Source organism: Petaurus breviceps, unplaced genomic scaffold (assembly GCF_028583685.1).
Source record: "Petaurus breviceps papuanus isolate PSGF00001 unplaced genomic scaffold, PetGlider_PUasm1.0 125, whole genome shotgun sequence".
Taxonomy (NCBI): domain Eukaryota; kingdom Metazoa; phylum Chordata; class Mammalia; order Diprotodontia; family Petauridae; genus Petaurus; species Petaurus breviceps.
In genome coordinates this window covers 10,526,710-10,582,372 of record NW_027185653.1, presented here as the reverse complement: position 1 = coordinate 10,582,372, position 55,663 = coordinate 10,526,710, and the positions used below count along the sequence as shown (strand labels likewise).

General features: G+C 37.6%; 1 pseudogene; it reads left to right on the top strand.

Annotated features, from left to right (window-relative positions):
- The first annotated feature begins 24,757 nt into the window (after positions 1-24,757).
- LOC138163367 (zinc finger protein 706 pseudogene) lies at positions 24,758-25,345 on the top strand (annotated as a pseudogene).
- The last annotated feature ends 30,318 nt before the right edge of the window (positions 25,346-55,663 follow it).

Here is a 55,663-nt window from a genome sequence, read left to right as displayed (position 1 = left end):
AAGAAAGAAAGAAAGAAAGAAAGAAAGAAAGAAAGAAAGAAAGAAAGAAAGAAAGAAAGAAAGAAAGAAAGAAAGAAAGGAAGGAAGGAAGGAAGGAAGGAAGGAAGGAAGGAAGGAAGGAAGGAAGGAAGGAAGGAAGGAAGGAAGGAAGGAAGGAAGGAAGGAAGGAAGGAAGGAAGAACAGGAGCTAGGGAGGGTGGAAGGAAGGAAGGAAAGGAAACAAAAGGAAAGAAGAAAGAAAAGTAAAGAACATCATTTGTCTCTGTCCAGTACCACAGAATCTGCAGTAGGGGGGCAGGGGGGATGGGTGTCCAGGTGTGAGAAATAATAAATAGTGGGAGGGGAGCTATGAATTTTGCCTGTGAAGTATCAGGTTATAACTGCCTGAAGAGGCTGATACTAGATGGAGATTAGCTAGGGGCAAAGGTGAGTGATGAGCAAGGTGAAACTAGGTGCCATTCTGTTCAAAATACAAGCAGTTATTAATGCTCACTAAGTGCCAGACTATGCTAAGCATCTGAGGATACAACTAAAAAGAAACCCTAAAAATAGTTCTTTTTTGGGGGGCAGAGCCAAGATTGCTTCAGCTCCTCCTCCAACCACTTCCAATACCTGTAAAATATGACTCTAAACAAATTTTAGAGCTACAGAACCCACAAAATGACAGTGAAAAAGAAATCTCCCCTGAAGACAACCTGGAAAGCCAACAGGAACGGTCTATTGCACAGTGCTGGCAGCCGAATGCAGTCCTGCAGAAGCCACACAGGCCCGGACCCAGGGTGGCCCTGACCAGCACCACAGAGCAGACTTCAACAGAGTGAATCACCACCAGCTGGGGCAGTTTCCAGATGTGTCAGCCCATAAACCCCAAAGAGAAAGTAAAAGGTCAGAAGGGAACTCTATTGAAACCAGGTGACAGAAGGGGAAGGTGTATGACTGCAGCTGCTGCCACAGAGCTTCCTCTAGGGCTACTGGCATGCAGATAATAAGGGGACCAAGCTACCATTCAGAGGGTAACCACTCTTGCTCTGACCTGCTTGAATCTGGGTCAAAGCATTAGGTGGTTGTCCTGGGGTGAGGAGTGCCAGTGTGCCAGAGCTTTTGGTGTCTTGTAATGTAATGCCAAGCAAAGGCTTTTTCAAGGTTTTTTTTTCAAGGTTCAAAATACCAGCATAGGTGCTCTCGATTTTATTCAGTGACAAATTAAGAACAGATAGATTCAAAATTTAACATCATTCAAAATACAGCATTTACCAAGTGTGATTCAATAATCTCCAAGTATTACCCCCAAGTGTGATTTAATCAAGTATTACCCCACCCCTGAACATTACATTCATTTAATCAATCACTAAGTTCTTCTTCTAAATACTACTCCACCCCTAGGCTGTACCTTCATTTAGTCCATCACAAAGCCCCTCTTCTCAAATAGAGCTAAGTTTCCAATTATAAGTAAAGTACATTCATTTGTTCAATCACAGAGCACAAAAAGGTCAAAAGTTCCCCACCCTTGGATCACAATTGAATCTACCCCAGAGTTACAACAAGGTTAAGCACAGCATTTAATACCCAAATGGAGGTCTTGTCTTCATCTTGACATGAGGCAAGTTCTCAGCAATCTTTGTTCCTGGGGAGACAAAGCTTAGCAAGGACAGAAGATACATTGCAAGTCTCTTCATTAATTAATTCTCTGTCTGCAGAACAGTCCTAGGACCCTGAAAACATTAGCAAAACCATCTTCCAGGATTTCTGTAAACATACAACAAGAAAATCCTTCTTCAGGGTTTCTGAACCAACAGCAAGTTTCCAATACTTCTGCAACAACAGAACTGTCTTTCACCAGTGGATAAATCTGGCAAAACAACATCAAAACAGACAAAGTACCAGCATAAAAGCCATGTCTCCTCAGTCATTGGCAGCTCTGGGTGGCAGCTCTCAAAGTCCTGGGCAACTAAAAGTGGCCCTCAGCAATCCTCTCAGTCTCTCTCTGCCTCCAAGATGCTCCTTCCAAAAAGTTCTTCTGTCTCTCTCTTTTCTTGTGTCTCTCTAAATTTTATGTCACCAGCTCCTCCCAGTTCAGCCCTCTCTTTTCACGTCAACAAGTCCATCCCACAAGTGGGATTAACAAGCTCTGGGTTTTAACACAATCAAACCAAAAACCAAGCCAATACAGAGGGATCTTTAAATTCCTTTACTATTACATGGCTGTAGAGATAATGCACTTCTCATAGCAAGCATGAAAACCCCAGCAATTTGGGACACAGCTATCTCCACTCTGGAAGCAGAGTTCTACCCTGGCAAAGAGCTCAAAAGTCAAGTAATTGGCTGGCAAGATGAGCAAGCAGAGGAAGCACAATCAGACCATAGAATCCTTTAGGGGGACAAAAAGGATCAAAACACGGAAGCAGAAGAAGTCAGCAAAGGAAAAATACTGCATCAAAAGATTCCAAGAAAATATCAACTGGTTACAGGCCATGGAGGAGCTCAAGAAGGATTTTGAAAATCAAGTAAGAGAAGTAGAGGAAAATTTGGAAAGAAAAATGAGAATTATGCAAGAAAATCATGAAAAGCAAGCCAATAGCCTGCTAAAGGAGACCCAAAAAACATTGAAGTAAATAACACCTTAAAAATAGACTAATTCAAAAGGCTAAAGAGGCCCAAAAAACCAATGAGGAGAAGAATGCCTTAAAAAGCTGAATTTGCCAGATGGTAAAAGAATTTCAAAAACTCACTGAAGAGAATAATTCCTTCAAAATTAGATTGGAGCAAATGGAAGCTTTATGAGAAATCAAGATACTATAAAACAGATTCAAACAAATGGAAAAATAGAAGGCAATGTGAAATACCTCATTGGAAAAACCACTGACCTGGAAAAGAGATCCAGGAGGGATCATTTAAAAACTACTGGACTACCTAAAAGCCAAGATCAAAAAAGAACCTAGAAATCATCCTTCGAGAAAATCTCAAGCAAAATTGCCCTGATATTCTAAACCAGAGGGCAAAATAGAAATTGAAAGAATCCACCAATCACCTCCTGAAAAAATATCCCCCAAAAGAAAAGTCCTGTGAATATTATAGCCAGGTTCCAGGGTTCCCAGGTCAAGGACAAAATATTAGAAGCTGTCAGGAAGAAACAATTTGAGTATTTTGGAAACACAATCAGAAAAACACAAGATCTAGCAGCTTCTATATTAAGGGATTGAAGGGCTTGGAATATGATATTCTGGAGGTCAAAGGATCTAGGATTAAAACCAAGAATCACCTACCCAGCAAAACTGAGTATAATGCTTCAGGGTAAAATATGATCATTCAGTGAAAATGAGGACTTTCAAGTGTTCTTGATGGAAAAACCAGAGTTAAACAGAAAATTTTACTTTCAAATATAAGAAGCAAGAGAAGCATGAGAAAGTAAACAGGAAAAAGGAACCATAAGCAACTTCTTAAAATTGAACTATTTACATTCCTACATGGAAAAAACAGTAATTGTAAGTCATGAGACTTTTCTTAGTATGAGGATAGTTGAAGGGAATATATGTGTGTGTAGGATGGTGTATTTTGTATAAATACATATGTGAGTGTGTGTATACTTGTGTACATGTATACATAGACAGAGGGCACAAGATCAGATGAATAGGAAGGAATTATTTCTAAAAAATAAAATCAAGAAGTGAGAGAGGAATATAATGGAGGAGAAAGGGAGAGATGTAATAAGGTAAATTATCTCATATAAAAGAGGCAAGATAAAACTTTTAAAATGGAGAGGAAGAGCAGGAAGGTGAAAGGGAATGGGTCAACCTTACTCTCACTGAATTTGTTTTAAGGATGGAATAATATACACTCAATTGGGTATCTTACCCTACAGGAAAGTAGGAGAAAGGGGATAAGATGGGGGAAGATAGAAGAGAGGGCAGGTTAAGGGAGAGGGTAGTTAGAAGCAATCACTTGAAAATGGACAGGGCCAAAGTAGAAAATGGAATAAGTGGGGGAGGGATAGGATAGAGGGAGATATAGTTAGTCTTTAACTATATAACTACTATGGAAATGTTTTGTGTAACTATACATGTACAACCTATATTGAATTGCTTGTTTTCCAAGTGGGGGTGTGTGAGGAGGGAAGAAGGGAAACAATCTGGAAATCAAAGTTTTAAAAAATTAATTAAAAAAATGTTTTGGGGGCGGCCAGGTGGCTCAGTGAGTAAGAGCACTAGCACCAGTGTCAGGATGACCTGGGAATCAAATCTGGGCCTGGATACTTAGCACCACACCCAGAAATAACTGGCCGTGTATCCTTGAGCAAGTTACTTAAACCTAATTGCTTTAAAAAATGTTTTTTACATGCAACTGGGAAATAAGATATACAGGCACTGGGGAATAGAAATCTATTTTGCCCTACTAGAAAGTTAGGGGGGATGGAGGGAATATAAGAAAGAGCAGATTGGGGGAAGGGGTATTTCACAGGTTTGCTATCTTGGATTGGATTAAGGGGAGAAAATGTGTCACTCAAAATCTTGTGGAAATGTATGTTGAAAACTAAAAATAAAAGATTAATTTTAAAAAATAGTTCTTTTTGTCATGTAGTTTACATTCTAGGGGATTGTTTATACATGAATCAAGAAATGACTTTGATCCCATAGAATAAAAGATTTAGAGCTGGAAGCAACCTTAATGGTCATCTAGTACAATCCTTCCTCATCAATTTATAGATGACTCAACTAAGACCCACAGATGTTAAATGACTTGTCCAGTGTCATTCAGCTTGCCAACATCACAGGCGATATTTAAATACAATTCTGTCTACTGTATTTCCTCTACCCAGCAGTACTCTCTAGCACATGCTAAAAAAATAGTACCAAATGTATATAGATTTTCATTTCTTAGTAGATACTCTCCAAATACTTCTCCAGGGTGTTTTTGTGAAAGGAAGGAAAGCAGGAAGAATTTGCTAACTGTATAATGTATGCCAGGCATTGTGCTAAATGCTTTTCAAATATTTCATTTGAGCCTCACAACAACCCTGAAAGGCTGGTGCTATTTTCATCCCCATTTTATAGTTGAAGAAACTGAATCAGACAGAGATTAAGATTTCCCAGGGTCGTATAGCTAAGAACTATCTGAGGTTGCATTTAAACTCAGTTCCTCCTGACTTCAGACCCAGTGATCTATCCACTGTGTCAATTATTAATAGAATCTGTCAATAATAGGGATTTTTTTTTTTCTGAGGGAATGCTGTGATAATACTCTGGTACCATAGGCTTAGAATTGGAAGGCACCTCAGAGACCATTCAGTTCAATACACTCATTTTATACATAAGGATACTGAAACCCAGAAGTATTAAGTGACTTGCATAAGGTCACACAGGAAGTGCCAAAGGTGGGATTTGAACCTTTGTTCCCTAACTCCAAATTCTCCTTGACTATGTTGTACCCACATATTACCCAAAGATGTGGAAGATAAGCAGTCAATGCCTCCGATAACTCTAAAATTCATTTTTCTCCTTCCATCTGTGTGAAAATTCCTATTTCATTTTATTGAGATGCATAGCAATTAACTTATGAATGTGAACTAGTCAGTATGTACAAGGAAGCCATAGAACAAGATGTCTTCACCTTTTTTGTGTCATGGACCACTTTGGCTGTCTGATCAAGCCTAAAGACCCCTGCTCAGAAGAATACTTCTAAATACATTAAATAAAATTCAGAGGATTACAAGGGAAAGCAACTGTATTTGAGTACTGTTATCAAAAATTTTAAAAAAATAAAACCACCATGGTCACTGACTTCAGAATAAGAACTTCGCATAGAAACTTCCTTCTGCTGCAGTTTGCATCAAAGTGTTGTTTGGAGATACAGTTGATCTAGATTGTGAGCTTAGGTATTGACTTGTACATTCTGTACTATGTGAGAGTTACTGATCCTTGGTTGATGAAATAGCATAAGTTTTCCTGTTTATGATCTCTGCTTGCTTAGTGACTGTCCTTAGGGACAGATAAAAGTGCTATAAAGTTCCTCAATCATGCTTCTGTTCTAGCTCACATGGAAGGACCCTTATGTCAGTGGGGGCAAAGTTGATTCACTCTCTTCCCTATTATGTCCTACCTATGTAATTAGCTGACAGTCAGGGATTTTATGTCTGTATTCTGGCAGCCTCACCTGGTTAGACAGTAACTTTGGTTTCTTGCCTTCTAAAACCATCCTTGCCCTGAAAGCAGGAAGTGCATTCCATTGGGACCTGAAAGCCAATTAAAGAGAAATCTTGATGGGAGTGCCCACTCCCTTGGGTCTTCAGCGTTCCCTAGGATATGCTTAGAATGTGTGGTGTCCCATCCCATAAGTTTAGGAGCCCACCATTTTCTGTGCTCAACTTTCTGCCAGAGCAGCGATTACTTCCCTAATTAAAAATCTGTTCTTGTTTTCCCTAAGGTAAAGGAACAATGGTCACCTATTGATTAGAAGGAATGAAATCTAAAACTTTTGCCAATGTTCAAGACCCAGAAACAAACACTGTTAATATTATTCCTGGAGTCTTAACTCTTGAGCCCTTTTCCAGTACAACTTAAAGTCACATCTTTGATCCAGTTCCATTTTCTGACTCTTTTTAAATTTAGATGAACTTGTCACATAACCCTTATGAGATCCAGAGGGATTGTATTGGCACTTTTGGAAACAAAGGAAGGATAGATTCCTTTTCCCTCACACTGTCAGAATCCTCAGAAGGTTATTAATCATAGCTCAGCCTTTCTTTCTCCCTTTCTTATTTTCCCCTATTTCTGGCAGTAAGACAAGTACAATTCTCTAACAGTGACAGACTGCTCAGCAAAAAGAAGATGAGGTCTTCTGTGTCTCTGGAGAGAAGGCTTCCCAGTTTTGAGCAGACTGTGAAGCTAATCCTTTGATTTCACTGAGTATCTCCCTGCAGGGCAGGCCCTTGGCAAAATTATAAAGTAGGCAAAGTTTATTTTTTATGGCATTCCATCTCCCCTTTTTCTAACCTCTAGGTACTTAATGCCTGATTAGTACTCCCTAGCTGCTCAATATCTCTCCTGAGATACCACACTTAAGCATATATTAAAGATCCTTTCTTCTTTCCTCCAGCTTCCTGTCAAAATTTATCCATCCTATGTCCCATTCTGCATGATGCCTTAGGTGACTTGCTAATTACAGGAACACAGAGGTTAGTATTCGAAAGGACTTTAAAAACCATCAGATGCATCTACTTCATGCTATCAATGTGTAAAGTAGCCAGCGTGGCAAAGTCAAACGATTTGTCCAAAGTCAAATGAAAGAGCTGGAAATAGACCCCAGGTGACCTGATTCTGAGCCTAGTCCATTTTCTGACTCTAATCAGATACACTAATTTTTGCTGAGTTGTCAATGCTGGATAACCATTTGATGTGTTACTTTTCCTACCCTAGCTTTCAATCTTTTAACCCAAAGCACTGAAATAACTAATGGCTAAAATTTCAGGCTGAAGAGTGGGTCCATGGAGGTATTTTGTATTCTGTTGGCATTTAAATAGACTTTAACGTTTACTTTTTACTTTGATAGGACTAGAAGACAGCACATAAAAACAGGTGAAGAAACTAGGGTTGTTTAGCCTGGAGAAAAGATTTAGGTGGGGCATGGTAAATTCCTTTTAGTATTTAAGGGACTGTCATGTAAAAGAGCAATCAGATTTGTTCTAATGGGTTCCAGATGGCAGAACTGGAAGCTATGTTTGAAGGTTGCACAGAGGTATATTTGGCTTGATGTAAGGAAAAAAAATCCCGCAATTAGAAATATCTATTTTTTGGTCTTTTTTAGAGGAGGGAGGCAGGGCAGTTGGAGTTAATTGACTTTCCCAAAGCCACACAGTATGTGGTTAATGTCTGAGACCAGATTTTAACTCAGGGGCTCCTGACTCCAGGGCTGGTGCTCTATTCACTAAGTCACCTAGCTTGCCCTGATTAGAAATATCTAAAAGCTTCTTAAGGAAACAGTAGGTTCACTACCATTAGAACTATTCAAGAAGTTTTTGTTCACTTGTTCATCATCATCATCAAAAAACACTTATTAAACATTTATGATGTAGGATTCCTACAGTGAAAAACAGAGAATAATCTCAGAGAGAAGGTACTAGCAGTGGGAGAGGAGTGGTGGGGAGCAAGACTGAAGAGACCCCATATGGAAGGTAGGATTTGAGCTGAGTCTTGAAGGAAGCCAGCTGGCCGATGTGAAGGGGAGTCATTTCTGTTTAGATATGTTAGACCAGATGATTTTTGAGGTCTCTTTCAGTTCTGAGAGTCTATGTTATGCTGAGAATTCACAATATAGGGTGTGGCAAGAAGATAAATAAACCAATTTTTTTTTCTCTATTGTTGTTGAGTTCTTTTCAGTTGCATCTGTTACCCCATTTAGGGTTTTCTTGGCAATGATACTGCTATTTCTTTCTCTGGTTCATTTTACAGATGAGAAAACTGAGGCAAACAGGTTTTTGTCTGTTTTGTCTGTCAGGACAACCTGACTTGTCCCAGGTTACACAGCTAGTAAGTATCTGAGGTCAGATTTGAGCTCAGATCTTCCTGACTCCAGGCCAGGCAATCTATTCATTGTGCCACCTAACTGTCCTTTTTTCTCTGTATGTTCTAGCAATTATGCTACCAAACTTACAGTGTTATGAATGAGTGATCAAACCTTAGGACACTATGCTCATAGCCAGTTCATGGTCATCCAAGAAAATCAGTCCCATTACTGTATATTTGTGCCTCCTTTCTTCTTATCAAAAGCATTTGGGGACTTGGTCACTTTGTTTATTCATTAGACTGAGTTGAGTGTCTTTTGGCTCTTTGTTTTAAAATGAGATCTTCCCTGAACAGATCTACACTCAATACCATTAAAATTGTTCAAAAGAGGATTTCACAGACTTTTAAGACTATGTCCAAAATCCTTTTATGCACTGGAAGCAAAAAGCATATTATGTTTCAGGAGGATTATTTTGAAGGGTACTAACACTCATTGGGATTTAGAAAGTCTGGTCTGTTTGTTAAATAAGCTATCCCTTTATTTACCCTTTTTTTGGTTCAACTAGTGGTCATGGTCATCCTGCTTGTTGTTAATCAATATCCTGTTTATCTACATGATAACCTCTGCAGCTGACATCTATTACTTGACCTCTGGATTGTATAGGGCAACTGTGGGAGTCAGTACAGGATAGCTCTGTCTGTACAAGTGTCGAGGTCAGAGTTGGGAGAGCTGGTTCAGATTTTTGAAAGAATTCAATCATACCTTCTCTTTTGCAAAAGGGAGCTTCATTAACACAGAAGCATGTGGGCCTGAGACTTAGCAAGGAGCTAAACAAAGGCAGTGATATAGGAAAAGGACCAGACTTATATACACAGAAAGTTACACAGCCTATAGGTTTAGGGTATCTAATGAGGGTTGGAGATATAGGGACCAGATTAAGTACAAACAAGGTGAGGAAGGTGGTTGCTTGCAAAATAAGGAAAATTTGTCATGACATAGGATGGGGAAGATGAATGACACAGGATGAGGAAGATGAATGACACAGGATAAGGGGGACAAAAGTTTTGGCACCAGTTGCATGGTATTTCAAGCTACGGAGAAGGGGCATTAAGGCACCCTCAAGCCACAGGATGGGCTAAAAATAAGCCTAAAACCCCCTCAGGGGGCCTGGGAAAGTAACCCTTACTATTAACCCTTAGGGCACCTTTGTATCAATATAATTTCCCAACTCAACCACTAGGCAGGAGAATTATTTCTGGAAAAAGGGATGAAGGTCATTGTCTTCAGTAGCTGCTTCCTGCTGCACAGGGGCAAAGATTCCATTTCAAGGACCCAGAATTGGTTGAGGAGGGGTGGTCAGCATGGGATGTGGAATGCAGTGCCAGCTGAGTCCAGGGTAGAAAGAAGTGGTACAGCAAGGATAGGAGTTGGTAGCCAAGCACGGATTAAATATAAGAACAAGGAAAGTTATTAATAATGGGTCAGAATGGGGGAAAGAAGGGAGAGGAACCATGACCCCCAGGAGGAGGAAGGGAGAGATATCAGGCTAGTGTGGATATCTTACATCCAAGAGGTTGCCTATAATATCCTTTGAGTGTTCTAAGGAAAAATTCCATGCAGGCTATTTAGGGAATACTGGGAGAACTGTGGGGAGTAAGCTAGTATCCTGGTAATGATGATGACACACCAAGCAATCATGTATTCTGCCTAGCCCCACAGAGTTCTGTATTTGAATTAAGGCATTAGACTTCTAGTCCCCAGGAAGCAGGCATAATAATCCTAGGCATAGGGTGGGAATCAGGAATCAGTGGGCTACAAATAAAAGTGGTTCAAGGAAGGACCCAGAACTCAGCATAGTTAGAAAGCACACAGACAAATCCCCACAGTGATGGGTTTCAATGCATAGTCTCCTTTGATCACTTCTCTAGATAGTCATGCCTTGCACCTTATCTCACATCTCACATCCTGCCTCCTGCTTGCTTCATCTGCCTCAGCACTCCTGTCTGCCTCACGATCCACCCAAAGGTTTTTGGGAGAGGGACAAAGGAGCTGTCCCTGCCTTAGGGGGTGGGGAGGGGATGAGGCTGAAGCAGAGTCCAGGGGATGAGGAGGATGTGGAACATGTATCCTAGTTGCATGACCACCTGCACAGTTGACAGTCTAGAAGACACAAATCTGACAGACAAGTTCAATATGCAGAGACCAAATAAAGAATAGAAGAAAACAAAGAAAGAAACCAAGAGTTTCATTATGCTATTATTTGCTTTTGAAGTATAAGATTGATTATCTGATCTTGTTATTTTCTCAGAAGTTACCTCTTTGATTCTGATTCCTTTAGGAGGATCAGATACACTTTGCAGGTAGAAGCTTTCAACTCTATCAACATTTTTCAGGTAGAAGTTTTCTATTCATGAGTTCAATAGTTATACAAATGAAATTACTTAGAAAAAACTGACTTTCACTCTAGTTATTATAAAATATTTGGGAAGATTCATAAGTAATTAATTCCAAAACAGTGCATACCAATAAGTTGCTTATAACAAAACATGTTTGTACCACAGAACACACAGTATTATTTCCACAAAAGTAACAAACTTTGAAGTTTACTTTTCCATTAATACAATAGTTTTCCATAATTTACTTCCCTTTAAGAAATTTGCACTGAAATTCTTTTACTCAAATAGAAGACATTTCTGATCTACTTTCAATAATTAATAGAATAACAGTTAGGTCCCTCAATCAGTTGTACCAATACTCAATTATTATGATGACATCACTTTGAACATTTAATGACCTTATTCCATACAAATATATATAAATCTAGTGACAGGCAGATGACTAGGCCAAATACCCATTTACCAAGTTCTTTAATACATAAAAAGGAATATAATCCGAGATTGAAAAGCTCAGATCTCAAACACACACTTTGTTATAGTAGCTCAGATGTATCTCAGTCTTAGTCTATGGGATAATGATTCAACATTGTGTTTGCACTTTTGTTTCACAAACTTCCTTTCTATCTTTTAATTATCCCTATATTATTCAGAAAGAATGTTCTATTCCAGGTGATGGGGTGCTTGGGATCTATGTTTGTAACATCAGTCTATAATCATTTTGTAACATACGTTTGTAAAATCGATTTGTAAAACCAGTTTGTAAAATCACATTTCCCCCTCCCCAGCCTCAGAGCACTAACTCTGCCCCTTCCCCCAGCTTAGGCAAACATTATCTCCCCTTAATAAGTGGTCAGTTGCCCCATGAATCCTTGAATGCACTATCTATAGGTTAACTCCTTAGCCAATTATCCACATACTGAGCCTCCGTTAGCCTTGGTTCCCAACATCCATCTTGTCAAACATGACACTGATGGGTGGCAGACCAGGCATTTCTCAGTCAGCCCTTGACCAATAGCTGACTTAGTGATGTTTCAGGCCAAAAACCACTCATCCAGGTAGCCCCCCTTGCCCTTTGGGTATTTCCCAGTGAATTATGGCCAGTATGCCTGTGCAATTGACATTAAAAGTGCATGTTGCTTTAAGAACTGACCACTCCTTAACTCCTCCCTAATCCCACCCTTACTCACCTAGTTAGCATAATTGACATCTGATTAATTGCCTAGACTCCTTAAAAACTATGCCTATGTCTTCTTAAGTTTGCAGGTTCCCTAAGAAGAGTTGCCCACTGTACAGCATAACAATAAACTTGCAGGTCCCCTAAGGACCCTTGCCCGTTGTAAATTGTAACAATCAACTTTTACAATTCTGACTCCAAGAATGCTTGGGCCTACTGAATTCTTTCCAGACTGAATCGTAGGCATTCTGGTCTTTGATAAGGATCAGAGTTCCTGTATCACCTATTGCCATCCCCCATCACAGGGACGTAATCTTTCACATGGCTGTGCAATTTTACCCAACTACACATTCAGCATTGAAAAACAGCAACATTTCACATATGTGCATTGTGCTCATATATCTTTCACTACCACTTGCTTTGATTACATAAATTTGCCGTAAAAGGGAAAGGCAAGGACATGATTAGATAAAATGTCACAGTTTTCCAACGGTGCACTATCAATTCCACCTCACAGCCAGACTTGGGAATAGTCAGGTTGCAAAACATTCCTTTTCGAAGTAATGCAATGGGGAAACTGAGCCAGGATCCCATCCATAGCTGAGGCTAGGATTGTCCTCTCAGTTTTTCCAGACACAGACCAAATATAAGAGGAAGTATAGTTACACTATAACAATCGCATTCTCTGAGATCTTCTGGCATTTCTCTAAGAAGGTGAATTATTGACTATTGACTATTGATGGATTTTTGTGATCCATCAGATAATTCAAAACACTGTTTGTTATAGTCCTGAGAGCTTTTACCTCAGATGGCAAATTTCAACAATCCAAATTTTACCAGGACTCACATTTCAAACTAAAACTTGACCTCATGTAAAATCCAATCATTAGAGATCATTTCTATATATTTGCAAATTCTCAGCATGCCAAGTTCTCTGTTTAGGAGCTCCACAACCCAGACAAGCTCTTTGGTAATCTTATAAAATTCATAAGGATAGAGAGGGACCCATGAGAAGGGGCTGCCTTTTCCACCCCATAGGATAGAGCTGCTGTGGGCTGTGCTTCTGACTAGCCCTGAAGACTGCTCTGAACGAGCAGAATCTTCCTTTCCATACAACACACACACACACAATAACCAGCTTTAGGTTTTAGCATTAAAACACAAACAGCAATCTTACAATTTTCATAAGTGATAGCCAAAAGAAGAACAGACTGTCTTACCCAGTGTAGACGACTGCTGGCTTCTTACCCCATGGAAGGTACTTTCAGGCTTTTGGTTGCAGGGGCTCAGGGCCATTACCAGCCAGACCCTCATGGTAAATGATGCCTCTTCCCCCTACTTCCTTTAGTCGGGTAGGGGAAGGTGAGTTTGCAGGTGTGGGAGAAAGGTGAAACTCTCTTTTCCTAATCTCATCTGGGATGAAAGGAGTTAATACAAAAACTCCAGGGCTCTTTATAGTTGTACAAAGATACCCTCTTAAAGAGAGTGACCAAAGTTGTCAAGGAAGTGTTTCAAAACTCCTTAAAAGATCAATTGCAAAACCTTAGCAGAATCTGCTAAGCTATTTTTGTTCTTTTGGGTTTTTTCCTAACTTTTTACTTCTATTTCCATCCCTTAAAATTTAGAGTGGGACATGAAACTGTTCAGATACACACTCAATAGACCAGTGTCCTTTCTTATGATGCCTGAAGCATGAACCAGTGACTCTGTTTCTCTAAAAGCACCTATTTAAGGCTGATCTAAGGACACAATAGACCTAGAAGTGAAATTTAGAAAATTCACAATAGGTTTTGTTTGTGATGAAAAACCTCATTCAAAATTGAATCAAGAACACAGAGATCTCTTAGGATAGGAACAGGAATTTATTCTCTTCCCCAGGTGAAGAGGGAGGTCTTCCCCATGACTGATCATGAGGAAGAGGCACTTTACAAAAGTAAACAAGCAGAACAAGAATTTATACCCTAACCCAGGCAAACCCCTTCCCATGGCTATCCATTCTCCCATTGGATGAGAGGTGAGCTCAAGTCTCGGTGCAAAAGTCTTCCCCAATGACAAGCAACAGAGGAGCCCACCACTATGGCTTACAAAGAACAAGGATGCTGATTGACATCGAGGGAAAGGGGGGAAGGGTCCCAAAGCAATGGGGCAGGTATGAGTTCAGGCTGTCCCTGACTCCCACTGTCCAGGAGGAGGGGCCCACAGAAGTGGGAAATCTGAAAGCCTCTTGAATGGGCTTGTTGCTGATTAACAGCAGAAGTCAAGAGGTGGGAGGAGGGGAGAGGGAAGTTCTGAGAAGTTTTCACTTCCCCCTAGACAATCCCCCCCTTTCTTTTCATCCTCTGAAAACTTCTCATCAGATTGCTAATCTTCCCAAGATGGGGTCTCCAAGAAAGAGGCAGTCCTGGCAAAGGCCAGGTCTGGTCTCTTGGGAAAGCTGTCTGCATCTGATGTCATCTTCTTCAGATCCCTTGGCTCAGAGGGGTAATCTTCAGATGCCTACCTAGAATTCATATACACAAGTTGCCACAGTCAGCCAGACCTGACAGGTTCTCAGAAACATATAATTTGACACCAGGGGTACATATAAAGATACAGTTTCCCAGCCATGCAAGGCTAGGTCTAAAGAGTATAATCAAATAGTTTAATTTTCTTAGCCAAATAGGGCTAGCTAGTCTCAAACAATACTATAAAGTTTTCTCACAATTTTATAAAATGACACGATTACCTTAAGTTAGGTATAGATTAAATTTCTTAGATGACTCACAATATATTAGCTTTTATAAATGTGATTACATGTCACCAAGATAACCATGAAAACTTACAAACAAACTATACAAATTAACAGAATCATTATTACCAATGTCAATTAACATCCAATTCCTTGTATCCCAGTGACCTATTTCATTTAAACAACACTTTTTGAATCCTGGATGCCTCATGTAACTACAATTCAATTAAATAATATACAATCAATAAAATCAATTCACTTATCAATAAAATACAATTCAAAAAGGGAGTTCTGCTTTTCCAGTTCATATCTAGAGGTTACCAGATATTTCTGACTTAATATAAATTAGTACAATCACTTAAGACTAGTTCCACATTTTGAAACTTCAAAGAATTTTCAGTTTATTTGTTTTTTGTTATTTCCATCTTTCCTAAATCTTGTACCTGGTATAGGAATCTTTTAAAATGTGAAAATCTATTTGAAAAAATGATTTCATCTGCTCTTTTTAAAATTATCAGACAGATGCCTTAATAAAGTAACATTATTTTCACCCTTACCACTATCTTGTACAGTCCTTGTGCTGAAATCCAATCCTTTGGTCTTATTGCCAAAAATGCTCAAAGCATCAATTCACATCATAGACAGTTTTTGGAAGCCAATCTCATACACCTGTGTATAGTTCTAGAGGAATCATCTGAGATCGATCCTATTACTCTCCTCGAACTTTACTATTCTAGTCAATTAGGCATCTATTTCATTACTTATCATCTCCTTCTACTAAGGATGTTAGCTCTATATTTATTTATTCATTAATTAGGCCCTGAATTACTTCTCAATGAATTTGCTATAGAAGAAAAGGAGGGACAATATCATAAACCTTTCCAGAAGGAAACCTTCCTTAGCCCTATTTGATTCCAGACATATCACCTCTGGGAGTCATTTAAATAGCCACTAAGTGCTAAAAGCAGGGCTTAGGCATAAATAGGTGTGTGTGGGGGGGTTCTTTTGAGAAAGAAAATGCATAATTGGGAAATAAAGTCAAAGAGATCTCATCTGGGTAGTGTCTAAGGTTGTCTCCAAACTTTTTCCAAGCACAGATATCCACCTTGAGCAGTTTTCAGCTTGCAGCCCCTGCCATCCCTTTATTGGCCATTAAGATGATTCTGGTAATCAAGGCTTAGAAAATTAATAAAATTTACAGTCCCTAAAATTATAAATAACAAATAAATATGGACTAGTGTCCTTCAGATAGGGACATCTAAAATTTGATTTAGTTACTAATTACAAAATCAATCTACAAATATTTCTATCTTTCCTATTTCTAATCAAACTTTTCTTAGATTTCCAAATTGCTCAAACCCATTATCCAGATTATTCAGCTTTCCTTTACAGTTTTAACCATAAAACAAATCTTTTTGCTAACATAGATGTTCTGCACTGGAATCCTAGTTTCCTTGCAAGTGTGTTTATTCTTCCCTAATTATACTGAGTCTGAAGGAGTGAGATACTTCAGGAATCTAAAATGTTCCCTTATATGTTCAAATACCAATGTTGACTTTTGCTTATGCCATGCAATAATCACAAAATCAGGTTAAAACAGCAAGATCTCTTCTGCTTTACAGCTTATTGCATTAATTTAAAAATAACTTACTTTGAAATTTGCTGAACCTTCAAAAATATAACACACAGGACCTTTCAAAATATCTCTTCTAAAAGTATTTTCTTTCTAAAAAAAGAAACAGTTTGAATTTATCCTGGTGGGAAGAGAAAAAAATCACTAAACCTTTATGAGAGAAAAATTAATTGGAAAGTTTTAAATGTTATTACAGATTAAATTCCTAGATACTTGCAGAGTTCCTGGACATCAAAAAATTTAGTCTTAAGCAGTTTGCATAAGTTTCTGCCCATGTTCTGATTTTAATTATTATTATTATTATTAATTTTATGAAAATATTAGATTTTCCACTAAGCTAACACAAAGGAGCTCATGCTTTTTACTAACTACTTGCTGTGATCACAGAAATTTGCAACAGAATGCTTAACATTAAATCAGCTGCATGTGTTTTTCAAACTGTTATACACGGACTAAAACTTGCTTTAGTGCCATGAAGCCAATTAACTTATCACCAGAAATCATTTACATTCTGGAAACCTTCAGATTAACTCTGATACATCCTTGTATATACATTTTTCCTTTCAGAGTTGTTAATTTGCTCAATAAGAGTTCTACAAGGCACATTTCCATTTGACCTTCCACAGAGAGTCATTCATCTCATCATTAATAAGGTGGAAAATATAATTTTACATCACTACATATTTCCAAAATAGCCAACATTTTAAATGAACAATTAACTACCATAGTAAATATGAGCAATATTATTACTGCCTGTTTTTAACCCAAATATAACAGCTTTAAGTTTTCAAATATTATAACATTAAAAAATCCAATTTACATGCAACATAATTCAGATTAAAGAAAAGGCTGCAACACCATTCCTACTTCAGAAATGTGTGTGTGTGTATATATATGTATGTATGTATATGTATATTTAAATTTTCACAAGTTAAGCAGATCTTTAGAAACACAACATAATTTTAGAAAGATGGTAACAACATAACAAGGAATTTCAAATGACTTAAAAAATAATTGATTTTGTCATTCCTGGCATCCACTTCAAATTTAGAGAGATAATAATGCTGTATCCAACACGTGCCAGGCATTATATTAAACATTTTACAGTCATTATACCATTTTGATCCCATAACAACCACTATTGATTTTCCCTTTACAAATTCAGGAAATAGGTCAAACAGAGATAACAAAAACTTCTGGTTGTTAAAGAACCAGCAATCCCAATATCAAATTACCAACTTCTTAGTAATTAATTCTCAGAATTTGCTACGATTTTTTTGAGGGGAGGGGGTTATTTCTAACTTCTATTATAATTCCAGACTGACCAGACGAGGAACTATAAAGAAAGAGATTTTACAGATTTCCCAAATTACAGTATTTCAAAATATTGCAACACTCAGGTCGGAGTGTCCCATTCATCATATTCTATTCCTTTAACAATATAGTTCCTAATTTAAGAACATTTAGACTAGGAAAAAAAATTGCTTCTGTTACAACATAAATAATACAACTGTTACCAGTAACACAATTCTTATACTACTAATTTTAAACTTTGAATTTAGAACTAATCAGTTACCAATCTGCTGATCTTAATTTAATTCCTAGACCATTCCCTTGCTGAACAATAAACTAGAGTAAATAAAACTTTAATTTTATCAAAATAAGAGTTTAGAAAAATGTCCCAAACATTATGTATTTAAAACCTGTTTCTATCCCATTGATCATGTTAGGTAAATGCATTTCGAAACCACATTACACAGGAAATAAATTAAAACTAAACCACTTTATACATTTTCATAAATATTTTCAAGCCTGTATCTCTGGCCTTTTAGAAGATGTGTGGGTATGTGTCCTGGACCCCACCCCCATTCTTCTGCCTGGAGAGGGAGAGGGGAAGCTAATGGTGTGCTTTCTGGGTCTCACTTAACCAGTATAAGCTAAAAGGATTTGCCTGCCTCCTCCTTTCCTGAAGCAGTTTACATACTAAAAGGACTGAATCCTCTCTCTCTCTCCATCCCCTCCCTCTCTCCAAGTTTAATCCTAAATGCCCTCTTCTATTTCAGAGGGCGGAGAGCTCCTCCCCCTCCCTTCTCCTCAGTATTCCCTGGGGAATTAATTTTTCTCCCATTCCGTTGGTTACAACCTGACTAATGTTTAATGTGAAAGTGTTTGTGATGGGGTGCTTGGGATCTATATTTGTAACATCAGTCTGTAAAACTTTGTAAAACCAGTCTGTAAAATCACGTTTTGCTTTCCCAGTCCCAAACTCTGCCCCTTCCCCCATCCGCACTCTGCCTAAGCCACAACTTGTGACTCCTCTGTCCTGGCTTAATCTCCTCAAGTCTCCTCCTGTCTAGCCAAGTTTAATCAAACTTTTATCTATGCACTGAAGTCACAAGTTCCTCTCAGTCAGCCCTAACTTTTATCTGTGCCCTGAAGTCCCTTACATCCATCCAGTCAGCCCGGACAATGGCAGCCCTACCCTTTAAAAGTAAAAGCCTGTGCCCCCTTTCACTTGCAGGTCCCCTAAGGATCCTTGCCCGCTGCCAAGCATATAATAAACTTTTCTAGCCCTGACTCCAAGTAAGGTTGAGCTGAATTCTTTCCAGACTGAATCGCAGGTTCTGGTCTTAGACAAGATCAGAGTTCCTGCCGAACCTAATAGCCATCCCTCATCATTTGCAGATCCTATACTTGATTGCATGCCACGATCTGGGGGGAGAGTAGAGGGAGGGGGAAAAATTTGAAACTCCAGGGATTGTGGAATTGGATCTTATAAACTAAAAGTGAAACAACAACTCGCTGTTAACCCACAAGGGATTAAATTGAACCATATTTGGCAGATGGATGTGACTTGGTCTCCTGCCTTTGGTAAGTTATCATAGATGCATGTCACAATACATACTTTTTTCTTCTTTTATCATTGCTTCCCTTCAGATGGGGGAAGCAGTAAAACCAATATAATTAACACTATGATACAATCTTCTGCTTCATTGCTCATTGCAAAATAATCGGAAATCAATAATGCCCCACCTACACTAGCAAAATTATTTCAATCTTTCTATGATCATTGTTAAATAAAATTAATTACAGGCATACCTTACAACCCCACAGGACAAGCAATCATGGAATGCAAAAACCATACCCTCAAGATCATCCTTCAAAAACAAAAAGGGAGTGAGGGATGGGAGCAGCCACAAAAACAATTAAATCACACAGCATATACACTACATTTCTGACACCAAACCATGAAGAAAAAAACCCGGCAGAAAGACACTTCCAAAAGACAGTGGCCACGGAAGAGAGCCATACAAAAGGCACAAAGGTCATGTGGAAGGATCTAAAGAAAGGAAATTGGTTTGGGCCAGAGAAATTACTAACAGTGGATTCCAGGTTATGCTTATATTTTCCCAGATGGAGAGGAAAGGCCAATCTGGATCCCCTAAAGACACATCTGACTGTATGAGTACCTTGATCCCGGCAATGGCACAATTAACCCTTCTACAGCATCAGAAAAGGAAAGAGAGGTGGATCCAGAAACACAGGCCATGCACCAGAAGGGCCAGGAACAGAAAGACTCTGTTGTTTCTGTTCGCTTCACTGACTATTCGAGGAAGTAAGGGACAAGAGACTCAGACACATTAAACTTACATACCTTACCCACCAATGGTGAGGATAGTGACATGGCTGCTGTCCGATTAAGGAGGTTCAGGATTCACATGAACAGAATACTCAGCACTTCAAAGAATCCAATATAGTTTATTTAGAATATAGGTGAGTGGGAAGGAGACCAGAAATAACAGAGTAAAGGCTTAGGAATCGTAAAATAAGAGCCACTGTGATTAATATATATGTGTGTGTGTGTGTGTGTGTGTGTGTGTGTGTGTATACATATTTACAATCACCAATGCAGGAAAGCACCAACACCTGACCACACAAGCTGGGCAATCTTGGGTACGGCCATCAGGGTCCCATTCAGGAGGGTCCCAGGTAGAATGTCTCCTCCAGGGGTGAGATTCCAATTTGGGGTCTGAATGTTACAGTTTAAATAGGGCTGAGAACAAAGAAGGCATACTGCCAGGTGTTTTTAGCAAGCATTGTATCTTGTGTGAGGCCTGGGATGGAGGCCAAACCCTCCAAGGCGCCCCCAAGAGTGACATCTCCTGGAATGACTAGTTCCGGGAGTTGAGCGGTTATCATATCTCCTCTCAAGGACGTGGCCGGGATCCCAGGAGAGGAGCAGCCTTTAGGTTCTCAGGATCCTTTGTTCCCAAACACCCTGGGGTAATAGAGATATCATATTGAGTTGGGGCTTGGTACACGTAATCTTATTCCTCACAGAGGGGCTTACCTTGCCCCTTCAGGTGGACAAAATGACTCCGTTAGCAACAAACAACTCCCAATTAATGGGAGGCATAAAAAGAGCCTTTGTGTTAGATGGAGGAAAAGAGATTAATCTTACACATGCTAGGACATCTAGGCTGCCTATATGCTTTTATATGCAGAAGTTCTAGGAGACTGCAAACCAAACAGGACTGTTATCATTTGACAACATAATAACCCCATTAGGATTTACTTTTCAGGTCCTGAAGTCACAGCACAAAAGGGTACAATTGTATGAATATGCTCAATGGTGGAACCTGACTAAGCTTTTTATAGAAACAGGTAGCAAGTGTAAAAAATGGCACGAAACCACTGTACCCACCATGCAGAGTAAATAACCCCATTGAATGTAAGGGGATTCCACCTTGGGAATAATGTATTACTCCTTTTCAAAATAATTCTTTAGATATCTGATCTGGGACGTATAATTATACATCTTTGGGAGTTTGGGTGGAAGACGTTATTGTTACTAAAGAAGGACAGGTATTTGAAAACCTATGGAGAGCAAAGGCCTCCCTTCATCAGGTAAGTACATCCAAACAGGTTTGTGGACAGGTCTCTCAATCAGGGCCACACCATCTCTCTGTACAACCTTGTCTTCAGTATCCAAAGATGTTCCTCACCATGAATACTGTAATACACAAAAACCATATTTGGGAAAGCATTAAGATTGAGAATGTAGAAGGAATATATAACATCACATGTACAGATCCTGATTGTAAACCACTAGTTCTTATTGTAGAACCTTCTTCCTATGTTCTGGTAGGTACAAAACTCAATCATACTTGGTATGGGTCTGTAGGGGAGCATGGTTTTGATACCCTGCAGCAAAAAACAAAGGGCAGCAAAACTCGAGAGAAGAGATTGGTTGGAATTTTTATGGCTGATATTTTAGCTGCAATTGCTATAATCACTTCCTTGCCTGTATCTGCAGTAGTTTTAACAGAATCAGTACAAACTGCTCAATTTTCCAATCAACTTGCAAAAAAAAAATGTTTCTGAGCCACTTAAAGAAGGAGAAAATATACAGAGAGAACTTAAAGCTGAGTTGAATTTAGTAGAACAATCTGTATTATGTTATTTCTCTTGCAATTGAAATGTGATTATAGATATACTTATGTTTGGGTATCCCCACATATTTGGAATAATGACAAGTCTAATGTTACTTGGGATCAAATTAGGAATAAGCTCAAAGCACTTTGCGTAGTCATAACCTCACTTGGGACATAAATCAGTTGTCTTATATGTCTGAGCACATTGAACAATGTCATATTTCAGGAACTGATCGTGAAAATATAGCCAATCAGATATTTCATTGGATAAATCAGATTAATCCATTCCATAATCTTAGTTCCCTGTTGCTTCACTTTGTTCCAGTTGCATGCTGCCTGATAATACTGTTCCTTGCGGCACCTCCGGGGATTCACAAGCTTGGCTGGTCTTTCTCAGCTTTGGTATCTGAGGTTCATACTCTTAAGCCCCTTGTTAAGAAAGGGGGGTGGGGATGTTGAAGGCCCGTTCTGAGAGAATCCACACATGGGAACAGTGTGGGCCAGGATTTCCCTGGATCCTGCTCCCTGTGAGGGCAACATTGTTTTCAAGGTACTGGCTCACCTTCCCTTCCTGACATGACAGAGTATGGGATGTGATATCTGAGAAATGACCCAGATGGACACAAGGACATGATAATTGTCAAGGCCTACCTGACATCACTGTCTGGCATTTTGAAACTAAGCAAAGCTATGATGGAAAGCCTTAGTGACCTTCTCTGTCTTCTTGCTCTATAAAACCCTCATTCACAGTATCAATAAACCGAATGCTTTGACAATATGGCCTGGCCTACATTATTCCGAACTTCATATTAGGTGCATCACTAGGTGCTGGCAGCATAAAAGCAGTAGCTTTTAAAAGCACTGACTGTGTTTTAGACTGTTTCTTTAGATGTTAACTGTTACCAATATGAGATTCTACTACTACACCTTTTTGACTAAGGAATTTTGTGATCTAGGAATTCTGTATAATACTTTAGGATTTTATGTTACTTAAGGACACTAACTTAGTTTAGTGAATTCCATATTTAAAGGTTTATTTTTGCTTAAAAGAAGAAGAAAGATATCATTTAAAACTTTCCAATTAATTTTCTTCATAAAGGTTTAGTGATTATTCCTCTTAACATCAGGATAAATTCAAATTGTTTTTTAAGAAAGGAAAATACTTTTAGAAGAGATACTTTGAAAAGTCTTAAGTGATATTTTTAAGGGCTACTAAATTTTCAAGATGTTATTGTTAAATTAATGCAATGAGTTGTAAAGCAGAAGATATCTTGTTTTTTTGTTTGTTTTTTACTGTTTGGAGGGGCAATTGGGGTTAAGTGACTTGCCCAGGGTCACACGACTAGTAAGTGTTAAGTGTCTGAGGATGGATTTGAACTCAGGTCCTCCTGACTCCAGGGCCGGTGCTCTATTCACTGTGCCACCTAGCTGCCCTGATCTTGTTGTTTTAATCTGAATTAGTAGTTATTCCATGGCCTATGCAGTATCTCACTCTTCCCGACTGAGTATAATTAGGGAAGAATAACCAAAGACATAGCTTTTGTCAGTCTGTGGGGTTAACCATTCACGTCTTTGCTTTGTTTAAGCCAGGGATTCCATTAAAGAGATATGTTAGCAAAAGAATAATAACTTATGAGCTATCTTGCTTTATTGTTAAAAATGTAAAGGGAAGCTGAATAATCTGGATAACGGGTTTGAGAGAATTGGAAAGATAAATAAACGGTTGCTTAGAAATATCAAGGCAGATAAGAAGGTTTGGGAAGAAATAGGGGTTATCCAAACCCCTCCTGTCTCTAAATAGTGATTGCGGTTACCTTTGTGTCAGTTTCAGATGGCTTAAATGTTTTGAGAGAGTTGAGGAAGTACTTTAGGAAGGCAGAAATATCTGTAACTTGATTTTATAATTAATTGCTCAATCAAATTTTATAAGACCCTATCTGAAGGATGCCAGCCCATATTTATTTAATTATTTAAGACTTTTTGGGACTGCAATTTTTTATTGTTTTAAGCTTTGATTACAGGGATAGTTGTCATAAAAGCCAATAACAGCATGGGCTATTATTATTAAGGGTGGATGTCTGTGCCTGGGAAAGGTTTTGAAGACAACCTTAGACACTGCCTAGGTAGGATATACTTGAATCTATTTGCCAATTGTGTTTTTTTTTTCTTTCTGAAAAGAAAAATTCAGCACCTGATTGCTCCCAAGCCCTCCTTTCAGCAACTACAGGCTACATGATTGCCTATCAGATATGACTCATACCTGGAATCAAACAGAGCTAAGGAAGTTCTTTCTTTCTGTTAAGATATATGACATTGTCCCTTTTTTTCCTTTTATAGCAAATTTATCAAGAAGTTACATTCACGGTGAAATAAATAAATATAGCGATAACATCCTCCAAAGGAAGAAATGATTAGACCAAGTAATAAGACAAAGATGTAATGTGATAGATGTCTAATTTAAAAGGATAGCAAATTTTGAAAGAAGCAACAGAATCAGACTGATTCCTCTAAGAACTATATACAGGTGTATAAGATTGGCTTCCAAAAATTTTCTATCATTAAAATTCAAGCTTTAAGTATGTTTTGGTAATAAGATCTTAAGTTTGGATTTTTGCACAAAAATTGTATAAGATAGTAGAAAAAGGGAAATTATTTCTTCATTAAAGTATCTGTCTGATCATATTAAAAGGGAGATGAACTCATTTTTTGGATAGATACTCACATTTTAAAGGATTCCTATACCAACTCTCTCGGGCTGGAGGGGCTGGGTTGGGGGGGGGGGGCGGCGGAGGAGGAGGAGCAGGCCTTTCGGGGAGCTCTCTCTCTCAGTCCCTCCTCCCTCCCTCTCCCTCCCTCCCCCGCCCCCCAGCACCCTCACCCCGCAGGGTGCCTCAGACGCCGGACTGTTCCAGCCCAGATATGGCTCCTGGACAGCAGAAGATTCAGTCTCAGCAGAAAAATGCCAAAAAAACAAGCTGGACAGAAAATGAAACAAGAACATGATCAGAAGGCTGCTGCTAAGGCTGCCTTGATACATGCCTGCACTGCTGTAGGACACAAATGCCGGACCCCAAGACCTTCTAACAGCACTTTGAGAGCAAACAACCTAAGACTCCACTTCCTCCAGAATTGGCTGATGTTCAGGCATAAAGTTGTTTACAGGTGAATTCATGGCACCTATTGACTCGTCTACTATCTCAGACCTTAGGTAACAAACCCGCATCTGCTTTTCTAACAAACTGTTGATCAGCAAAAATAAAAATAAAAAAAAGAAACACTCATTTTTATGCTGTTCCCTTTTGGGCTTCATGCAAAGACAGTTCTATGTAAATGTACAGTTGGGCCTTGATTTGGAAATCCTGAAAATCAGTCCATCCTTGTTATAATTTTTTCTTTACAATTGTAATTATATTGATGTTCATATTGTGTAAAATAACTCATTTAATAAAGTAGTTCTTTGATTTTACAAAAAAAAAAAAAGAATTCCTATACCAGGTACAGGATTTAGGTAAGGATAGAAATAACTAATAATAAATAAACTGAAAATTCTCTGAAATTTCAAAAAGGCAGAACCAATTTTAAGTGATTGTACTAATTTATATTGTCAGAATTATCTGAGAACCTCTAGATCTAAGCCAGAAAAATAGAACTCTCTATGAGGTATCTGGGATTCAAAAAGGTGCTGTTAAGTGGATAGTGGGAATAGGTCATTAGGATGCAAGGAATTTGATGTTAATTAACATTGGTAATAATGATTCTGTTAATTTGTATGGTTCATGTGTAAGTTTTCTTGGCTATCTTGGTGACATGTAATCTCCCTTCCCCAAACTAAAACATTGTGAGCCACCAAGTAGTTTAATCTGTACCAGACTCAATGTAATTTTGCAATTTTGTAAATTGTGAGGAAGTCTTTATTGTATTGTTTGAGCCTAGCCCTGTGAGCTAAAAAACTGAACCATTCGTTATGCTGTTTGAACCCAGCCTTGGGAAACTGAAATATCTCTATATGCCTTTGGTGTCAAATCATATGTTTCTGGGAGCCCCTGTCAGGTCTGTTTGACTTCTCCAGCTTGTGGATATGGACTCTAGGATCCATCTGTCTCATTTAAAGATTGCGCCTGCTCCTTAGGGGACATCTGAGCCAAGTGACCTGAAAAAGATGACATCAGATGTAGACAGCTTTCCCAAGTGTCTGTACCAGGCCCATACAAGAATCACCCCCTCCCTGGGTCCTGTTACATACCCAAGACTGTTTCTTTATATCTTTTTTCAGCTTTACCTTATTTTTACTTCATTATTCTGTATTTCCATTGTTCTATTTTGATTCCCCCTTATACTCTGCTCCTTTTCCTTGTTTCCATTTGCCTTGCAGTGGCTGCCCATTTCTGGGGATATCCAACCATTCCATTACCTTTAATGACACCTGTATCAGGAAGTGATTGGGAAAAAACTGAATTCACCTAGAAAAGAATTTTGGGAAAAAACTCCAAGAAGAGAGGTTTTTTTTTTTTTTTCCCCATACCTTCTTTGGTTTAAAAAATGAAATCTTAATAGATTTGTTCTTGGCCAAAAGAGGGGAGGGAGGAATGATAATCATTAAATATCATTTTTGGCTAAAATCTGAATTAATCAAACAGACTACTTTGCTTTGCTTTAAAAATGCCTTTTCCTGTGTCAGCAACTCCAGAGACTATTTAAGGCCGGAAGTGGTATTTCCCCTTATCTTGGGACATACTCCATATGGGAAGAAAACAGAGATATCCTGAGACCACGAATTCCAATTGGACCCTGCTCTGTCCATTGTATTGTCGATTTGTATTTCCAACCAAGAAACTTCCTTTCTCGTGATATGGATAGTAAACATATGGAGATCATAAAATCGTGTGACACAGCCACCCTGAATTGGCATGGATCTAAAAGGTATTTAAGCTTTCTCATTCTTTTGTTCAGGCAGTTAAAACTTAAGCTTCTAAATCCTTGTATGTACAAGTTCTCTAGTTTTAAGGGAATAAAATGAAATAACTGTACATCATTATTTGTCTCCTTTAACGAAACTTTTCAGGTAAACAAATTTCACATAGATAATGAATGTGGTAGTACACAAATCTCCAAATTAACACATATAAATATATATCCTTATATGAAGCAGGTTTGAAAATCACACCCTTATTTTGTTCAAGGATTCCCATTTACTCAATAGGAATTCCACAACGTAACTCTTGCACAGAGTTAACAAGAAAATTAGGTGAAACTTCCTCTGAAACACAGACAAAACTTGGAAGTTTATTCCTAGCCCATTTATTCTCTCCTGTTTTTTGGGGGGTGGGGTGGGGTTGGGGGCATAACTCTTACTATAACATCTGGATAATAATATAAATTGCTTTTTCAACAACAGAGCTAATATAATTGTTTACCTCATTACATAATTTAGAGATGTAACAATGCTCTAAATAATATTATGTATTTAACATTTGAAACAACCCATTATCAATTTAGGTAAATTGTATTTCCAAATTACATTGCACAGAGAATCATTTTTCTCATCATTAGTATGTTAAAACTATGACCTTAAAACACCTGATATATTTTCTTAATAATAAAAATGAAAAATAGACTATCATAGTAAATATAATTATTTTATTACCATTTTATAACTAAATGTAACTTTAAATATTTAACAGTCTTGAACTTATCTCTTTTTATCACCTTCTTTCAAAAGCCCAAATCATACTCAACAAGATCCAGATTAGGAATTGTTTTCTCTAACATCATCTCTACCTTAATCTCAAATTTTACAATCTAAGAAAATTTTAGAAATACAGTAATAATACAAACAATAAAGTTCAGATGACGTCAATTGCATTTCCATGTGATCACCTATAGAAATTATTGATCTTATTACTTTTGGTATTTCAAAACCACTCAAAGGATCAGGTATGGAACAATTACATAAAATTAGAGATATCATAATAATGTTGAATCTAGTATATGCCAGTTATTGTGTTAAACACTTTAAAATCATTATAACATGTTGATCACATAAGAGCAACCATTGTTATTTTCCCTGTACAAATTAGGAAACAGGGCAATCAGAGAGAAAATATCTTGACATAAATTACAAAGCTGATAGATACATTTCTGCAACTGGAAGAGAGAAGAAAAGGTGTACCAAGTGCAGGAGTTGGCTGGCTTCTCACTTCATAGTGCCACAATAGTCCTTCCAGGGGCAGCTGGATTCACTCAGGCGGCAGTTGGGTGCTGGGAGTGTGTGGTAGAAGGCACTGAGTAGGCACGGGAGTGACTGATAATTACTAGTGATGATTATTTGTGGCAGGGCTCAGGAAATGTTTGCTGTGGTGCCTGAACTGTACACCTCACCCCTCCCCACAGCTGCAGAATTTTCTTAAGGTTGATGCTGCTTCCAGATGCTGGGGCAGGGTGGGCAGAATGTACTGAACCTGTGTGATACTCCCAGTCTTTGCCTATAGGGACGGGCTGCAGGGTTCCCAGAAGTACAGGGCTATTGGGGACATTGCCTGTCTTGGCTGCTGCCCCTGTCCTTTCCCTGGATAGGATTACAATTCTCCAGAATTCTCTTTTCTTAATATGATCTGGTTTAGAACCGATGGAACTTTTTACAATACATATACTGAGATACCCTCCTAAATCTGTGGAGTTGCTGAGTGATCAGGATTGTAAATAGGGGTTTTAGCAGGAGATGAGTCCCTGGAATTATCCTCAAAATCTCAGGAGTTTTCTCCTGCATTCCCAAAATTATCAGTTTCCAAATTTTTTTCAATTAAATTTTATGTTTATTTTTGGCTTACATTATTCATTTCCACAAGATTTTGAGTTAAAAATTTTCTTCCCGTCTTTCTTTACCCCAAAACAGTGATCCCACTGTATACCCCCTCCCCCAATCTGCTCTCTCCTATATCTTTCCCCATTCCCCCCTGACTTTCCAGTAGGGCAAGATGGATCTCTATACCCCAGGGCCTGTATATCTTATTTCCCAGTTGCATGCAAATAATAATAATATTTTTTAGACATTTGATTTTAAAACTTTGAACTCCAGATTCTTTCCCTCCCTCCCTCATATCCCACTCTTACTGGGAAGATAAGCATTTCAATATAGGTTGTACATGTGTAGCTACGCAAAACTTTTCCATAGAGCATATATTGTGAAAGTCCAATTATATTTCCCTCCATCCTATCCTGCCCCCCACCCATTTGTTCAATTCTGTACTTTGACCCTGTCGCTTTTCAAAAGTATGCATCCAACTTCCCTCCCCCCCCCAAACTGCCCTCCATTCCATCATGCCCCCTCTCATCCCCTTTCCCCCTACTCTCCTGTAGAGTGAGACACCCTATTTAGTGAATATGTCACTCCCTGCGTAAGCCAAATTCAATGAGAGCAAGGCTGACCTATTCCCTTTTGCCTTCCTGTTCTTCCCCTCCATTGTAAAAGTTTTCCTTTGCCTCTTCTATATGAGATAGTTTATCCCATTCTGATTCTCCCCATCTCCTCTCATTATATTCCTCTCTCACTTCTTAATTTCACCTTTTAAGTATCAAAGCTTCCTGTTAAATTGGTCCTGTACTCTCTCTCTATCTGTACATGTGTATACACACACACATTCACATATATATTCATGTGCCCATATACCCTCCTACATATACATATATATGTATGTATACATATATATATATACACATAAATTTTTATTCCCTTCAATTATTCTCATACTGAGAAAAGTTTCATAAGTTACACTTATCATTTTTCCATGTAGGAATGTGAATAGTTAGACTTTGATATGTTCCTTATGAATTCTTTTCCCTGTTTACATTCTCATGCTTCTCTTGCTTCTTGTATCTGAATGTAAAATTTGCTATTTAACTCTGGTTTTTTCATCAAGAATGCTTGAAAGTCCTCTATTTCATTGCATGACTATATTTTCCCCTGAAACATGATACTCAGGTTTGTTTGGTAGGTGATTCTTGGTTTTAATCCCACCTCCTTTGCCCTCCAGAATATCATATTCCAAGCCCTGTAAACCCTCAATTTAGAAGCTGCCCGATCCTGTGTTTCTAGGAGTTTTCTTTTTGGAATCTTTTTTAGGAGGTGATTGGTGGATTCTTTCAACCTCAATTTTGCCCTCTGGTTCTAAAACATTGGGGCAATTTTCCTTGAGAATTTCTTGAAGGATGATTTCTAGGTTCTTTTCTTTATCATTGCTTTCAGGTAGTCCAGTAATTTTTAAATTATCTCTCCTGGATCTATTTTCTAGGTCAGTGGTTTTTCCAGTGAGATATTTCACATTTCCTTCAATTTTTTCATTTGTTTAGATCAGTTTAATAGTATTTTGATTTCTCATAAAGTCACTAGCTTCCATTTGTTCCAATCTAATTCTCAAGGAATGGTTGTCTTCAGTGAGATTTTTAGATTTTTTCTCTCTGACAAATTCAGATTTTTAAGGCATTTTTCTACTCATTAGCTTTTTGAGCATCTTTGCCATTTGAGTTTGTCTATTTTTCAGGTGTTATTTTCTTCAGTCAGGTTGTTGACTCTCTTTTCATGATTTTCTTGCATTGTTCTCATTTCTCTCCCCAATTTTTCCTCCACTTGTCTTATTTAGATTTCAAAATCGTTTTTAAGCTCCTCTATGTCCTGTAAGCAGTTCATATTTTTCTTGGAAGCTTTGGGTGCAGGAGTTCTGACTTCATTGTCTTCCTCCTGTTCCATGCTTTTGATCCTTTTTGTCCCTCAAAAAAGAATCCAAAGTCAGATTCCTGTGCTTGCTTTGCTTCCTTTGCTTGCTCATGTTGCCACTCAATTACTTGAATTTTCAACTTTTTGCCGCAATATAACTCTGCTTCCAGAGAGGAGAGCTTTGTCCCAAATTGCTGGGGTTTTCTCAGCTACTGGAGCTATTAGTTGGGTGCCCTCTCAGAGGCCTCCACTGGCTCTGGCACACTGATCATGCACCACAGGACCTCCACCTAGACAGCAATCCATATCCAAGCAGGTTAGAGCAAGAGGGATTACCCCTAAGATTAGTTTCTTGGTTCCTCTTTAATCTGCAGGCCAAGAGTTCTGAAGCAGCCATGTGGCAGCAGCTGCTGTACCTCAGCCACTTCTCCCTCCAGGGGAAGAGCCCGGGCTGCCTTCCTGGACTCCCTTTTCCCACAAAGTCCACACTGAACTCTCACTTTGTCTTTGGAATTTATGGGTTAATAATTCTGAAAACCACCACAGCTGCTGGTGATCCACCCTCCCAAAGTCCCCCCAGAAGGGTCTGGTTGCAGCCACCCTGAGGCTAAACCAAGGACTCATGTGGCGCTGGGCTGTGTTCCCAGTACACTGTGATAGACCCTTCTTGTCTAACTGCCAGGCTGTCTTCTGCGGGGGGTTTGTTCCTCTCTGTCACTTTGTGGGTTCTGTAGCCCTAAAGTTTCTTTAGAGTCATTTTATAGGTATTTTAGGTGGTTATGGAGGGGCTTTCCTGCTTCTATGCCACCAAGTTTCCAAATTTTTTAATTTTTAATCTCAAAACCTCCAGAATCTGCTTCTAGGTATATCTAACATTTCACTGCAATACTAGAAGTATTTAGAAGTTTCTGGCAGCATTTTAAATCTTACAAGGTAATAGACTAGCTCACAGTACACATGATACAGACACCGAGGACAGACAAATTGATAGGATAAATACAGAGTGTGCAAACTCTAATCATAGAATGACAGGGAGAGGTTCCTTTGAAATCCCCATCACAAATAGGCTATTATTGGTGTAGGCCCTGTACACCTCTCCTAAGTGAGATATGGGAAAAATTAATAGGAGCATATGGGGACTTGAACTTTCAGGCCTTCTTCAAAGTGCCCCTGAGTCTGTGAATTTAAAGACACAGCTCCTTATGAAGATATGTTCCAGAATCTGAGTCCCTCTTAGGACTGTACCCTTTAAGGAAAAGGGGAGAGGGAAGGAGATTAAATAGCACCAGGGAAATGGTGCTGAAACTGAAGTGATTTGGCAAAATTTAAGGGAAGACACTTCTGATTCTGGCTCTGCCATTTTCAGCACTAACTTTCCCACTTTAGTCTAGACATCTTGTTACCCTTTAAGCTTAATTTGTTTTTAAGGTAAACCAATTTAGATGGGTGAAAAGTGAAAGGATATTTTACTGAAGGACCAAGAAAATAAGATCAAAAGGAGAGAAGGGGGTAAGAAAGAGAGGAAATAATAGAAGGGAGAACAAATTCGGTGATGGGGTAATCAGAAGCAAAAATTTTTAAGGAGGGTCAGGGTCAGCAGAGAGAATAGAATAAATGGGGGCAGGACAGGACTGAGAGAAATAGAGTCTTTCACCACATGACTATTATGGAGGTGTGTTTATATGACTACACATGTATAACCTACATCAAATTGCTTGCCTTCTCAATGAGGTTGGTGGGGAGGGAGGAGGGCAGAGAATTTGGAACTCAAAGGTTTTTTTTTTTTTTAAGAGTGTTAAAAATTGTTTTTACATGCAACTGGGAAATAAGATATAAAAGCAATGGGGTATAGAAATCTCTCTTGGCCTATAGGGAAATAAAAAGGGAAAGGGAAAGAGAAGGGGAGAGTGATAGCAGGGAGGGCAGATTGGAGGAAGGGGTAATCAGAATGCTGTCCTGTGGTGAGGGGAGGGAAGAGATGGGGAGAAAATTTGGAACACAAAATCTTGTGGAAGTGAATGCTGAAAACTAAAAATAAATAAAGTAATTAGACCTTTTCTGATTGCCCCTAAGTACTGGTGACTCTGACAGAACTATTTTGTATTTACTTTGTATATATTTTGCATACACTAATATAAGTAGATCTTGTCTTCACTGACAGAATATAAACTTTTTGGGGTTAAGAACTGCTTCACTTTTGTCTTTGTAGCCTTAGTGCCTGTATTGGCACAGAGCAGGACTTGATACATGCTTATTGTTTGACTGAACTATCTCAATTCCAACTTGAAGAGTGAAAAGACAAAAATGCATATTGATAGCTTTGGTTACACTTGCTACTTGTTCATTTGTACTACAAGTTAGTCTGCTATGACAGAATGATAACTGAAGTCATGAAGTATGATTTTTATTCAACTAGAGTGTGTATGCATCAGTGTGATATTTCCATGCTAATCAGCTTTAAAAATGTTCTTCCTAGGGTAGCCTGTCAGCAGTCAATAGAAGAATTATCCCTAGCATTGTCCATTTATCCTGTATAACTTGCTTTGTGTATATTTGTTTACACATTTTCTTCCCCATTAGACTGTAAGCTCAAGGGCAATGATTGACTATTGCCTCTTTTTTAATCTCCAATGCTTACCACAGATTTGGCACATCGTAGATCCTTAATAAAAGTTTATTGATTAAAAAAGAAAAGAAAACTAAAGTGATCCCTGTACCCAAAGCACATCTACCAAATCTGTGGGAGTCAGACTCACCCATACACCTGCCAAAGCTGAGACTCTAGGGGAAAACATACAGTCCTGTGGACCCAAATCACTAGTGTTGGGGATGGGGGGGGGTGCCGTCTCTCCATTCCAGCAGTACCATCCATGTCACAGCACCAAAAACTGTCAACCATTAATCAAAGGTGTGGTCTAAAGAAACAAACAGAGTCAGTTTTCCCTTTAACCAAAGGTTTGTACAAAGAACAAACAGAATGGGATTTCCCTCTTACCAAAGATTTATTCAAGAACAAAGAGAATAAGGTTTACTTTACCAAAGGCTTGAAGAAGGAGCAGACAGAATCAGGCTGTACAAGTGCTATAATGTACTTATTTATTCTCATTAAGACAGAGAATCATGAATGATGGAGTCAGAAAATAATTTTGAACTCACAGGTAAACAAGCTGAAGGAGACCCTTTATACATTTAGAGAACTCAGAATGCCTATGTCAACCCAAAATTATAGTTTCCATATGTATTTAACAATAATATAAGAAAGAAATGTCTTAATAGAATACTTTAAAATACAAAAAGATAAGAGAATGTAAAGGTGTCGATTGAAATTATAGATTCAGAAAAAATAAAAAGAAACAAATTATAGATTCAGGATGGCTGTGTTTCTTTTACCATTAACATGACAATAGACATATATATGTATATACATACATACATATGCGTAATGCATATATACATATATGTATACACACATATATAGCATAGCATAGCATTTGTTCAATATCAAGATAAGAACAGTTCCATTATTCAAAATAGTGTCCAGTTCAAGGCATCTTGTCCTTGGTCACCATAAACAGAAGAATGCTCCTGGTCAGCTTCATCAGGCCCTGTAGCTACTAACACAGGAAGGGGCATTCTGGGTTCACTCAGAGAGCAAAGTAAAGCATGTCTGTTATACCAGATTACACACAGCATTATGGTAGGTTAAATGCAGAGTGGGTCAAAAATGTCTTTCTCTTGATTGGTCAATACAGGTTTGGGGCCTTTCTCAAGTTATGGGGCACTCAACAATGGTTCACATTTGGAAATGATATATTTATCCAAAATACAATTATCAGCTACTTTTGTTACCCTCCCAGGTCTATTCTTCTAAGTCCCAACTCCTTGTCTTGGAAATGGTAAATTAATTCATGGTTAGAGGTACTTACTTTAAAACAATATTTTCCTCTTCAAAGTTCACTAAAGCTTTAGGCCTGTGAAGAAATATATGTGCTAATCTATAAGATGATCAAGCCAATTTCCAAGGTTCCTTAAAAACATATACGCGTTCCTTTTCATCTCTCTGGGGAAGAATTTACGGTTCTAGTTGCTTTAACAAACTTGACCACCCTTACCATCCTCCTAAATCTGACCTTATACCCCTGACTGGTTTACTTGCTACTTTGTTTGACCTTTGTAGGGGAAGGGAGGAGTACTTTGGAGCAGGGATTTTTAATCTAGGGTCCATGGACTTAAAACAATATATTTTGATAACTGTTTTTCAAATATAATTGGTTTCATTTACAATGCATTTTATTTTATGCATTTAAAAGATTCTTCTGAGCAGAGGTAGATAGTTTTCACCAGACTGCCCAAGGAGTCCATGACACAAAAACAGACTAATAAATTCTCCTCTGTAGTTTTGTGTGGAGAACTTTCTGGGGTCTCTGGGCCTCACTCACAGAATGTTCCCCTGCCCTAAACAAACATCTGCAGGGTTGCAGAGCAGTTAATCATGAGGACATGTAGTTTTGTTTGTACTCCATGCCTCTGGACATGGTCCCATGATATAGCCCTCATAAATAACTGACCTTAAGCAAGGGTAAGGAGTAAACAAGATCTCAGGAAGCTCCTTGTGCATTGTTTGCATTCTTTGGGGTCATGTAAACATTCTGCTAGGAAGCATATAAACTCTGTGAACTCCTTGTATTGTTGGCTCTGTATGAAATGGCTCTGTAGCCAACAGACTATTGAATACACCCCCATCTCATTATTCTCGCCACTCACTAGACCACCGACTGCACTGGCCACAGCAAGTGGCACTCCAACATGGGACTCCAGGACTGACAGGTTTCTAGGAATGGACCCCCAGGATTTGCTTTCAGGAAGTGGGCCGCATGAAATCCGAGGGACAAAGGATTTCTTCCAAGGTACGGAGAAGGCTCTACGAGCAATCGGTGGCATGCTCAGTTTTCATTTTACAAAATCAGAGATCACAGAGGTTCAGTATGTGAGGAAACATAATGAAGGGCTTTAAAAATGAAGGGAAGTATTTGAGAATATTACAACTTATAGTGTGTAAGAAAGGGATCTCAGTTAAGAAACACAGTGTGTGAATCTGGTTCAATATTTGCAATTTATAATGTCATTAAAGTGTGCCTAACAGACACAATAGGTCTTCAAGAAATATCGAGTGTCATGGCGGATAGTGAAGACAGTGATCAGGAAGAGACTGCATCTTCTGACTTCATGGGAGAAAGACCCTTAGAAACTACCAAACCTCTTAAGCTAACTCTGTATCTGTCCTACAATCCCTCATGGGGAACTGGCAGTACCACCATAGTTTCAGAGTTATATACACCTTTTCAAAAACTTATGAAAGAGGAAGGGCAAACATTATGAAAAATGGGACTTAAAAGCTGCAATTTTTTAGCATACCCTGTTATAGAACATGCCCAGGGCATTAGGACATGGCTAAAATTAAATATAAAAAAAATCTTAAGGATATAAAAAAGTCTGTACAGGAATACGGGGCAACTGCTTTTTATACGGTATCACTACTGGAAAATCTAACAGCCACAGCATTGGCACCATATGACTGGAGGCAAAAAGCTAACATATGCCTAACCCCAGGGGACTACTTACAGTGGGAGGCCAATTATAAGGAAAAATGTCTTAACAAGCAATACAATCTTATGTTGTCACAGGAACCTACCATGCCAGTCTTTCCATGCTTTTGGGTGATGGATCTAATACATTACTTAACACACAAATGGGCTATACAGTGGTCTTATATAATCATATTCAAGAATGCACCCTACAAGCATGGAAAGAAGTAATTAGTTCCAGGCAAGCAGGAAAAAAATTTACAAATATCATGCAGGGAATTGAGGAATCATTTCCTGATTGTGTGGCCAGATTACAAGAAGTGGCTGAACATACATTAGGAAGTACTGTGAGATTAGAAGAATTTGTAAGACAAATAGCTAGAGGAAATTGCAACATACATCATAAGAAAGCCTTTTTGGTACTTCCTGCTGATGCCTCCTTGGATCAGTTAATTCAAAAATCTATGGAGGTAAAGTCTATGGTCTTTCAAGCACAAATTATAGCAGAAGCACAAAATGCAGCAAATAGACAAAACAAGAATTGTTATAAATGTGGTAAAGTGCATCATTTCAAAAGGGAGTGTCAAGAGGGTGGCAGTTATGGTGGATTACAACCAAAACCAAAATGCCCTAGATATCATAAGGACTTTTACTGGGTTTCAGAATGTCTATTTAAAAATTTGGGAAAAGACCTCAAGGGCCAAGCCCCTGGACCTCAAAAAACAACAGGGACTTATGTTCAGTTGGGTACTCCCAAGGTTCAGGGGAGCAAGTTGATTTATGTCCCTCCCCATCTAAAGTAACTCTTGTGATTTTACAACCTGAGGTTACATCCATAAATATTTATCCCAGGCAGGAGAGAGAAGTGCTTTTTAGGAGCTCTTCTCTGGCCGTGGGGGTACTTTTGTTAACTTCAGAAGGAATACATGGATATACAATCCATTCCAACCTATGTGGAACAAAAGGATTGAGAAAATTATGAAATTAAAATTATGCATCCTGGCAGTTCCATGATCCAATTAATACAAGAACAATGGTTATTTCAAATACAGACTTCAGAGGTCATGTTGTCTCAAATCATTATAACTTCAAGGTCCACCCTTCATATATACATGGAGGGCATGAGAATTCAGGTTCTCTTAGACACCAAAGCAGACAGGTCCATTATCAATCAGGAACAATGGGACCTGAAGTGGATTGTTCAAGAATCAGATATAAACATGAGGGGCATAGGAGAAGTTAGCCAGCCTTTACAAAGTATGAGGAAAGTTTACATGGGAATTTGAGGGCATGTCAGGAAAATTTCAGCCATATTGTTTGGCTTCTTTGCCAATGGCTTTATGGAGCAGAGATATTTTCACAACTTAAGGTCACCATCACAACAAATATTTCAGAAAATAGAAATTAGGAAGGATAATATTAAAACATTAAATGATTTGCAAAAGCTTATAGGGGATATAAATTGGATCAGACCTAGCCTGGGTATTTCAAATGAGTGTTTAACACTTTTATACCAATTACTGGAAGTTGATACCAACCTTAATTCTCCTAGAATTATTACACCGGAAACTAGGAAGGCATTGGATTACATTCAGGAAGCTATCAGAACTGTAAGTACATATAGAGAAGACCTCTCTACAAGAATACAACTCACTGTGATAAATATGAAATATAGTACCACAGGTGCTTTAATGCAAAATGATTTCATGATTGAATGGGGTTACATTTCACATCAGCCAAAATATTCCCTACAAATTTACCCTGATGGGGTGGCTCAGCTCATAAAGAAAATGATGTTTATGTCTAAGTGGTCAATTGCCTGAAGTTATAAAAGTTCCTTATACTCATGACTAAATCCAACAATTGATTGAGAATCCAGAATCTTGGCAATTCTTGTTAAAATATGCTATCTCCATACATTATACACCAAAAGGCATTTTTAGATTCTTAACAAACAATGTGTTCATAATCACTAAGGTATGTAAGGATCAACTTGTTTTAGGATTTAATGTATTCACCAATGCCACTAAAGGCTACAGAGCTTCTGTATACTGTCCTGATAAACAGGTTATGAAAATGATCACCACTTCTTATGATTCCACTCAAAAGAATGAGCTCACAGCTATAATATCTGCTCTCACTCTCTTTCCTCAATCTATTAACATTATTACAGATTCTCAATATACAGCCCAAGTAACTCAAATGATAGAAACAGCCAATATTCAAAGAAATAAAACTCAGTTGTACATGTTGTTCTGTGATTTATAAGAAATGATACTAAATAGATCACATCCCTTTTTCATTATTCATATCCCATCTCATACTGGTCTCCCTGAACCACTTTTTAAAGGTAATCACATAGCTGATCAAATCCTTGTGGGATCATTAGAATTAGCAAAGGAATCCCATCATAGATTTCACCAATCCACTAGAATTCTTGCTGAGACTTTTGATATCACTAGAGAATAAGCTAGACAAATAGTTAAAAGCTGTCCATCTTGTGTTACTTGGAGTCCCTGTATGCCCAAGGGAGTAAACCACGATGGATTGTTACCCAATGAAATTTGGCAGTCCAATGTTACTCATTATTCTGTTTTGGGGAGGCTGAAATATATACATGTAACCATGCACATGTTTTTGGGGTTTACTTGGGTAACTGCTATGTCTGGGGAAAAAACCTCCTATGTTCAAGAACATCTTATGACATGCTTTGCTGCTGCGGGTGTGCTGAAACAATTAAACACTGACAGTGGCCCCTCCTACACCTCAAAAAGCTTTGCCAAATTCTGTATTCACCATGTTACAGGCTTCCCTACAACCCCACAGGTCGGGATATAGTTGAAAGAAAAAACTGTACACTTAAAACTGTACTTCAAAAACAAAAAGGGGGAATTTTGAGCACGGGTACCGCAAGACGAATGTTGGGGTTGTCAGTATATGTAGTAAATTATTTGACATTAGATCATGAAGATAAAACACCAGCTGAAAAATTTTGGGGTATTATTGACCATAAGATTGGCAATTCCAAAAGATCACAGCCCCAGGCAACTGCAGTTACTGAATGAGTGTTGTGGAAAAATGATATGGGACGATGGTGCAGTCCGCACAGAGTAATAGTGAGTGGCCAAGGCTATTTGTGTAATTCCACAGATGAAAATGAAAAAGTCTGGCTAATGGAAAGGAGAATAATGACTGCATCAACAAATTCTCATGAAAGGCATAATGGAGCAGTAGAAAATGTAGAGAAAGACAGCAGAGTATCTAGCGCCAGAGGTACTACTAAATCAAAGCATCTTAAAAGAGAAAATTAAGACTTCTGGGACATCTGGAATGATGAAGGAAGACAGAAGATCATGTTTGGATCTGTAAAATTATCAGGGGAGGGTGAAGATTCCTCAGAAACTTTAGGTTAAAGACTCGAGAAAATGAGACATAGATTAGAATTTTACTAATTGCATTTGTAATAAAATCATCAAATGATAGAGGAATATTAACAAACAGGGATAGGGGATAGTAATAGCATGTGACTCCCTCTTCTCCCTAGTTTGTTGGTCCCAAAGATAGCAGTCCAAGTGAATATGAGAATCTTGCTAGATCAGAAGAGGACTGACCTCCTCACTATGATTTCTTTTGTCTCTTCACAAAATCTCGGCACCACATCAGTCCCAGCTTGTCTCTCCAAACTGAGGGAATCACTTGAGCACTTGTTTGGATGTGGTCATAAGTACAAGTGCAGACCCTGCCTCCTCCTTCCTCTATTTGTCCTGGTATTTTTGTATTGGTGTGCTAAGTGATTGCCCATAAGCCTCCTTTGGATTTACCCTTCACTAACCACATCTGTAGTTCTCATACTCTTAGAACATCTCTCTTCCCTTGGTCCTCAGTCAATTCCACTAGTACTGGTCATTTTTAAACATTCTTTGAAAAACATGTTGTAAGATTGTGGATTCTCACGAACAATTCCTGAGTTTCTAAAGACTATTATAATACAGAGCGACCAATTGGCTAGGGCCCCTGTCAGTCAAATCTGCAGCACGACCCTGGAAGCAGGAATGTTGATGAATTGCCTAGGTCTGGTATCCAGACCTTCAGCTCCATGAACTATAAGGCCTTCACTGCTTCTGCTCAGAACAAGCTGAGAGAGATTTTCACTGAGCCTCTGTCTGAGGTCCTGATGTCAGCAACCTACATAAAAATGGGATTTTTGTCCTATTTAATCCTAAGAGCACTTAACCATTTCCTAGGATTACTTTAATCCCTCATCAAGTTCTGAATGCCACATCAGGGATATCCAGACAAATGTTTCAGGGCCACAGTCCTTGTTAATGTTTTCTATCTGTGCAGTTAGGCCTTAGGATGCTTTCCATCTTTTTCAACTGTGGCTTAATGGGGGAAGGAGAAAGAAATAAGTATTTATGAATGCACCAGGCATTATGGCAAGTATTTTATAAATATTATCTTGTTTGATTCTGGGAGGTAGATGCTATTATTTTTACCATTTAACATTTGAGGAAATTGAGGCAGACAAACTAGCACAGGATCACATGATTTTTAAGTATCCGAGTTAAAATTTGAACTCAGCTCTTTCTGACTCCAGACCCAGCACTATAACTACTGTGATGCCTAGCTGCCCAACAGAAGACCCTGGTCAATGCTTACCACAGAAGGAATCTGGAAAAACACAATATCCTGGCATATTGAAACTAGGGAAATATCCTTTGTATCCTGAAAAAAGTAAATCACTTTATCTTGTTGGGTCATTGTTTTCTCATCTGTAAAAGAAAGGGGTTGGTATGAATCCAGAGGACAAAATATGAAACCTACCATTCACTTCCTTCTGAGAGTTAATTAACTTAAAGTATATATTTTTTGACATAGCTAATGTGGGAATGTGTTTTGCTGAACTATGCATTTTTGTTATAAAAATATTATTTTTTTATTGGTCAGCTGGAGAAAAATGAAGAGATATAATAAATGCTCATAAAATAACATTTTAAAAGAAAGAAATAGGTATAGAGATAAATTCTTATCATTTGAACAATACTGATTTAATAACTATGTGTTACACACTGAAAATAGGAGATTGGACTAATGACCTTTGGGTTTCCATTCAGATAAAGCTCTATGATCCTATGATTTGTGCATCCTTGGGCAAGTAATTTAATCTCATCTCAGTCTCCTCATTATAAAATGAGGTACTTGGACCAGATGGCCTCTGAGGTCTCTGCTAGTTCAAGATTTACAAAATTACATAATGGCTAGTAATTAGTACCAGAGGTGACATAGAATGGAAATAAGCTATTTCAAAAGAGATTTAGATAAATCAATTAATGAGTATAAGAGTAATAATATATTATTATAGGAAAATATGGGCAGGTTCTTTTTGTGTATCTATACAGACCTAACCATTGGAAGTTACTGATGTAGATAAAAACAATTTGCTTCCAGAGCCTACCCTATCATTCCCTGAGAAAGAACACTGAGCTAAGTGGAGCCATGGGTATCTGACTCAGTGTGGTGATTTTTATGTTCTTAAACCATCTGTTGACAACATATTTTCTCCAAGGCATCAGATATCCAGAGCTGCTGGGTTTGTAGAGTTAAGAAGTCAAATTAATTTTATTACATACTCAGCATTATTGTGGAATATTAGTTACAAGTTAGGCAATTTTGTTTTAAGATTTATGTTAAGGTTTTGCCAAATGGATCTCAACAAAAATATTCATCTTTATTCAGAAACTAGAGGTTAAAAAAATTTTGCCTATTGGCTTGGATCTAGATTATTAATTTAGAATACAAAGACCACCTATCTGTATAGTAGTTACAGATATGCTTCAGGAAGACTTTCCTTGTAGGGAATTTCTCATACTAATGAAAGCACAGACCTATTCCCCTTCCTCTCAAAAATCATCCTATAATTAAAAGCTATTGTTATTTGTTGCCAGGGTTTATTTTATTGAGCTCAATCAGTCCTCTCATATTGAAAATCCTTAGAAAGCAGAAGATGTGTCCCTCCCTGCTCTCTCCCAATCCTAAAGACATAGATTAAGAGTTGTAAGGGGTTTTTAGATGTCATTTGGTTTGACTCCCTCATTTTATAGGTGAGAAAAATAAGGCCTAGAATTATTGAGGGACTTGTTGAAAAACATATAGCCAGTACTTAGCAGAAGTGAGCTTTTGAACTCAGGTCTTCAGACTTTAAATCATTATTACAGCATAGGGTCCTTACCTTGCTTTCTTATAGCCAAGAAATAGAGTTAAAAATTATTGTGGGAAGATGGCAGAATAGGTCAGAAAAGCCCAAGCTCTCAAGATTTCCCCCCCAAAAAAAGCAATAAAATAGCACATCAGAGTAAACTAAGTGCAGGTAAAAATAAATGAGAACAGCAGCTAAATAGAGTCCTCTTGGGACAATCCAAGAAAATCAAGAAGAAAAATACCAGAATAAGGTTTGGTCCCCACAAAAAAAGCAGCAAATCCTAGGGTGGGATGGGTTGGGAATCTGCCTCAGCCCCAGTCATGGGAAATTTTACACCGGAGACAGTGAGAGGAGTTGGGCATGTGTGTCAGTGAAGATGGAGGTAACATCTGCTAACACTGAACGCTAGACTGGGCTGTGCTGTGGAGAGCTGCAGGGACAAGAAGGAACCGGTACACTCCCAATGAGTGCAGAAGCAGTGAGGCAAAACACCCCTGGCCATGGGCACTTACAGGATGCTGGCTGTTTAGCTTTGGTCACAGGCTAGAGGGGAGAACTGGTGATTACAAAAAATAAGCTATTTCTACAAAAAAAATGCACAGGCAAAGGAAAAAGACTCGTCACAGAAAGTTATTATGGGAAAAGGACCAGGGGTTTATCTTCAAAGGAGGATATTGAAGCAAAGAAACTCTTTTCTACCCCAAAGAGTAATGTCAAATAGTCACCTACTCAGAAAATTTACAGAAGAACTTAAAAAAGACTTTAAAATCAAATGAGAGATATTGAGGAAAAAATTAACAATAGAACAATCCAAGAAAAATAAGAAGGTTATTAAAAGAAAGTCAACCAATTAGAAAAGGAGATTCAGAATATTAAGGATGAAAATGACACCTTGAAAATTAGAGAAGCCAGTAAAGTTAAAAGAGATCAAGAAATAATAAAACAAAATATAAAGAATGAAAAAAATAGAAGAGAAAGCAAAACATCTTATAAGAAAAACAACTAATCTGGACAACAGGTCAAGAAGAGAAAGAAAATAATAATAAGAGATTAAGAATAATCAGACTACCTGAAAGCTACGATCAAAAAAAAAAGATTCTTGATACAATGATACAATAAATAATTAAATAAAATTGTCCTGAAGCATTACAACAAGGGGGGGGGGGAGTAGAAACATAAAAAAATCCATCAATCACTACTTGAAAGGGATGCTATGAGGAAAACTCATAGGAATATTATAGTCAAATTCTGAAACACCCAACTCAAGGATAAAATATTCAGAGCAACAATAAAAAAACAATTAAAAATTACAGGACTACAATTAGAATCACAAGACCTAGCAGCAGAGGCACTAAAGGACCTGAGGCCTTGGAACACTGTATATTGAAATGAAAAAGAACAGGGGTTGCAGCTGAAAATATCATACCCAGAAAAGTTAAGCATGATCCTGAGTGGAAAAAAATGGACATTTGATCAACTGTCAGACTTAATTTGTTAAAAGAAAAACCTGAACTTAATAGAAGATTAGACATACAAGAACTAAGAGAAACATAAGGTACATATCTAAGACTGCTTACGAGAGATTCAATAAGGACAGAACATGTACCTTTTATGTATGTAAAATGTAAGTCTAAGGTTGTCATTCATAGTTGGGTACTTTGTAAGAAAGATTGGGGTAGACTTGATTATGATAGGACTTTAAAAAGTGAAACCAATTAGGAAGAGCTAAAAAGAGTAATTATTTTAAACAAAGGAGGTACAAGAAGATATGGCACAGAGGAAATATATTGGGGTTCAGGGCTCTAAGTTCTGGTAACCTACTTTCATTGGGAATAGGTTTAAGAGGGAATATATATATATATATATATACATATATATATATATATATATAGAAGAGAATAAAATTCTTCTAAATTCAGAAGAAATAAAATGGTAAAGGGGATGGGGAAGATAAAGGAGGGATCTCTAGAAGGGGAGAGGGAGGGAATAGGTTATAAGGGCAGGGTACAGAAGGGTGTTTAGATCAATGGGAATGGGAGGATAAGAGAGGGATCTTTGGGAAGATGAGAGAGAGATCTCAAAGGGGAGGGGGAGGGAATAGGTCAAAGGGGGTTATAGAAGGGTGTTTAGATTCATAGGAAAGGGATAATAGGGATAAAGAATCTTTGGAGGGGGAGGGTAGGCTAAGTAATAGGAGAACAAGGTAGTGGATAGAAATAAAGTAGAGGAGTCAGGAGGGATAGGAAATAATAGATATGAACAAATAAAAAAACAAAGATTAGGAGTAAAATTTGTTAGGGAAAGTATATATCTGTATATGTGTGTATGTATGTACATGTATATATGTATGTGTGTATGTGTATATCTATATCTAAATATATCCACTCTTAATTATAGCCTTTGGGCTGGGGAAGGGGGAAGAGTGACGAAAAAGTGCACAGCAGAGACGAAAAGAAAACTTACAAAGAAGCAAAGAGAAGATGAGCAGCTCTCAACACAATGTGTACTATTTTTCACACAGGCTTTCTAGAAATGAAAATTGACTGCTGTATATTCTGAATGCTCTCTTATGTTCTGCTGTGAACATGATATGATTTTTTCATTATTTTATTTTGTATTTCAGTTTATGATCTTTTTGTTTCTTTTCTCTATTCTGGATTTGAGTGTTGGTGTTTGAGTATAAAATTTAAATAAATAAATGAAACTTTTTGTGGTGTGAAGACAGAGTGTATTTGCAGCAGTTTATGTCTCTGAATGGTCCTACTAAAGATTTAACAGTCTACAATCCACCCTTGTATTATGTTCCAAAATACATAAATCCATGGTTAGCCATAAATTATTTTCCAAACACTAATATCATAATGGTGCTGGTAGATTCCAGTGTCAGGTTGCAAAAGGTGATTTAATTTAGCAAAAGCTAGAAGATAAACAATGAGCATAGCTGAATCATTGAACCTAACACCATAAAACCTAATGATCCCTATATAACAATATATTTATGAAAACATGCATTCAGAATTCAATTGGGGAAACTCAAAGCACTATATTTGTGTCTCCAATACAATGAATTGCTCACAGAAGATGCCTAATAAATGCTAGTTGAACTTCAAAATCCTTATCCAATCAGGAACCGTTCATCTGCCATCCTTCCACTGACCTTCAGTGGTGTTCCTCAGAGTCAATGGAGGGGAAGGGCAGAGTTTCATCAAGGAAAAGATGATAGATTTAGAACCAAAAGGAAGCTTAGAGGAAATTAGGTCCAATTTGCTCATCTGGATGGGGAAACTGAGGCCTAGAGAAATGAAGTGATTTGTCCAAGGTCACAGGAGTAGTAAGTAGCAGAAGCAACATTTGAACCTGGGTCCTTGTAAGGGTTATGGGATTTAAAGATCTCCCATGCCCCATGGACGTGCTGACATAGCAGAGCAAGAGAAAAAAAAAAAGCCGAGCTAACGGTCCTGCGGTTGGCAGTTGGTGGCAGTTGCCTTTTTTTTTTTTTTTGAGTTAGGATTCCGGCTGAGCACTGCCAGGGGCCAGAGCTGCTGGGAGCGCTCTTCCAGGACGCTGGGTGGTTGCTGTGAGTGGGGAGAGGAGGACCTTTGCCTGAGGTAGCCTGTTCTGTTTTAAAGGCTTGAGAATGTGGGTGCTTTTTACTTTATCTACCTGTGCCAATGTCATAACTACTCTGATGGCTTTCACTTTCTGGTTTTGGGACTCAGTCTTTTGGTATCTTAATAAATTTTCTAGTTTATTGCCCAAATGGCAAACCTGATGTATTTTGTGATGGATAATTATATCAGCATATTTGTAATCTCTATAGGCATTGTGAATATGGCATTGCTGATACAGTCCTTTAACTCAAACTGAAGTTTTTTTGTTTTTTCAATGTATAATTAGAGAATTTCAGCTGGTGGGGAAGGATATGCTTTAGACAAAAGGGCATACATTTTCAAAGACATCAGATACAAAAAAAAGTTCCAACAGTGAGGAACCAAGACTGGTCATGGATGCCTACACATGAGTCATTTGTAAATCAAATACTAGAATGTCTTGGAGGGTACTTTTTGTATGAAATTTAATTATAAAGAATTTTAAGAATTTGTCATTTGAATATAGAGGAGCTATGGTTTTGGTAATACAAAGATTTCCATATATTTTTAGAAATTTTCTTTAAAACCCCTCAATTTTAGAAATTATGTCACCACATTTTTATTCCCAAAGGCCTATAGAAATACCTCCATGGTATAGAGGTATAGAGCCAGGAAGACCTAGATATTCCCAAGTATCACCTCAGGTACTTACCACCTCTGTGACACTGGGCAAGCCCTTTAAGCTCTCTTGGCCTTGTACATAAAAGGGGATTGGATTTGATGACCTCTAGGCAGCTTCTTTTCAGTTCTAAATCTATGATTCTATGAATGTTATCTTTGTTATCATTTAAAGTCTTGTACAAATAAAACATGAGGGCAGAATGCAACTTTACAATTTGGCATGCAACCCAGAGTATATATTAAGTATAAGGAGAAAATAAAAAAAAATATTTCGACAAAATTTTTATTTTAAAACTCTAAATCTCTTCTCTTCAACAAACTGAAAAAACTATGAATTCAGCTAGCCACACACTCAGAATTAGAGCTTAGTTGAAACATCAAATCATTGATTCCTGTGGAAGATGTGGGTTCTTATTCTTGGGAGTTATTGATCAAAATCACAAAAATAATTTTTTCTTGAGAACTGAATTTTCTTTGAAATTCTATCAGTAGTGGATAGGAAGATAATGAATGTCTATTGTTGGAGGATATTGGGGACTTGGGATAGGTAAATCAGGATGCCAGGTGGTGCTTTGACTCTAATTCCAGCACTCTTACCACAACAGACTTTTTTTTTTCAATTTCCTGGCTCCCAAATAACACCACCCTTCACTGACAGGGGTTCTGAAACTAGAATCCACAAACTTGTTTTAAAAAATTAATAACTATTTCAATATTTATTTTTTCATCCTCTGTATTTCATTCCATGCCTTTAAAACATTATTTTGAGAATGGGTTAATAAAATTCACTGGATTGGTGAAGCATTCTATGACACAAAATGAGTTAACCCCTTTTTAGAAAATAGTTTCTGTTTGCCCCCAAAAATGGTTTTAATAATAGTTTCCTGCAGAATATCCACTGGATGAAGAAATGGGGATGATCATAAGTTACAGTTTCAGGGAAGCTTTTTGAGGGACTTAGCTATTTTACATCTCTAGTCTTTCAGCATATAGTTGCTTAGTACTGGGGATTGTGTGTTTCACCTCCCCCTCCCTTCGCCTTCCTACATTATAAAAGAATTCAGAGATTCAGTTAGAGTACAGGGAAAATTGTGTAGGCAGAACTTTAGGAAGTTAGGAATTGACATTTGAGATGAGGGAGAAATAAACACCTAGGTATGACAGTAGTCATTGGAGAAATTAATTACCAGGCTGTTGGCCATTGTTTCCACATATCTATTGACACCAAGCATGCCAGATGAGTTTTTCTCTTTCTAGTTAACTTGTTAAAAAATCTTATTATAGCCCTTTATTTTTCCATCAAGGACATTTCCCCTTCTCTACTACCCCACCATTGAACCCTACCTTTCATAATAAAAAGGGAAAGTATTTAAGAAAGACCAACCAATATGAAAATGACATCTGAAAGTATATATCACACTCCATATCTATAGTCCATTTCCTGCCCCAACACTGACCCCTACCGTAGACTATTATCAAATGAATAATTACAGTGGTGATAGTATAGCATCTTTCCATTTGAGAGCTCAAAGATCTTTGACATATATGTTTTGTCTTACTGACAACAGCTAAACAACTTATTTAAAAGCACAATATTTCATTAGACTGATGATTTTTATAGGTCTCTTCTCTGCTCTTCCTTCAAAAAAAAAAACTCCATACGTATTTAACTGAATTCATTCTTTTAACAATAAATAGCATAGCTAGTCCTTTGTGTTGTAAATGAACAGGGTGAGTTGAGGTGTCTATGAGGGCTCCTCAGGCAGCCCCATAATTCAGGAAAAAGTGCTCTCATTTCTCCCCATCCCTCCATGGCATGAAATGTATATATATATTTTTTTTTTTTTAAGCAATCAGGGTTAAGTAACTTGCTCAAGGTTACATGGCCAGTTATTTCTGGGTGTGGTGCTGAGTGTCTGAGCCCGGGATTCGATCTCCAGGTCGTCCCAACACTGGAGCCGGTACTCTTACTCGCTGAGCCACCTGGCCGCCCTGAAATGTATATATTTTTATAAACTTTGGAGTGTGACTTTTCCTTGGACCTTACACCTGAGGTTCCTCCTGATGGTATAAGGTGGAAAATGGTCGCCACAGCTGCAGCAATAGAAATAGGGACAGAAGAGGAGTGAATCTCTTTCTCCCCTCTTGCTATAAGATGCAATTATTACTGAAGCAATGTTATAAATGGCAGTTAGTTTCCCCAGTGAGTCCTCAAAAATGTATTTAATTCACAATGTAGCTAAACTACAGTATGAATTGTTCTACATTAATACCAGGAGCAGTAATCCTACTGTTTTAGCTACATTAAAAAGGTTTTTTTTGTGTAAAGACTGGGATTCCAAACATCTGTATAAAAGGTAACGTTAAACCTATTTCTTTCCTGCTGAAAGTAATTTCTTTTCCCTCTACTGCTTTCTATGTCTTCTACACATTGACACCCATATGGGGAAGACTGCCTCTGGGCAGCAGGCATGCAATTTTAAAAAGCAAATTAAAGAAAAAAAAGAAATGCAACCCTCCTTCACATTGAGCATTTGAATCATATACTGAAATAATTCATGTGCTATAAAATCACCATAAAAATAAAGAGGCAACTAATTATAAAAATATTGGTTAGTTTTGATAACATAGGGCTGTATTTTCAAAGAACAGTAGAAAGGAGTATTATATAATGGTTATATGTCTAATTGTTTTATGTAGAAATAACTTGAGTGGTTTCTTAAGCCAGCTCTAAACTGACACACTAGCCCGAGAAAGCGTGATGTGTAAAAGTGGTCCATGCGTGATTGTCAACCAATCCCTTTATTGATACCATGAACAAGGGTTAAACAAACAAGGTAATTATAGGTCACTTGGTTTTCTTAATACTCTTTGTTCAGCAAAGTAATGATGTCAACTATTAGGCCTTGGAAATAACCAGGTCCCAAGTATAATATCTAAAAATGTATAAAAGGCAGTGAACATCTTCTGGCAATAATCCCAGAACGGGGTACCTCCCTGGATCACAGGATATCAGAAAGGTTCTGATAACAGCAGCTTCTGAAGGGAAAAAACCAAGACCAGTTACTTTGCCCTGACCATGGTGAAAACCCTGAGCAAACCTATCTAGGACCAGCCTGATTCCTGGATCAGATGTTTTGGCTCCCTTCATCTCCCCTTTTTTTATTAAATAAATTAAGGGCGTGTACCTCAGTGCCTAAAACCTTGGCATCACAGGACATCATTTATACATAGTACAATTATATAGAATTATACATAGCACAATTATACAGAAAATTACCACAACAATTAATAGAGGAAGCAAGTGTATATACCAAGAGCCAGTATGATCTGAAATGGAGAAATTTTCTTAATGCATCAATAATTGTCTTTGCTACTTCTTCTGGGTCAATCCCAAGGATCTCACTATGTTCAATATCCTAGATAATCTGATGGAAAACCTTTATTTCCAATGGCAATATTGGAATCAAGTCTTGCTCCCATTTAAGTAGGCTCTAATCCTGTGCCAGGTAATGATGGTCTGGGAGGAATAATACAATCTGAGGGTGACACAGAGAGTTGTACATCTGCCACTTGTAGAGATAACTGAATCTTAATGGTCTCTACCTCATCTCCTATATCTAGTGTAGACTCTTCTAATTTTTCAATTTTAGTCTGGGCAAGATAAAAAAAAAAAACTATGCTAGTTATACAGCATACTTGACCAAATTGTGGATTGTAAAGATATAGCCAAAAAATGTATCGATGCCAACTAAAATACTAAAGTTATGTGTCAAATAATAGTAGCCCTATGAAATGCTTTCTTATGTTTAAATCCTCACTGAACAAACTAAGTTATGCTCTAAGTTATGGTCTTCTGCAGATTGATACCAAGCATAAGACACAATTAGTGGGAAAAGACAGCAAAAATCGGCAATAACATAGTGATGATCATAGAAATACATGGTGTAAGATGACAATTTTTACAAGTAACATTTGAATATAAATCCTTACCCTAAAAAGTTATGTTCATACATCTGACTTAATAATGATTTCAAAGATACAAAGAAATAATACAATAATCAATACAGGTAAGATATGTAAAAGCATAGACATCAAATTAAAAGGAGATAACTTTAGCAATGCTGATAATATTATGTTGGCAATATTCCTGGATCAATTCCAGAGCAATGACTATTCTGGTCATTTTTTAATATAATTTGTAATATTTGAATCATGCCAAGCACTAAGAAGTTGGGCATATATTTTGTCCCAAAAGACATTAGAATCAGAGCTAATATATGGTAAAGAAGTTACACAATTATATGTAAATACATAATCACATCTAAGTAACAGTTGAGTTTGAAAGTTCATAACCTAACATACAATACTAATAGTTCTAATACATTGATCTTATACAAAAAGTACTTATCTAATATCATGTAGTGTCTTAAAGGCTACAGAAACATTTTATGAAAGTTCATTAACATATTAGGCAGTTTTTCTTTCTAAGTAGAGAAATTGTAGATATAGTGGTTGAAATTGTCAATAATAGTAGGGCAGTGAGTCTAGGAACAAGAAATGTGACAAGAATAATAAGTCTAACAATAAATCTGACAATGACAAGACCTTATGCCTCCTTTATTAAAAGATCAGAAATTTAATGTAATGTATATACCCTGATGAAGATGCCAAACATGAGTTAAAATTAGTTGGAAAAAGCAAAAAAAATACATTAAGTAAAAGCCCAAATAATACAAGAAATATTCCATACATTGGGATAAGTGTATCCATAAATACATGGCTTTCAAAGCTAACATTCTTTGCCATTTTATTCACAAATTGAACAGTTTATATTTCATTCAGTAAGGAAATAGAAGACATAGTTACTGATATTAAGAGGGAGGCTATGGCAATTAGTCCCATGATTAAAAGTCCAGAAGTCACTTTTTTCCTAAAGAGGGTGGTTCCACTAATACATTGTGTAAGGGTAAGTTAAGCAGGTAATAGTCTATTGGAGGGTAGTATTATCTTGTGAAAATGTGAGATGCTAAGTCACTTCTTGGGTTGTCTTTGTGTAAGGAGTCTCCCGATCCTTTTTCTCTGAATTCTCTGCATCTGCAAGGTGGGTCATGGAATTCCATGTTTGCAGCATGGACATTCTCACAGAAGCATTTGACAAAAAGAAAATAAACAAAGCCTCACCCCCCACCCCCCATAGTTAAGGTCAGGTCCTACCCAGTTCTTGTTTGGGGATTTCTCCACAGGAAGTGTGTACATTTTCAAACTGTTTTTCTGCTGGTGTATAATCATTTTTAGTGATGCTTAAAAAATTTTAGAGTGTATAAGGCAGTAGCTAATTGCTTTTGTGGAGTATTGGTCCTAATCCCTCCTTTCTTATTTTTGGTAAATAGGTTTTACTTATATAAAAACTAGGGGTAGGAGACAGAATGTCAAGTTTGAGTAATAGCTATGCTAATTTGCCTAGAATGAAAAGGAGTAACATCAAGTATGGCATGGTAAGTTTGGATTAAAATGGATAAAAGGCTGAACTTTAGAACGTTGTTTCATCTGTCAAGTATAACTTAACCAGTGGGATAATAAGAGTTATGCCTATAATTAATTTTATTTAAAAATAATCACAAAAATATTGAAATAGATTATTAGTGACAGGAGCGTTAACAGCATTCAGTTGTGTCAGAATGCCCATTGAAGCAAAAAACTGTAACATATGGTTGAGGACATTTTTTACTGTGTCCCCGGTCTGAAGGGAAGCAAAAGCAAAAGAAGAAAAAAAGTATCTATTATAATATGCATATATAACAACATACGAAAGTGAGGATAATGAGTTACATCCATCCCATGTTGGTCAATGATGAGGAGTGCAGGAGTAATAAAGGCAACGCAGGTAGAGGGCAGTTTCTAAGGATCTGTGTAGCTTGTTCCTAGTAACATGGAATTGTTTTCCTAGAGTATATGTATTTTGATAAAAAATAAGAGTAAGATAATATAGTACGAAGAATATTTGGGGGAAAAGTTGGAAAAACTTGAACTTTTGATAAATAGTAGTGTTATTTAGATAAAGAGGCCTGGGAAGTGAAGGATGAACTGTAATATAGGTAGCTGCCTCTGTCTTATAAGAGCTTGTAACTTCTGAAAAAGATTAAAAAGATCTGTATTCTGAGTGTGTTTAAGAGTATCAAATATGTTGGCATATGTACACAGAATATTTGCTATCTGACTCAATATTAAAGGGAATAGAAAAAATATTTTAACAGTAATATCATAGCTAAAAGCTTTGTAGTATAAGCAGGAGTAAAGTGAGTAATAATAACTTTATGATTAGAATCAATGTAAGCTATATTTCTGGTGTTAAGATTTATAAATGATCATCAAACTTTTGTGAAAGAAAAGAAAAAAAATTAGTTAAAATTTTATAACCTAAAATCTCTGTGTAAACCTAGAGTAAAACAGGCTTTTAAAATTGAAATTATTAAGGCTAAGTTGGTATAAAAATTTTCTTAAGTAACATAAATTCCCAAAGTCTGATAAAAAACCGAATTCCTAGATAATTGTGGAATACTTTCGATATCACCAAGTGTTTTAGCCAAAAAGGTATAGCAAAATGTCTTTAAGGAACATTAATTCCAAAGTATTATTAACATACTAATTTTCTAATTGGTTGCAGAATTCCTTTTTTTTCTTTCTCAAATTTAACTTGTCCTTGTGTAAAAGCCAAATTATTGGAAATCTTTTTAATATTTTGCAACTTTCTTAGCAAGTTACAATTAAAACAAGTTCTTTTCTCAGGCTGAATGACCTTGCCTCTAAAGATAGTTTTCATGGGCTTTTTGGCAGTTTTGCAACATATGTAAAATTGATATGTATTCTAAGCAGGAGAGGTTAATGCTTATGCCCCAGCGTTGCTAACTTTAATAAATTTTGTAAAATGTTTTCAGCTCATTTTAACTTGTACTTCAATATTATGTTTATTACTAAAAATTTCTTAGAGTGAAAAGCTTTCAACACGCCAGTTAGAGGGGTTGAGATTTTGGAACAATCCCAGAGGCACGCCTTGTCCCACTTACTCAAAACTGGGGAGCTTGAAGGTTTCACCTTTTAAATGTTTCTTTATCAGATCTTAGCAATATTCCAATATATCTAAATGCCAAGTATAATAAATTCTGACTTATCTTAGCACCAAGTTAGGAGTGACACTAATTCACTTTTTTACATTCCCTAAAATAAATTCAAATTGATTTATAGTAGCATTCCAATACAGCAAATTTTTTTCTCTAATAGGTGAGGCAGGAAATGGTGAAATGCTCATCCGTTTGCCTCTTTGATCTGAGGGATAAAGTCCCTTATCTTATCTCCTTCTCGAACCCAACTTGGCCAGAGTTGAGTGACAGAAAGAGATCATCAAGCTTTTAAAAACCTTAAAACTCCTGTTCACATATTTCATGCAAATAATTTATACATCTCTTAAACTTTCTACCCATGCTACTCTCATTGCTACATACTTAAACTTCCTTGCTTTTCCTACTATCATCTTTTTTTTTTTTGCCGGACTTTGATTAAAGCCCTTTTTAAAGCCACACATGTCTTATTTCTTTCTATTTCTAATCTGACACTGCTCCTACACTCTTCAGCTTACTATAACCCTTTTATAACCTGTAAAATAATAAAATGCTTTGTTTTCTGGTAAGAAAGAATGGAGAGGGGGAGTGAAAGAGATAACATTTCATGGAAAGTTCCACAGTTCAGCTGTATATTAAATCTTATAAAATGACAAGTTACTCTCCCACACTTATTCACACAAAGACACAAAAACAAAGCAGAATAGATACAAAAAGATAACAGAATGGATCCCAAAGCTTACAGAAATAGTAGGACATCTCCTGAAAAAATTAAAACAGTGACTTGGCACTCCGGGCCAGGAAAAACTTACTTGATGCTTTTCTTTTTCTCTTTCCAGTAGAGATGGCTGCACTGTACTGCATGTTTGGAGCCTCCTTTGGCACTTTCCTTTCTGATGTTAAATATATAATTAATATATTCTATAGGAAAAAAGGGCAGAAATGGCGAAATGCTGGAGTCCTTCCTCCATAAATGTCTCACTCCTCTGTCTCTTGGTTGGCTCCCAATTTTCTTTTTTCTATTCTTTTTAATAATCTTGGATAATATTCTCAGTCTCTGCTTTCACTTTGTACTTGTGCCATTTTCTCCTGACAGGTTTTTACTGAGACGGGACTCACTTGCTTATTGTTTCCTACTCCCTCATCCACCACTTAGCCTGGTGACTCTTTTAGCCCTAAAACTGCTAAAAGCTTTCCCTAGAGGGCCCAGTCCGAATTTCGCCGTAACACTGCTAAATCACAAGACAAACTATCACTTCCTTAACCTCTTACCACGACGCTTGGGCCGCTGAGCTACCTCTTCTGTGAGGGTGTCTTTTCTCCAGAGCCTGGAGGAAGCAATTTTTTTCATACCTCCTTTCAGGGTCCCTGTTACAGGTGCCAATTGTAGAGATAACTTGAGTGGTTTCTTAAGCCAGCTCTAAACTGACACACTAGTCCAAGAAAGCATGATGTGTAAATGTGGTCCAGGTGTGATTGTCAAGCAGTCCCTTTATTGATAACATGAACAAGGTTTTTATAGAGAAGTTAAACAAACAAGGTAATTATAGGTCACTCGGTTTTCTTAATACTCTTTGTTCAGTAAAGTAATGATGTCAACTATTAGGTCTTGGAAATAACCAGGTCCCAAGTATAGTACCTAAAAATGTATAAAAGGCAATAAACATCTTCTGGTACCTCCCTGGATCACAGGATATCAGAAAGGTTCTGATAACGGCAGCTTCTGAAGGGAAAAACCAAGACCAATCACTTTGCACTGATCATGGCGAAAACCCTGAGCAAACCTATCTAGGACCAGCCTGATTCCCGGATCAGATGTTTTGGTTCCCTTCAGGTTTAATCTTCTAAATATGCACATAATCAGTGACAGACTGTGAACACACACGCACCCTATTTAAGACATTACAAAGACATAGTG